General features: G+C 52.2%; 1 protein-coding gene across 1 annotated transcript; it reads right to left on the bottom strand.

Moving 5' to 3' along the window:
* Positions 1-2,560: 2,560 nt before the first annotated feature.
* Positions 2,561-46,031, bottom strand: Wnt3 (Wnt family member 3). Its single transcript, XM_021176596.1, has 5 exons — positions 45,839-46,031; positions 12,058-12,299; positions 8,894-9,159; positions 7,736-8,223; positions 2,561-4,474 (listed from the first exon to the last, which is right to left on the bottom strand). The coding sequence occupies exons 1-4, from the start codon at positions 45,916-45,918 to the stop codon at positions 7,744-7,746; spliced, it is 1,068 nt and encodes a 355-aa protein (XP_021032255.1). The 5' UTR covers positions 45,919-46,031; the 3' UTR covers positions 2,561-4,474; positions 7,736-7,743.
* Positions 46,032-50,945: the final 4,914 nt, after the last annotated feature.

Below are 50,945 nucleotides of genomic sequence, written 5' to 3'. Positions count from 1 at the left end.
TATAGCTCTGGCTGTCCTGGAACTCACTTTGTAGACCAGGCTGGCCTCCAACTCAGAAATCCGCCTGCCTCTGCCTCCCGAGTGCTGGGATTAAAGGCGTGCGCCACCACGCCCGGCTTCATGTGGTTTTTTATACGTATATATTTTGAATACTTTTTTTCTTTTTTCTTGGATATTTTCTTTATTTACATTTCAAATGTTAGCCCTTTTCCACTTTCCTCCCCCTCCCAGAAACCCCCTATCCCATCCTCCCTCTCCCTGCTTCTATGAGGGTGTTCCTCCACCACCCACCCACTCCCACCTCCCCGCCCTTGATTCCCCTACACTGGGGCATCTATCAAGCCTAAGATGTGTTTTTATGGCTGTCTTTTTATTGCCTAAAAATTAGTGAGCAGCCTTTACATTTCCCACCGTATGTTACAGAATCATGGAGGACATTCAGTTATCATTTAATAATCAAAGCCTGGTCAACAGGCCTGCTGAAGCAGAGTCAGCTATAAATATCCACCTGGCCAAAGAGAAGGCAAGGCCAGGACTTCAGTTTGCTTGCCTGGCAGCTGGGCTGCCTGCCGCCTTCAAATAAGTGAAGCCAGGCAAGGTTTGCTAAGAGTTCAAAAGCAGCATTTAAATTTTAAAAGTTATTGCAAGATGAAAGCCACTCATTTGCTGACAACTGCTGAGGCTGAGTCCCAGTGACAGACAGCCCAGGGGGTGTGAGTGTGTCATGATGCCAGAGCACGGATAACACCTGTGATCTGCAGGAATCCCAAGATCGGGAGCAAGGGTGCACACCTCTAATTCCAGAGGTAGTGAGGCAGGGGGATCAGCACGAGATTGAGGCCAGCCTGTTCTGCATGGGTCCAGGATAGCCAGCACTACAAAGTGAGGCTATGTCCAAACAAGAAATTGTAATGACTTGTATTTATGATTCTCCAGCACAGTCTCCATAATGAACATTTGTTGATTGATTAGTGATGAGATAGCTGTTTGCCTCCCAAGTTCTGTTAAGCCAGTCAAGGCTTAACACCATACATTTTGCTGAACTCACTTCCTGATGTAGACCCACACCACCCATGTTACGTGCTGTTATGCCCAGCACCACACAGGTCGACCAGCACTCCACCCAGAACAGCCTCGCCTAGTTTCCCTTGCTCTCTTTCTCCTTGGTTCCTTTTCCTATCTCTGTGCCCATCCATTTACCCACAGCCTGCCTTCAGAATAGTGTTGCTTTCAATAAAACATCACCATATCCCTTTATCTTCTCTCAAATTATTCTCAAAACTTTTTTTTTTTAAAGACCCACTAAGTCTGGTGTGTAGCACTGGCTGCCTAGAACAGAGGGATCTACCTGTCTCTGCCTCCCAGATGCTGAAATTAAAGGTGCACACACTGCTTAGGCACAACTTGAAACTTGTTCTTTCCAGTGTCTCCAGCTAGTGCTCAAGCATAACTATAAATTGTACTCTCTTTAATGGAATACAATGATCATGGGAGACAAATGGTCTTGGTAAGTATGATAGGGACCACCTAAATACTTGGCAACCTTATACAGTCAAAAAAATTTTTTTTAAATCCAGAGTGCTGCGAGAAAAACGAGTATTCAGCTCAAGGGAAATGCAGTCAAAGATGGCCAGCACTGAAGCCAGGAGCTCTGCTTCTACCCTCAAGGGGCTCACATAGGTGGAAAAAGATTTCTAGGGGCAAAAGATGCACCAAATGGAAGCTCAGGCGGTCATTGTCAACCGAGGGCCAGCAGGTGTTGGCAGTCCCCACCGTCAGAAGCAGACTGCTTCATGTTCTTATGGTCAGTGTGAATACGTTATCTCTAATAGTGGTAGACCAGAAGAAAGGAACACCGAAGGGGATATTTTAGAGGTAGGTCTGAGAACTGAAGGACCACAGATCATCCTAGAACTGAGTTACAGCACAGCATCAAGATGACAGGCAAAGGCTTCGGGTGAGTCACTGAAACTCCAGCCCAAGGAGAGAGTGCCCTTCCCAGAGCACTGCCCAGCAACCTATCTAAACCAACCTACAATTCCATTGTCACTTGGCCCAGAGCACAGGCAGAACACCATCTGGTCAACCTACCTACCAACATCTTCCACAGTTCAGCTGTTATCCGGTTCTGGCAGAGGAGCAGCCGTTTCTGGTCCAGCTTTGTTTACAGTTGAGCAATTCCTATTTCCCCAACAACTGGAGTTGGTTATGTAGTGAGAAAGGGAGTAAGACAATGGCAGGCCCTGTGACCCACTGGCCTGGGCTGAACCTAGTAGAAAGATCTGAGACATCAACATGCATTGTTGAAAATTTTCAAGTCTATGAATGAATTGCTGACCAGGTTTATTCTTCCCCAAGTTGGCAATTCCTTGTTTGATATTGACTTAATATCAAGTAATGCTTTAAGGATCATGTCACATCTGCTCTCCATCATACCTCATCTTGCTTAGAGAGCAGAGGAAATGACCGTAAATTTGGCCATTTAATTAGCACAACATTCAAATACCCTTGACCTAAGGACGAATCTGGAGACTCCACACATCGTACAATGTGTCCGTTTGAAGTTTACCTTCTCTTTAATGATTTAACAGAAAAAAACTGCATGATGAAATAGATTTTCTCCAAATATATATATATTTATATAATATATAATCTTAGTTAACTCAAAGGTATATACATTGTATAATAAATAATATTTATAAAAAGAGACTTTTTGAATATAAAATCAAAAAGATCAACAACTTCTACAACTTTTTACAAAACTTTGGATACAGCAGGTTGGTAGGGAACTCCCATTGGATGCTATTACCTGACTATGGCGAGGATAATTACAATGCGCTCATGTACTATTATTAAATAATTACTTGTCAGCTACTTGAATACGCCCCGGAAACATGACTTTATCACTTTTAATATAGAATACATAGATATGAAGAGACTTGTAAATTGTTGTATCCGTTCTGCTCAAGTGTCCTCACACAAGCGTTATCCAGTTGACTTGATTTCCAACTTCTGGAAGGAGAGATGGGAAGGGGCATTTGGGGTGCTAGGAAGGGATGGGAGGTGTCCCTAGAGCAGTGCTCATGGTCACATGGTAGAGAGTGCAGGCAAGGGTCTACTGGAGCCTGCTTGGCAAGCCAACTGCACAACAGGAAAGAAGTGGCTGACCCCTCATCAAGTCAGCATTAGCAGACCCTAAACAGAAGCGGGAAAGGACAAATTCTTTGTTCTGCCCCATCCCCCCATTTTATCTCCTCTTTCTGATTCTCCTTAAGACAGAGTTGATGAATTGATCCGTGCAGCCCCACCCACCTTACTAAACCCAGCCAGTACCATCATGCATCGGGAACAGAGCTGGGAGCTGCCTCCATTCACTGCTTGCCTCTTTTGAATATCTATCTAATCCAGATCCTTGGGAACTGAGATAGGCTATCCCTTTCACAAGTGGGAAGAAGGGCTTGTTAAGGATCTCTTGTCTTTCTGGTTACTTCAGCCAATGGGAGAAAAGGACGCAGGGTGGTCTGCCTTTTAACCCTCCCCACCTGCCAACCATGTTTAGATTGCACTCTAAGGTACCCGCTGCTCTCCTCGGTGTCTGCTGGTTAGCAAGGCTGAGAAAGGCAGAGCAGCCCATTCTTTCTGCGGATGGTGGATGAAGCCAGAAGAGACCTGCCTCCACATCTGACCTATTTACAAGGTCATCATGAAAAAAAAAAAAAAAAAAAGGTGGACACTGTAGAACAACAGAAAAGGGTGTGTGGAGATCTGACTGTCGCTCGAGGGCAGAGCAGGGCTAGAGAAAAACAGGAGCCCACCGGGAACTCTGTTCTGCAGATGGCTTCCCAGGCCACCCAGAACTCTGAGGTCTTCAAAACTCAAGATCCTGCTCCTACTGTTGGCCAAGGGCCTCCCCATCACTACATCCCGGGTATACCTATCTATGGCTTTTCTCAGAATGACAAGGTATGTCCAATTTAAATGGGAGTCGACGGACAAGAGGGGACTGCAGGGCTCTGTCCTGTTTCACAGTTCCCACCTCAGAGGCATCTTGGAATGTCACGAGTAGAGGCAGCTTGGACACAGAATCTCGCCATGGTCTTGTCCTTCCCACCAGGCCGAGAGCTCACACTAGCCCAGCCTGTTCTGTTGCGGTAGATTTTTTTTTTCATTTTTATTTTCTTTAACATGTGCAAAGGTAAGCCTCGAGTCTGTCCCCAGCAGACCCTGGTAAAACCATAAAGAAAGCCCCTCTGTAAAGCCGTACACCATCCAGAGCAGGGGGAGAGACGTTAGTTGAGAAAGAAGCCGCCCGTCCGTCCGAGGCCGGCTGGGTCCAGGTCGTGTATCACATGCAGCTGGCAACAGTCCATGCTCCTTGCTGGCCAGTGCCGAAGGCTGGCCCAGATCTAGATCCTGCTTCCCATGGGACTTCGATGAATGGTTCCAGCCGCACAATCTACCCCTTCCCAGTGCCCTTTGGGAAATAAACAGGAAGAATCAGAAACCTCATAACTGCTGTCAACATCACCCCCTGGGATGCAAAGATCACAGGCTGCCTACGCTGCCAGCCCTGCCTCCCTCCTCGCCCCAGAGCCTGCTGTTGAGGGAGGATATGCCATCCTCTGGAAGAACAGAGCCTGCATCCACACAACTCAAACCTCCTCCTAGCTGAGGAAGCCCACTGTAGGTAACCAAAGCAGCATTGCCCTACGTGGAGACGGAAAAGCCTGCCAGTCTGAGCCACCAGTCACAGCAGGGCTAGGGCCTGCCATCAGAAGCACAAGTGCCGTGAATTGTCCAAAAGAAACGGACTCTACCTAGTTGTGGTGAACTCCTTCCCAGGGTGCTTTCCTGTACAACCCTATCCCGTGGGATGTGAGGTACTGAGCCACGCCCCAGGCACCCCCCCCACCCCCCCCAGCCAACCCTCATCTCTGATGCTGCTGGCAGAGCTGAACCAGGCATGGCAAGACGACCTGGATATGCCTAAGGTTCCACAAAAGACTAGTGACAGACCCAGGACACAGGGCCAGTTAGAGGGGGTGACTAGATTCATAGCCTTTCTGACATAGGGATAAAAAGAATAAATCAGATATTTGTAAACTACCAGCACTCAGATACCAAGCTAGTGGCTCCGTGGGGACAGTGGACAAACCTCAAGCAATGGAGAAGGTGTCTTCCCCGCTTAGGGAGGATGGGATGCTACCACTGTGCTGAACTCTTCTCAGAGAAGGGCATGTGGCCTGCTGGGCTTTGCTCTGTGGCTCCTTTGTGCAAGAAAAAAGCCAGAGCCTTCTATGCCTGCTGTCTCCCTGCCCATTTGTCCCTTGGGTTCCATCAGTAGTAGCACCTTCAGGGGTGAAAGGACAGGAAGGGACTAGATCTCAACCACCTTCTGGCCTATGGCTCCAAACCAGGAGCCCAGAGCAGGCTCTTTATGGCTGTGTCTGGCTCCTGGGCAGCCCTGCAGGGCACAGACCTTATCACTTCACACAGGAGGAAACCTGGGCTCAGAGAGGCAAAGGACATCCCAGTGGGAGGGATCTTTCTTATCAGGAAGTGTGAAGTTGAGAGTCCCGTCCCCCGCGCCTCCCGCCCCATGGGAAGGGATTAAGGCTGTGAACTCTGTGGGCATAGCTTCTTAAAAACATGTCTGCATGCTACTAGAAAAACAGCAAGTGTCTACCGTAGGAATGTGAGGAAAGGGAGTTGCTTTCCCCCCTCCCCAGTACTGGAGATTGATTCAGGGGTGTAAGTGTTCTACTACCCAGCTATACCCAATTCTTCTTAGGAGATCATTTTTAGGCAAGGATTGGAGTGGGGCGATTTGGTGGACAACAAAGGCTAACCCTGTACCTCCTTCCCTGCCTGGAAGATCTCAGCTGTCCACATGGGCAAGGACAGAGTCATGGGCTCTGTATCTTGGCCCCACACTGCCCCATGTATCAAGCTTGGGTTGGCAATGCTGGGGCCTATGCAAGCCTACATAGAAAGCTTCTGGAAGCAGACCCCTGGGTCTATCTAGGCCACTAACTGAAGTCTAACCTTCAATGACATGGGTGGTCAAGACAAATGGCCCTTCTACCTGACGGATAAGAGGCCACACCAAGAGCTCCTCAAAACGGCCAGAGCTATGTATGTACTATATGATACTGGGGGGTGCAGGGCTACCTCTTGTCAGAGTGAATACCAGAGAAGGCCATCATGGTCTGCTTCCTTCCACCTCAACCTTCCTACTTGTTGACTTTTCTCCCATCCTTTTGAAAAGCAGAAAGAACGCCCATGAGACCTTCCTTTGCAGCAACCCCGCGCTAACACTGATGGCAACCCTGACACTTAGAGCAGCATTCACACCCACTAACTTGAGCTTTGTAAAAATCCATCAAGATCCCCATAATGCCATCACTGCATAGATGAGGAGTGAGGTTCAGCAGTGGGCATGTGAAGTGCTAAAGCTCGCCGCTGTCTTCCTTCCAGCCTTGACCTTGATAAAGAAAACCCACGCCTCCTGTATGGTTCTAGAGGGACCCTGGGAATGGAACCTAAGCCCCACAAGGAACTTCTTAGATGGGCTTGTGATGTCGGGTACCTCCCACCCTTACAGAGCGCAGACATGAGCCACCAGCTCTGGTGTGTCACCAGCTCCAAGGTCCCTGGGTGGAACACACTGTGCTGGCCATCCATAGATGGACAGAAAGCTGCTCTTCCAGGAACCCAATGTGGTTTCCCACGTTCCTCACAGCTGCTTGGGGAAGGTAACAGATGCTGAAGCCAGAGTTGTTGGTTGACAAATAAGAAAAGCCAGTTGAGAGTCAGATTTACTAGCAGAGCCTTCTCAGGGGAGGGGACAGAGACAAGGGTCACACTGGCCCATGCCAGAGCCTCTAGGATCACTCTGCTTCCAGGCTGACCTTTCTTGGGGTCCTCCCACGCATGCAGGCCACCTCTGGGAAGCTTGGAAGCATAGTCCACCAGGCTTTTATCCCACGGTTACTCACCCCAGCCGCTCTGAACTGGGAGCTCTCCTCTTTCCTGTCTCCCTCCATAAACTTAGTGAGAGTGCTCCCGCTCCACCCAAGCTTCAGATCTAGCTTCCCCCACCCACCTTCCCAAGCTCTGAAGGATTTGCGTTAGGTCAAAGCTTGCCCTCTCAGTTCATGGGTGATGTGAAATGACTCTGCCCCAGGGTTAGGAGAGACTTTCTAGATGACTGTCTCAGGGTCTCACTGTGTAACCCTGGCCTAGAAGTCTCTATGGAGACCAGCCAGACCTCACACTCAGAGATCCAGATGCCTCAGCCTCCTGAGTGCTGGGATTAAAGGCCAGTGCCACCATACCCTGTCCCTGTTTCTGACATTTGAACCTCTCCTTTAGACAATAGGGAAACTGAGGCCCTGAGATATGACACTTTTAGGGCATGGCTGGGACCAGACCTCAACACCTCTCACTACCGACAGCCAGCAGCCATGAACAAATCTGGTCTGGCTCATCACCGCTAATTTGTGTAAGAATTTTAATCAATTGCTTGTGGCTAACGTGCACACCCTCAGTCATTATCTGAGCCCCGTGTAAATCCGCCGAGTCGCTCCCCAAGACCATTCCCATGGAAGCGTGGGAAGCCTAGTTTCTGACTTCAGCTTTGGGAACTTGTTCGTCTTGGGAAGCTGAGAATCAGAAGGGCAGGCTTAGCAGGACAGGAGGAGAGGGCAGCCCCACGCCCCGCCCTGCGCCCTACCTGGCTTACTACTTGCAGGTGTGCACATCGTAGATGCGAATACACTCTTGGCAGCTGACATAGCAGCACCAGTGGAAGACGCAATGGCATTTCTCCTTCCGCTTCTCCGTCCTCGTGTTGTGGCCCCGGCCACAGCACAGCAGATCACAGCCATCGATGCCGTGGGAGGTGACATTGCAAGTCCGGTCCCTGGTACCAAAGGAGCCTGTCTCTGGGTTGGGCTCACAAAAGTTAGGAGAGTTCTCATAGTAGACCAGGTCCCTCTCGGTGGGCGGCTTGAAGAGCGCGTACTTAGCCCGCAGGGTCTCCACCCAGCCTCGGGATTCACGGTGTTTCTCCACCACCATCTCAGAGGCACTGTCGTACTTGTCCTTGAGGAAGTCGCCAATGGCCCGGAAGTCGGGCTGGGCCCACCAGCAGGTCTTCACCTCGCAGCTGCCGGACAACCCGTGGCATTTACACTTTAGGTGCATGTGGTCCAGGATGGTCTAGGGAAAGAGAAGCAGCAGCCAGTTCAGACTGACACACCTGGAGAACCTTCCCCCTCTGTACCCTCCTCTACTCTTACTTGGTGCCAGGAAGAATGGGTGGAAACCAGTGTCCCTAGTCACACCCCCAGCCCCAGCAGGCTTCACATTCACCTCATCCATAGAAGTGGTGCAAACTAGGGACTGTTATTCCCATTGAACAGATGGAAACACTGAGGCCGAGAGCTAAGTGTTCCACAAGCATAGGAAGGGCTATGCTATGGAAACCCTCTTTTGGATTCAAAGTCAGTCCCCAACCCACAACCACATGACAGACATACACAGACACAGCCTGCCAACCAGTGTAGTATAGCCTACGGGTATTGTTCCTATGGGGCAGCCATATTGCACTCCTTGGCAGATTTCTCAAAAGATCCAGGAACAGCGTCAAACATGATTTGAGTTTGGAAACCTACATGGTGGGAAGAACTGACCGCTACAGTTGCCTTCTGACTTACACACACACACTGATAATGAGTAAATATACTTTAAAAACCTACTCAAAGGACAGCTGGAGGAGAGGAAGGAGGGTGGTCAGGGGGTTACTATGGGGTGTGGATGGGAGCCTGGCCCGTGAAGGCAGGGGTTCAGGGAGTGCCTCCCGCCCCTGAGTTGTGGGTCGCTGTCTCACCGTTCGGCCTGCTTCATTGTTGTGCTTGTTCATAGCTGAGCGGGCATCTGGCCTGTTCTCCCGCGCATCCGCAAACTCCCGGGACACCAGCACCCCGAAGTCGGCGTCCTCGCTGCAGCCGCCCCACTTCCAGCCTTCTCCAGGTGGCCCCTTATGATGTGAGTCACAGCCGCAGATGGTGGAGGTTCCCTCAGCGCAGGAGCGTGTGACTGCGAAGGCGACACCAGCCGAGGCGATGGCATGCACGAAGGCAGATTCACGGGTGGCTGCAGAGGGATGGCGTGAGAAGATGTTCAGCCTTAGGGTACATACACAGCCTTGCCCCGAGGGCTGGGGAAGAGCTCAAAGGCTCACCAGTCATTGGGGGAAGAGCCAGGTGCCCTCTGTTGCTCTAAAGAGTCCAGACCCTAGTTAGTATTCTCTTTGTGAATGGGCAAGCTGAGTTCAGGGCTGCAGGACTACTAAGATGGAGGGGTCTATGGTGGGACCGGAATGCTCTCTGAAGAACTAGGTTGGCCACGCCCTGTCCTTGGGCTCTTGGCCTCCAACCTCGCACATTCACAAACACTCCTAACAGTTCTGAGTCCTCCATTCTGGAGACTGGAACCTGCAGCCTAAAACCTATTAATCCACTCGTTCCACTCGAACCTCAGTTCCCCGTAGGCAGATTTCTCATCTGTGCCTCACAGTACACTTTGTAAAATAGGTGCAGCATCTTCAGCCATGGCTGCCCATTTCTTGTCCTCCTTCTACGAAGCCACAAGGGTCGAGACAAGGCAGTTTCTCGGCCTCAGACCCAGGGTTCAGAGATAAGATTCTCAGCGGGCATCACCAGCTTTGTTACAATGAGAGCCACTCCCTGAGTGCTGCATACGCGCAGATCTGTCTTTTCTGTGCTTTATTCCCTACAATGTTCTAAACCCTATTTTACAGACAGGGCCCAGCGAGGCCAGCGGCCCGGGCCATCTCTTTTTATAGGTTCCCAGAGCGGGTCGTGCTATACTGCACAGGTGGTCAGAGCCGGATCTCCTTTCCTAGGTCGTGACCCGTCCTGAATATGCAGGGAACCAGATACTCAGAGCCACAGCAGCCTTTGCAGACAAGAAGCCCTCGTGCGCCACCTGCACAGCAGGGGCGCGTCCCACTTTTCCCGCAGCCCGGTGGGGAGCGCGGAACGAGAGCTGGCTCAGCAGTCCAGCCAAGCCGGGGGACTGCGCACGGCGGTGATCCAGGCCTCCCGGCCCTCTCGCCCCAGGGGAGGGCGCCCCTGGCTTCCGGCGACCCGGCCCCGCCACGCTCAGTTCCCAGCGCCCGGGCCGTGGGGGTGGCGGGGGCGGGGCGGGGATTAGCCTGGGAGCGGCGCTGCCAGCCCCGCTGTGCCGGTCCCCGTCCGGCGGGACCCGCTGCGCCGCTCAATCCGCCTTTGTTCGCGCGGTGTCACACCGCATTACCCGCATAATGCGGCCGCCGGGCCCGGGCCGCCGGGCCGGCCGCCACCGCGTAGCAACGGGCGGCTCCCGCGGCCGGGCCGCGCCCCCAGCCCCGGCGCCGGGCAGCGCGATCCCCGGGAGGCGGCGGCCAGAGGGCGTGTGAATGGCGCGGCGACCGCAGCGGGCGCGCGGCGGGGGGCGGCGCTCGAACCCTCGGGAGCCGCGAAGGACCGCGGCCTTGCGCCTTCCGGCCGCCCACCCCGCACCTGCTAGGACGTGCGCAAAAGTGGCCAGGACCCACCGCCTGCTCACAGGGTACCGGGGCGCGGGTACATCTTCCTGGAACCTCACCCCACTGCCTTCATCAAATCCCACTGTCTCAGCCCCATATTTCCTTGCACACTGGGACACAAACTGCCCTCTTGCTGTGGGACGGAGGCATGTGGCACAACCCACTGCTGCGAATCTAAACATCAGACCCACTGCGAGCGGGTATCATGCTGAAAGGTCTCGATGGACACTATCCTGGGTGGGAGGAGTGATCAGAATGCCAGTGTTGCTTTGGGGGAGGCGTCGGGACGCCTGGCAGTTTGATTAAACGCTACCTGGACTAAGGTGGGGCGCCGGAAGGCGGTGAGACCAACAGGCGGGCGAGATCAGTTTTGAAAAGCCAGCCGCCGCCGCCACTTGGCCCCAATTAGAGGCCAAACCTTTTATGTAAACAAGGAATAATTAGCTTTGGTAATAGAAGCGTAAACAGAATCATCATCCATTGATTTACTAATTGCCCTCCTGTCCCACGACAATAGCCTGCGTTTTCTGCCGTAGGTTGTACAGACACTTTGCACTTGAAACCCAGGTAAAGGGGGAGGGGGCTTTCTCCAAAGGAGGGGGGATAGCTCCCCTCTCCCAAACTCTGCGCCCACCCTCCAGCTAGCTCTTGGACTCCTCCCTTTTGGCTGTGAATGCAGCTTTTACGAATCCTTCTCAGAGCAGGCTCGCCAGCCCAGCTAAGGCCGTTAAATTCCTGGACAGGAGAGGTTCTAGAGCCAAAGTCCCCTTCTTAGGAGCAGTTACCCCATTCAACCCTCTCCTATGCCCCATGCTCAAAGTCAAAAGCCGACTTTCATCCACTAGGGTCACAGCTGGTCAGACTTCCAGGTCTCAAGATCACCGAGCGTGAGCCACAGGCCATCAGGGTTTATGAACATGTCTTGCTTTCAGGATATAGGAACCAACAGGAACTCTCAGGCGACCCTCGGGGGTCATGTAGTGCTACCAGCACCAGACAGCTTTGACAGAGCATGGAAACTTTTTCCATGGCACAACACCTAGGCCTGGCACCATCCCACCCCCACCCCAAAGCTGTATTTGCATAGCACTTAACACAGCATAAGGGAAATGTCACACATGTCTACATCAAAGACTGGGCCCCCACTGTGTCATCAGGGAAGGAAGGCTCCGGGCTCCTTGGTGCCTGCCCTCCAATTTCAGGACCCTGGGGCACCTCAGGGCTACCCACCCCCCTGTAGCACTAGAAAAGATGTAGCCTATGTGGACACAGCCTGACCTGTCCAGAGATGGACCCCACCCACTTTCCACCAGCTTTATTACCCTCCTAGGGAGAACTTGGACTCAGGGTTTCCCACAATGGGAGGAAGGGGGCAGGATCCCAGGACCCTTCCCACCACCCCCAGTCTTCCAGCCACCTCCCACCCAGTCTCAGGCAAGTACCTTTGTCCAAGACAGGCCCAAAGATGGCCAGGCTGTCATCTATGGTGGTACAGTTCCAGCGGCGGCCCCGGAACTGATGCTGGCACTCCTGGATGCCCAGCTTCACACCTTCTGCTACGCTGGGCATGATCTCGATGTAATTGCGGCAGAAGCGCAGTTGCTTGGGGACCAGGCCTGGGATGGAGCCGCAGAGCAGAGGCTGGGAGGCCAGAGATGTGTACTGCTGGCCCAGGGCCAGGGACCTGCAGGCAGACAATGGAGATGGCACTGTAGACACAGAACACGTGGCCCAGTATGGATGTCACTTCTTTCTAGAGGATGGGCTGGGGTGGGGGAGGAATGATCCGTGGCTCTGAGAAGCCTGGCACCTTGTGTGCTGCTTCTGACTTTCCTTGGGGACACGGTGTCCCACAAAGGGCACGGCACCGGTTCAAGCAGTGTCCCTCTGACATGGGCATGTGGAGCAGCAGAGCCTCTGGGGGAGGGGGCACTTTGTAGGTCTGTACTGTGCCACGAAAATAACTCTGGGTTGGAAATGAAGAATTGGAGCGGGAATCAAGTTCTGCCCAGTGCCTGGGCCCCGGTGCCCTGGTAGAGATGGCAGGGCTCCTGCAGAGCAATCTCCCAGGGACTCCAGGATTCGTGGGCCGTGTGGAGACTAACAGCCATTCATGGGAAGGAATCCAAACGTAAAGGACAAAGGAAGCAGAGGCCATTGTGATCACAGCTCCATCTTAAGGGGGGGGGGGGGGCATAAGTCTTGGCAGAGTGTTTTTTCTCTCTCTCTCTCTCTCTCCCCCCCCCCCCCCCCCCCACCACAAAGCCCTCTTAGTCTCTTCCCCAAGAGTACGGAGGACACCAAGAGCCTGTTTGTCTCTGATGGCATCAAGTGCTCTGTCTACAAGGGCCTCCGCCACCATCTTTATAGTTCCCTAGAAGTTTCTAGCGTGCCACCTCCCCTCTCACTAGAGACAGAGGCTCCGTTTGATGACTAGTTTAACTCAAGAGCAAAAGGAAACTCTCAGCAGGCATTCCCCCCCCAACCTTCTCACTTCAGTCAAGCCACCCCATTATTGCACCTCTTACATTTCAACCCTTGGGATTTTACAGCGCTGGTAAGTACACTCGGGGGGAAAGGGTTAACTACTGTAGAAAAATCAAGGTACTACCAGAAACTCTACCTTTTCCTTTCCTCTTCCAGGCTCATAATAAAGAGCAGAGTGTCCTGGAAGAAGGAGACCTAGGCACTAGCTAAGGTCAAGTCCTGGATGCAGGAATCTTGGAAAGAGGGTCAGGGGCAAACTCTGGGGTAGGTCAGAAGAGACACAAAAGCTTCGTTGGCATGGGTGACCCGAACTCGGCCATTGAGGGACTCTCTAGTTGCTCAGAACGTTGGATGTAACAGACTTGATCAGCTTTTGATCATCTCTGTCCCCTGATGAGGAATCTGGGTTTCCAGAACAAACTAGCTTGCCCTAGGCTTCTTGGGAACAGGTATATGGCTAATCAGAGTCTAATCAGAGTATGCTGTGAGCTGCCTCCCAACACCCTTCCCCCACACTCAACACCCAGAGCCTCGGTTGCTCTGCTCAAAGGCTCCAGCAGAGCATGGCACACAGCACCACCACTTGCAGCAGCCTCTGGCCTCATCTGTCAGGGGATGAAGTCCAGGTTTCCCCGCTGGGAAGAGAGAGTGGGAGTAGGCAGAACTGGGGGTTTGAATTGTTGGCCTTGAAGAGCCATGTCCTGAGCTGAGAGTCCCCAACCCCACCTCTTAAAGCCTCAAGCTTGCCAGGTAACTGATCTCCCATTGAGCTCTCCCCAACCAGAGCCCTGGGCCCTTTTGAAAAGGAAAAGCTAGGAAGGTGGGTAGTAATCCCTGAACATTTGGGAGCCAGAAGCAAGAGGGTCAGGAGGTGCAAGCTAGCCTGGGCTACAAGAGACTGTCTCCTGTTGGGACTGGCCAAGAGTGAGAGAAAAAGAATGAGGTGACCACTGAAGCATTAGTGTCCCACCATCACGGCTCACTACCAACTCTTCACTAACTTCCTTGAGTTGCCTGATAACAACCCAGCACACAGTGGGGGCTTTACTAGCTGCCCAGATTATAGAGTTTCTATCTGCTGTTAGAAACTAGGCTACCTGGCTCCCAGGCAAGCCTTCCCTCTGCTTCATGGGTAATGCCTGTCTGGGTCCCTAGGGAGCTGGGTGGCTTCAGGCCTGGCCTGCCTACCCCCTGGTAGGCTGACGTCTGAGTGAGAGACAATGGTGAGCCTAGGGCCTGAAGCCACACAGCACATAAAGGCATGGGGGAAGCCCCGCAAATACACCTTTCACAGATTGTATGCCTGACCTGAGGTGGGCAGTTTGAAATGTTTAAGTCTTTAACTGATTTAATCCTTGCAACCAGTCTATGAGGTAAAGAGAGTGTCATCATCAATATCATCCCATTTCACAGATGGGCAAACAGAGGCAAGGGAGCTAACTAAGCTGTCTGGACCTGTGGGTCGTAAAGTGCCAGAGTTGAGTCTCCCTCTTGGCATGTCTTCTGTCTCTCTGTCTCTTCTCTTCCTTCCCTACAGACCCCACTCATCCCTAAGCCCTACTGACACTAGAAAGGAAAACCCCGGCAAGGGCTTCAGTGTAGACACTTGTCACCCAGAGTTAGGTTCCCTCCTCCCTCCAAACCTGTCTCTTCACCCCAGCTCACATCGGGCTCTGCCTGTCTCAAGCTGCCAATCCAAGCGATTTCCTTAACTTCTCCACACCACACTTTCTTCCACTGTGAGACAGAGCTTGCGGGAAGAATAAACATGTACAGCTCAGTGCCAGGCACATCAGGATCCCTCAAGCAATGGCAGCCACCTCAGGTTCCATGCTCTCAGGACTTGGTCCCTGCCGTGTTGCCAACCTCATTTCCCTGAGCCTCAGTTCCCTGACTTGATACAGCACATCAGAATTTCTAAAGCCACTTCCCATCAAGCATGAGGAGGAGGTCCCAGGACACAGCAGAGTCTCTTTACCAGCAGTCCTGACAGGGCTGGCCAAGCAAATCCCTCTGTGACCGACAGGCTGAGCGGAGCAAAGCCATGTGTGACTTGGATGCATGTTCAAACTAACCAAGGGGTATGGGAGGGTTTCCAGGATGCTCTGGTCAGAGGTCTCAACAGGCTCTATCTGGATATCCTGTGGTAATTAGCCAGGGCCTCTGGGGACAGGGCTCAGATCTATGGACAGCCTTGAGGCTGTGGCCTTGGGATTGACTTCTGCAGGACAGCTGTCCCCCCCCCCCCTGACATGCCCTGCCGGCCCTGAGCCGTGCCCACACAGCATGGCTGACATTCCATCGCTGCAGACATATCAGTGTAACCCACTTCTTGTCCCCGTTACAGAAGAGCTTGTGCCCCTGGGAGAGTCAACAGGGGAGGCTCCTGGTCTCCATCTCCCCACTGTGAGAGGCTTTGATTAGATTTACCTTGAGGCCAGCTGAAACCGCTTCACACCCTTCACGCATGCTGAGCCCTCTCCTTGAGTGCCTCTCTGCAGCCCATACCCAAGTCAAACTTTCCCTGAATCACTTCTAAAGACTTCTGTGAGCTCCCAAGCTAGAAGTAACCTTTGATAATACGAGGGTTCCCGTACCATCTTCTCCCCTTCTCATCACGGAAGGCTGGCTCATTTGTTTGCAGCATAACACAAAAAAGGGGAATAGCTATTGATTTTTCACACACATACACCAGCACACTTGGCCTTCCAGTTAAGGAGATAGAGGACACCCCGAAGAGCCTGCCTGATGCCCCCACTCGGGCAGCCGGAGGTCTCACCCACACACAGGACAAGACTCCTCAGTTCCGCTGAGGGACTTCCTCCAGTGAGGATCTGAGATGGTGACCAGGCTCCCAAAGGAGGTCGGGGCATGGCTGGCACTGGCAGCTGGTGAGGGGGAGGACAGAGGGCTTGCCAGGCCTGCCGAGCTGGGCAGGGACTATTTATACCCAGCTTCTGTCCCCAACTTGCCCTGCTCTACCCAAGGTTCTGTTGTCTTCAGTCCCAGGGACAGCTCGTCTTCATCCCAACCACCCTACCATCCAGGCCCAGGCAGACGCAAGACGCAAGCAGCCAGGTGGATGAGCCGTAGATGCCAGGAAGGCTTAGGCTTATGATAGGGACCAATGCCACTGTCCAATTAAGCCAGACTGTAAATATCCCCATGGCCCTGTCAGCTTCCCACTGACACCCAGTTCTTTGTCACCTGTTCTGCAAAGGACTGTGGGTGGGTGTGCATGGTGACAAGATCAGACAGTTTTCCTGGCTGCAGAGGGAGCCTGGGACCTTCCCCATGCTAAGGCAAGGGCTCTACTGCTGAGCTACTACAGCCCAAGATATTGTTGCTCTGAGACATGGCCATAGTCTGTGGTTCATGCGGGCCTTGGCTTTGCAATTCTCCTGTCTCAGACACCTGAGTACCAGGACTGCAGATGTGTTCCCTACATCCAACCTCGGCACAACCATTCCAATGGGTTCCTTACAGATGTAATGAATTAGAAGGAAAATGGAGAAAAGATCTGCATCAGTTCCCAAAGAATGCATACGTGGCTTGTCAATACTTTTCATTCAAATGTAGAATTATATATACATATATAAGACTTTTCATGAAATACAGAATTTTTTTGTTTTGTTTTTGTTTTAGAAACAGAATTTCATGTATCCCAGGCTGGCTTTGAACTCCCTACGTAGCCAAGGATGATCTTGAATTTCTGAACCTCCTGGCTCTACCTGAGTGCCAGGATTGTTGGCACAGGCCACCACATCCAGTTTAGTACTAACTTCCCTAAGTGGAAAGGCAATATTTGGGTTCTTTTTGTCCATTTCTCACGATTTTATGGTATTTAAATCAGTACTGGGGATCAAACTCAGGCCTTTGTGCCTGCTGGGAAGGCAGTCTACCAGCATCTCTAGCCCCCGTCAGAGAACTCAGGGCAGCTTAGCTGCTGCAGGGACTTACAAAGAGAAGTGTCCTGGAGCCTTAGAGACCCACAGACTCTGCCATCCCTCTGCATGACTGAGTCCCTGCTGAGATCAGGCTGGCTCTGTCTGCTTACACCAGGCTCATCCTACCAGGGAGCCTTCCCTGTATCCAGGCCTAGCTTGTTTTGTTTGCTTTGAAGTTTAGAACTTCTCAACAGGATCTTAGAGCTTAGGGAGATGGTGAATGCTGGTGGGGGTGTCACCAAGTTCAGGCTGCCTTAATGGTTAACTATTTTTGTTTGGAAACGGACGGACGCAAGCACAAACTCCCTCCTTTCCCTCTATATACAACATTTAAAAAGAGAATTTGCTACATACCACAGGATCCAGCAGTCTCAGCGTCGGCTCAGACTCCACAGTAATGGCTGTTAGGATGAGGAGAATGTTCTAGAAATAATAGTGGTAGTCACCTGACATTGGAACTTACCTAATGCACTGATTTATACAATTAGTAATAGCTAAAATGACCAGGACCGAGGCTACCTGAATCCCTCAATTCTTTTCTATAAAAGTTTTCATTTATTTACCTTTATTTTATGTGTATTGGTGTTCTGCCTGCATCTATGTCTATGTGAAAGTGTCAGGTCTTGGAGTTACAGACAGCTGTGAGCCATGTGGGTGCTGGGATTTGAACCTGGGTCTTCTTTCAAAGCAGTCAGTGTCCCCAACCCCTGAGCCATCTCTTCAGCTCTGAATCACTTCATTTCAGAGAACTTTCAGAAAGGTACTGGGCTGAGCTAGGGTCACGGGGAAGCTCAGTTGACTGGAAAGGTCAGCAGCCATGGCCACGACCCCTGCCCCGATGCCAACAAGCTCTTTCTCTGTCCCTTCCTGTGAGTCCCAGGCTGTGATAAAGACACATTTTCAGAAAGCTTCTCTGGGACTTGGCAGAGTGGACAGAGTGTATTTCCAGGCCACAGCTCAGGGAGAGGGTCCCTGGCTCAGCTATTAGCCTTCGGATGAGTTTGGATGAGTCTTGCTCTTCTTGGGAGCATCGGATTCTTTGCCCTTCTCTTTCTTACAGTGATAAGTAGCCACCCACCTGACCTCAGAGGTAACCACGAGATTCTGATCCAAAAGCCTAGGCTCTCATGAAATAAAATGCCCAGCCATTGGGAGAGAGACGAAGGTAGAGGGTTTCCCAAAACCCCATAAGGGCACAGAGCCAGGTATTCTGTCTGCTGACTTCTAGGCAATACTAGACAGAAGCCCAATCCACTTTTGGTCCAACTCTACCTCCTGGGCAATATGGAAACTTCTAGAAGCTAGAAGAAAATCGTGAGAAATGGACAAAAGGAACCCAAAGTATCGCCTTTCCACTTAGGGAAGTTAGAGCTGCTGATTATTACAAGGGAGAGGACAAAGCTCGGGACTGGGAAGGAGCTGAGTCTGGTGGGCCAGGGTTCTCTCAGCTCCTAGAGTCTCTACGGGCCCTGCATGAGCCCTGGCACCATGGCAGGAAGCTTCCATAAAGAGCAAGGAGGGAGAAATCCCATGATGCATCTGCCGCCACCTTTCCTAAGAATCCATGCTGATCTGGAACACACAGGGCCCTCTGCACATAACTACACCTTTCCCAGCACCGTATGGCCAAGGAGGGGCTGTTTCCGAGTGACACCATGGCTGTCAGTTCACAAAGGGAACCTAGATGCTGCCCTTCACAGTCATGGGAAGTCCTCGGACCTCTCTCCATCCCTTATATCTATCTGCCTTTCTGGATCCAGTGGGAACAGAGATAACTTTAGCTCACATTACAGGGGCTGAAGGGAAAAGGGTGGAGCCCAGGGCAGGGCTGAGTTTCCAGTTTGCCTGAGTCTGGGCCTGCGAGGATAAGCAACTGGAGGGTTTGGTCTCGGCAGCTGGGCTCAAGTCCTTCCTTGGTAAACACAGTCACTCAGCGACTGCTCACTCAACATCGCTTACTGAGAGATGACTCCAAACCTGGCAGAGCTCCAGGTGCTAGGAACACAGAGATGAATGAAGCCCCACGGAGGAGCACCCAGGCCAGGAGACATCTGTCAACGGCAGGCCAACGAGCCCTCTTCAAGCACCTACCAGATCAGGGTACTGTGGATGCCACACGTGAGCAGGAGATGATCTTTGGCTACTTGTCACTTATGTCCTCAGTCATCGTTACCGTAGCATAGGGAAGAACACTGAGTCTCCCAGGGTGGGGCCAGTAAGTCCCCACTGCTGTGACCAGGAGCAGCTACACACCTGGTGATTAAAGCTGGGCTCACTTAAGCACCTGGAACAGAGAGCAGCCTCGAACTAGAAGGCTGGGGACAACAGCTGGTGTACCCAGGTTTACCATTTATCTCTCACCTGACGTCTTGGACTATTGGGGGGGGATGGCAAGGGGCCCCACCTGCCAGGTTTTATATCACTCTGGGCAAGCTGGCAGAGCTCAAAGCATCCAGAGCTGGACTTTGGTTTGTTGATCTATCTCCCACCTACAATGGGACAAGGGCAGCACTAGAGATCAAAAGCTAGGAAACAGATGGAAGGCTGGTGTGACAGTTGGCACTAAGGAGATTCGAGGACCTGGCAACACATCGCTACCACCAGAGGCCTCGGTGTCACTGGCCTCAGGTGAGCCAGAGAGGCTAACAGGCTACGGCAGTGGATGGGCCCACTGGCCATTGCAAGATGAAGGCTTCAGGGAACAGAGAGAAGGCTGTGGAGAAGGACAAAGAGACGGGGTGTAGAAGGTCTGAACGAGGGTGACCATGGAGATGGCATCTGTAAGAGGCTAGAAACAATGGGAAAAGGAATCCTTGGGGACAGTGACAGCTGAAGACCATGGCCAAGTGCAGAGCCCAAAGAGGAACCCAGAAGGCAGGCATTTCCTCTTGAGGATAGCTGCTCAGGAGGTACAGTGGAAAGGCACTCTAGACCTCAAGATTCCAAAAGGTCCCCGGGAAAGCTGAGCTAGCTAGAAATCTCAGGTTGGGACTGCTGATATCATATGCCAGGCAGGGAGGAGCAACGCCGGAACAGCCTGATGTGCCCAAACCTCACACGGCTAGGGCTGAAGCCTGTGTTCCTGGCTCCCGTTTCATCAGTCCTTACAGAGGCAAACAGCCTGCACGTGTGGTCAGTCATCACCATGTCTCTCCCTCTGCTCTGTTCCTTGTCTGTTTCCTCCCTAGGTGAGAGTTCTTTCCATCACAGCCAGGTCCTCCCGTGGAGACTCCTTTCTGACAAACAAAGAGGAGTTTACCCCCAGGGTGGCCTCCCACCCAGTGAGAGTGGCTACAGCCGCTCTCTGTGGCCTAGGGACCAGCCTCCGGGTGCGCTTCTCAGACTGAGCTCTGAGCCTCTGGGCTTTGGCTCGTCTTCGCCATGTCACCAAGGCTATCATTATTATGGCAGGAGCAGGGAAGCGGAGTCTTTTGGAGACATGAAGGGAGGGTGATACCAGGCTGGCAACCCACATCATGGGGCAAAGCTCTCAGGCGTGAAGAGGGAAAGCCAATGTCAAAGCCATTCCTTCTGGAAGGAAGCAGCCATGGAGCAGGGCAGGGTGGCCTTCTTCCTCTCTTCCTGAGGTTCCGGTGGAATTCAAGCAACAGAACTTACTGGCTCTGCTGGCCAAAAGACTGTCTACACTCTGGAAGTAACTCCAGAGACTCATCTTCACCCGATACTTCTAGAAGCTTCTTTCAAGCGGAACCTTTATAGGAAGCAGTGCACTTGCTGGGGACCCCAAAGAGACTAGATTCTGGGCATCTATGGGAGGAAGAAGATGATATGGAAAGAAACATGCAGTCAGGGGTCACTCTTAGGGGTGACCCTATCAGAGGGAAGTGGTAGCAATCCTACCTCCATCTAAGAAGCTGGGTAGACCCTTTCCACCAAAGGGAGCCCAGCCTGACTGGAATGTACCAGCATCTACTCTGTGCCGCAGAGGGCTTGCAAGGCTCTGATCTGATAAGATGTGTGACAAGTCCGCCTGAAAAATCTTGAAACCTGTGAAATGTTGAAACCTGTTTTTTTGAGGTGTACTGAGCATGAGCCACCACCCCCACCCCATTTCATAGGAAGGGGGAGTTGATCACAGTGGAGAACGGAGGCGGCGGGGACAGAAGGACTGTCCCTCCTGGCTAAATTAGGGGTTGGAGCCTGAAGCAGGCTGGTGGGTCCTAAAGAGGATGTAAGGGAATGAGTTAACTGTACGAAGAGAGGGAGAGATCCAGAGAATTGGAAGGGGAAAGAGTGGAAGGCAAAAAAGAAGGAGACAGGGGCTTCTGCAGCCTGGCCTAGTCTACCTTCTCTAGAAAGACTTACCAGAAGCAAATTCAGCCCAGAACATCCAGATAGCGGGTCCAGGTCAGGGGCCTCTCACCTCAGACCCCAAGAAGGTCTCTCTGAGAAGTGCCAGCTGTCTCAGAGACAGGGCTTCCAGAAGGTCAGGGCAAGAACTGAGTCATTTCCTCTAACCAAGCAGTTCCCAAGTGAGTCCCCATTTTCTTCCCTTCCCCACCCCCACTGAGCAGGTCGGGTCCTTGCCTTTGTGGCCCCAGAGGCCACAGTTAGGCAGGCTCGGTTTCACAGGGAAGATGATCAAGGATCAAAGGCCTGCTTGGGTTGCTTGCAGTTGCAAATGGCTGTGCCAGACTGCATTTAGTCTTTTCTAGTGGGGACATGTCCACCCTCCCTGAAGCGATGGTTAGTTAGAGCGGGGGTTTCTGAGTGAAGGTTGATCAATAATAAAGGCTTGCTGAACAGAGAAGTTTCTGCCTGAAAAATGTCCCTGGCTGGCCTATGCCTTGCTGGAGGAGAGACAGAAGGTAAGAGGCCCTGGAAAGCCACTCGAAGCCTCCTGTAAACGGTCCCATAGCCAACTGCCTGAGAGGCTACTCATGAAAGCATCAAGTCGTAAAATGTCAAAGCCAAAGGTTGGTGGGACAATTAACTTCTTTTTCTCCGGGGAAGCTGTGCACCCCACCTTAAGTGTTGTAACTCATCCAATGTCCTTCACTGGTTCAAGGTGAAAGGAGGATGGTCCAGGCCTTTGAACCTCGAGCCAGAGCTCCATCTCCTCGTACCTCACAGAACCTCCTCTGTGCCTCACCGAGCCTCCGTCGGCACACTGGGACTCCTTCTGTTACCAGCACAGCTCCTGCTCCGTATATATTGGATGGGGCCTCCCATTCTACATAGAAGAGGCAATCTGTAGTTGACCAAGTGTGAGGAGTCCCGTTTGGGGTAGGAATTCTAAAATCCAGGAGTGCCTAGGGGAGAGAGGCCGAGAGCTGGCCTGTGCTTTCGGCTTGAAATTCAAGCTCAGCCTGATTAGGCCACATCCTTTTCTCTCTGGGCTCCGCCATTTATTTCTTTGCCTACTGACCTGCCAATCAGAACTATAAACGTTCCTTAAACCCAGTGTGCTTCATTAGTTCCTTTGAGCGGTGTACCACTTCCTCCCTGCTGACCCTCTCAGGCAGAGTTACAGACTGCAGGGCAGTCTCCCACGTGCAGTGAAGTGAGGGCTTGGCAGGGCCTGGCTAATTGTTCTGGGAAAGCAGACAGCTGGTACCTAGGTCAGAACCGTTCCCAGTTCTCATAGAGCTTTCCCTTCAAGCCAAGTTCTGGTAAAAGACAAAACAGCTTCCCTGGCCATTCATCTCACTGTGAGCTCCTAGTCACCCCTCAAGATCTGAGGTTAAAAAAAAGTCCCCTCTGGTTGCTTTCAGTTGAAACTGTTCCTCCTGGCCATCTCTTCAGCTTGTCAGAAGAAGATAGATCTTGAGCATTCTCTACTGAGCTGTCTACAGAGCCCATCTCTCCACTAAAAGGTGAGGTTTTTCAGGGGACAACTTCCCTCCCTCACTGATGACTACTTAAGTGGAGAGTCTGCCTTTCTAATGGGCACAGGACCCACTTGGACTGGACCCAGAGTCTCCCACTGACCTCCCCAGTCTTTCCTCCCCACTCAGGCTACCACCATGACAAGCTGAGAGCAGAAGCCACCCTGCTGGCTCTCTGGACTTTTCTCACAACTGCTACACACCCTGGGGAAGTCTTTCTCTGAGTCTTCAAATGCAAAAAGCTGAGCTATTTATTGGCTGGAAGTTCACACCAGAAACCATCTTTCTAGAGGCTCATTGAGGGCCACCAGCCTGGTGGACATCTTCATTTCAGGGACAATTACACTGGGCCAGCTGTGTGCTAGATGTTGAGAGCATACAGATGTTCATGGGCTTGGTTATAATCTATAAGAACTACCAACTCCCAGATCCAGACATTCAGATCTGCTGAGCCAGAGCCATAAGAACTCACCTTTTCCCACACCTCCCTCCCCATGCCCTTTGGAGGGCCCAGGATGAGCACTGCCCAGCTGGCGGCTGAGGCCAGGAAGGCAGGTGAGACACTTAAACAGTCAGCTTACTAGGGGCAGATTTGCAAAACCCAGACACATGGACTCCAGTCCTAACCCGCTGGACCAGCCCATCTGGGAAAGAGACCGAGAAACCCTATTAAACACCTCCAAAGGAGCAGGAGAGCTGGATGACTGGAGATGGCGCAATGTGGGGTACCCAACCTCCTCCATAAAGCTCACCAGCCAAAGACAGTTCGCCTAAGTAACCCTCAGTTGTCAGGAAGACGAGAGACAGAAGCACAAGTCATATGACTCTAAAGAGGCAAGCAGATGAGCTGAGAATAGGTCACATGATCAAAGACTGCAGACCATAGCTCTCTGAAGAGCCAGTGTATTGGGCATAAGGAGAATTACTTTGAGATTAAAATGAAGACAAGGGAAAAGAAATGAGTGGAGCCTGCGTTGAAAACCCTTAGGGTAAAGGCAGCGAAGAGGACACCTAGGCAACCAATCATCGGGAATTCTTAGAAGTTTTGTTAACCAGCATGGCGGTTTGATGGGGTGGGGGTAACCTTACATATCGGAATCTCAGAGCTCATGCTGAATAGAATTTTCTTTGCAATTTTTTGACACGAACCTGCACGTGTAAAACATTTAAAAATGGTGGCACTAGAAGGTGTGTAAACTCTTGCTCCTTGTATTATTTTCCTCTACTTTTCGTTATGTAGCTCTGGCTGGCCTGGAACTTGCTATGTAGAATAAGCTGACCCAGGACTAGCTATAACCTTTCTGGCTCCCCATCCAAGTAGGATGGGGTTTATCAAAACCATGGCCTCAGGTATGCTGAGGTAAGCACTCCACCAACTGAGCGACATCTCCTGCCCCCCTTTCGACTTTCCTAGTTCACTTCCCCGGCTGCTTTGTGATAATGAACGAACGTTAGGCCCTTGTAGCATGCTCTGCCAGCCCTAAATCTCTAAGCAAGATCCAAAGCCCTCATTAATGATTGTCAAAATAAAAGTTTAAAGAACAATAGAAAACTCCCAACTCATTTGTGGGGACTTCTAGATGAAACCTGTGGGCAGGAACCTTGATGGCTCAGATGTTGGGAGCACCAACAGGTCGGGGAGGCCCTGGAATGGGCACTGGCACCAGTACCAGCACCAGCAGCAGGTGCGCGCTGCAGCGCGCGGCGGGTAGGGATGGGGGCGGGAGCAGCGCCACACCCGGCGCTCAGGGCTATGTTCCCGCTCCTTGCCTTTCAAGGTGGGTATTTCCACTGCATTCCCAGGAGGTCTTCCTTGCGCCTCGTCCCCCAAAGCGCCAAGGATCCGCAGGTGAAAGCAGCCCGGCCGGCACCTGGACTTCCCCCGCCCTCCTTCTGGAGGCTGCGCGCAAGTTCAAAGCGCTGCCTGCTCCTCCCTCCCGGGCCCATTCCCGGGAGCGAGCCTCAACACCTTCCTGCGCACCCCCTGCCCCGCACCCACACGGTCACATCCACCAGTCTTGGGCTCCTGCTTCCAGTTCCTCCACCGAGCCTAGCCTTTCTTCTCTGGGTTTGTGAGTGCCCACTCCACACTCCTAGCTGCTAGCAGGACTCCCGCTAGGTATTCCAGCTCTCAGAGAAGGGCAGCTCAGCCTCAATGCTGGCTACACACAGAATTCACAGTCTGATGTCTGCTCCGTAGGATGGAGAGGTCTGAGTGCTCAGTGGGTCTTCGCTTCATTTTAAGGAGCAAGCTAGGAGCCAAAGGAGACTAGGGCCACTCATGGGGCTCCAGCGCTGGGCCCTATCTGCTCCGCCCTACGCCGTACATCCTGGTACCCAGAATCAGCCTCCTTTCTTCCCAAGCCTGGTGTTTTCCTCATTCTAGCTCTCCAGGTTTCTCAAGCCTCCATCTTGACAGCCGCAGCAGCCAAACTGTTTTTGATCAGCAGTATGAGCGAAAAGTGTTTGGGCATGTCCCTCATCTACATAGGCCACGTATAAATCACAGGCGGCTCCAAGCTTGGAGTTTAAGAGCCTCACTGCTAACCGCTCGCTAACTAACATCCATTCGAAAAGGAAGGTCACCATGAAAAAACTTTCAAAAGAAACCTTGTCTTCTGCACTGTTGGGGGACCCCACCCCCTTGCCCACATTCCTCCGAGAGTTTTCCCTTCCCCTAATTTCTACACCCAGATTGCTGAGTCTTGGGGTTTACATGTCGGTGAGAACAGGAGCTCCCAGACATGCTGGGTGTCCACAGAAGTTCTGGGTTCAAGGTCTCCAGACGTGCCTCCGACAGGGACCCACATCTTTCTGAGTTCCTGTGCATAACCCAGCAGGGAAAGGGTACATTCTGCAGGCTGAGCGCTCCCTGTTCACCCATGTCCTCTTGCTGTGCCCAATCTTGTCACCCCAGAAGGCTGCAAGGCCCAGCTGATACCTCAGGCATTTCTGCTTCTATAGTCTGATGTCTTGTTGTATTTCTTCTGGAGAAGAACAAGCTTTGTATACAAAAGACTCTCTCTCTCTCTCTCTCTCTCTCTCTCTCTCTCTCTCTCTCTCTCTCACACACACACACACACGCACACACACACATTTAAATAAAGAAATTCTAATAGATTTTTTTTTCTTTCATTACTGGGGATTAAACCCAAGACTTCACACTGCTAGGCAAGTACTGAACTGCAAAGCTATACCTCCTCAGCCCTTTCCAATGATAGAGATAGAGATAGATAGTCCTACTAAGCTCTCCGACCCACTCTGAGCTTTCATTTTCTTACCCCCTTTGGTGAGACACTGTGTGCTATATAGTCGTGGCTGATCTAAAACTCACAATGTAGACCAGGCTGGCCTTGAATTCACAGAAATCCACCTGCCTCTTCAGTGATGGGATTAAAGACATATGGTTCATTTTAAACTTTCTAGCCTCTTGTCTCAGTCTTTTGAATAGATGGATATACAGGCATGTACCACAAAGCTTGGAGAAATTATAGACTTTTCTACAAAGGTGTGTGTCCGCGTGAGGGCAGATGTCAACACAGACCTGTGGCCAAGGCTCCCTCAGAACCCACACTGGCCCTGAGTGGCCACAGACAGGAGGAGCCCACAAAACAGAGGGAGATGAGGTAATGGGGGCCTCTTTGTGGAAAGAGCTATAAATGGAATAAAGGGCCCGCTTTACAGGTGCACACTCAGGGTGAATAAGATAATATAGGGTGCACTTATCTGGGGAGACAGTTGTTAATAAGGCCGTGAGGAAATGATTTCCTGTGCTCTGGTGTAAGGGAGTGAAGGGGGGGGGCATCTCCAGGGCACTCACAATGGTTATTATTTGTGAAGGGAAGGCCAGCATTTATTGAGCCCTGACTCTGTGCCCGGCATCATATAAAGCACATGAAATACATCCTTTAATTTGCCAAGGAACCCAATGACGTTATTATCCCCACTTGACAGGTGATGACACAGGTTCTAGAGGCCGGGTAATATGTTTGGGATCATACAGCTGGTGATGGAGGTACTGAGGCTGCTAAGAAAGCAAGAAGGGACTTCTTGGGGTAGGGGTCTTTACAGTGTGTCAGTGGAGAGCTGAGACACCCAGCCTGTCTTGTTGTTCAGGCTGAGTGCTGGACTCACACTGGAGCCTTCCTTCTTACTGGTATTTTCTCTCTTGAATGTTGATGTGGATCTCCTACCCTTGAGTATATGTCTCTGTATCAAAGCAGGGCCATGTCCCAGGCATCCTCAGGAGACAAAAGAGCTCTGTCCCGGAATCAGAAGGGTTGACACATGGGTTCAAATAACCACAGAGAATTCTAGGTGACTGGGCCTCTTCCAAGATAGCAAGCCCAGAGGTGAGGGTTCTCAGAACCAGTGTGGATGTAGGGTTCTCAGGGGAGCTGGCCACCTTTGAGACTGCAAAGCTGTTTTCCAGAACCTGCTCATTGAGATTTATTCTTTCAAAAGCTCCAAGGGGTTCAGACTAATGCACTGCACCAATGAGAAGGCAGACTCAGAAGGTATAGGGGTCTGAATGGCTTCATCTTGCCTCCTATGCTGCTGCCATTGTGTCTAACGGTCTCCATCCACTCTCCGGTAATAACTCATTCTGGCAGAATTCACTTATTCTGCACCCAAAGTGTGTCCCACACTAACTCAACGCTGTCGTGGCCCCTCACCTGGAGGACTGTACAATCTAATAACAGGGCTATGCACACAGGGACTACAGGACAAGGACACAGGCAACTTCCAAGCAGAGCTGAGAAAACCCACAGAAAGGGACCACATGGCAGGATGGGTTGCAAAACCCATAGGGAAGTGATATATTGTATTAAATTATATTACCTTAAGATAGGTTCTCACTGTGTAGCTCTGGCTGGCCTGGAGCTCACTATGCAGACCAGGCTGTGCTAATTTATGGAAATTACCCTGCCTTAGCTTCCAAGATGCTGGGATGACAGGTAGGTACCACCACACTTGGCATTGTTGTTGTTGTTGTTGTTGTTATTGCTTTAAAATCATTTATTCCTTCCAACCGAGTGTAACCCTTGATGTATTACACACACTGGGGGCAAAAGAGGTGTATCCAGGGTATTCCCAGTGGGTGGGACCTGGACCAGGAAGGAAGGAGGTAAAGGGGGATGATCTGTGTGCATTTCTCTGCTCTCGAAAGGAAAGAGCCTTGGACATAGGGATGTAAGTAGGACACCAACACACAGGGGCAAGGTGGACAGAGACAGGGGTGACAGTCAGCTACTGAGTTCAGATCCCTCAGGCAGCAATGTGGAGACTGTCTGTGAGTCTGAAAGAAGGAGGTTGGCAGGGATCTGAGTACTTTCAGGTCCAACTGATGGAGTGTCTCACGAGGTTGAGGCATCAGACCGATCAGAAGCCTTCCACACCTCTGGGAAATTCAGACCACCCTGTTACCACGCGTTCTAGCTTGTACCGCTGCAGAAAGGATAAAGCCTACCACCACCTCCATCTCCCCTTCCCCTCTCACACTACCCAAGCTCTCAGAAGACCAGTGGTCTGTGAATTGCTTTGAATGTCTTCCTTCCTTGGCCGCAAAGATCTCAGTCTCCCTCTACAAGATTCTCTGGCTCTGTCATTTCAATGACATCTTTGCCTCTTGGAACACCCAATTGGCAGTCTCACCTACGTGCCTCCACCCCTCTGAACCACCCTGTTCTGCTCTCCCTTGTGGAGGGGACTACAGCTCATTACCTGGAATGAAATAAATGCCCAGCTTTCTCTGCTCCTCAGTGAACATCCCCTGGCATCCGTGTGTCACATCAGACGTTCCCCTCAGCCTGTCTGCAGTACCCCACGATCTATCTCTTCTGTTGGGAGGCCAGAAGGAAGACAGTTCTAGAACTAAGGCTGACCAGTGCAAAGAGAAGAGAGCAGGTGCTCTCTTTTATTCCTAAAAATAGGGGGGTAATGAGGTCTGAGGAGCTTCCCCGACTTCAAAGCCAAGTGGTGTATGCCTGAGAATGTAAGTAGGCCTCTAGCAGCCTCAGGCCCTGCTATCTGACCTTCTGGAGCTCTAAGCCCAGGGGAAAGTGATTCAAATGCTCTGTGTGCAAGCATCTCCCAGCACACACCGTCCTGTGCAGGAGGCTGAGGACCACGGCAGTAAGCCACGCCCTGTGAGCCCTCCATTCTAGGACACTGCTACAGCACAGGACACTCTAGCCACGCTGTGTTAAAGAGATCTTTGTCTCAGGATACTGAGCTTCCTGGGTCAGTCATGAAAGTCCTGGCTACCCTTGAGCTTCCCAAGTTCCTACTTATAGGTTCGCTCCCTCCATTCCCCAGCCCCAAAACAACCAAGCACTGTTATGGGTTCTAGTTTGTAGGGATGAACAAAGGATCAAAATAAAACCCAGCAATGTCACACATGGTGGTGCACACCTGCCCATCCCAGTATCTGGGATGCTGCAGCAGGGGAGTCACCACAAGTTCAAGGCAAGTCTTATTTACTTGGCAAGCAGCCAGAGCTACATAGTGAGACCCTGTCTCAAAACAGACAAACAGTCTGGGGCTGTAGCTCAATTCATGCCTCATGCACACAAAGCCCTGAGTTCTGTCTCTTCCATCACATAAACTAAGTGTGCTCCCTTAATCCCAGAACTTGTAGAGAGAGGTAGGAAGATCAGAGTTTATCCTCCACTGTATAGTGAGTCCCAGGCTAGCCTACGCTCCATGAGACCTTGTCTCAATTTAAACAAACAGAACTCCAACAAACAAAGAGCCAGGGCAGTGGAACATGACTACACTTGGGAGGCAGAGGTGGGAGGTTGTCATAATTGTGGGGGCTAGCCTGGTCTACATAATGAGTTTCAGGCCAGCCAGAGCTACAAAGTGAGACCCTGTTCCCAGAGTCAGTAGAGTAATTGTGAGTGGAAAGAAGAGGAGTTGCCCAGTCCCCAAGCTGAGGCGTGGAGACTGGCAGGTCTATGAGGGCTCATCTGGTCTGACTCCAGAGCCTGCAGACTGTCATAGTACCCTCCAGTCCCTGACACAGGAGACCTCCTCAGACTGCACTCATCCACCAGCCAGAGCGTAAGCAGCCACTCTTGAGAACCTGCTGGGCAAATGGAACAGAGCCTCTGCCCTTGCAAGGTTTCAGGCCTCCCTATGAAACAGATGCCCCCAAACCAGTGACAGGAGGCTTAATGGGGGTGACTCATTCCACGTGGGTGTTGGAGGAAGGCTGGGCAGAAACACTGTAGGCAGGGTTGGACACGGGCCAAACAGCCTCAAGTTGTCCATAGCTTCTGATTCCTCAGGACAAGAGACCCAGCTGGACCACAGAGCAACAAGCCAACTGCTTCTCTAACTGCTGCCTTCATTCGCCGCTTATGTTTTTTCATTCACCGTCTCGAGACCCCCAAGCGATGGAGATACTAGACTAAACTTTCTCAATTCATGCAGAATGTTAAAAAATATATATTGCAAAAAATTACAGCCTCCCAATTGGGAAAATAAAGACCATAAAAACCAAATTGAAATTTGAAAGGGGCAGGAGGATTTCCTGGGCTAGCTATTTTGGAGAAAGACTAGACAAATGAAAGCAAGGGTTACCTCTGTGCTGTACCTGGTGGCATTGAGATTCCAATAAGCAAGGCTAACTTCTAAATTTACTTGTCCCTAGAAGCCTTTCCCAGCAGGGTCACATAAGACCAGTGTGATGAGACACACTTTGAGACATAGTGCTCCATCCAAATGATGCTCCGAAGAGCTGGAGGATGTGCAGTGTTGGGGGGAGGCAGAAGCCAAGCTGGTAAGAGACCTGGGACAAGGGGAGCTCTGAGTTTGAAACAGCTTTGGAAGATCATGGGCAGAGAGAGGAATACTGGGTAGGAGATGGGAGCATGTTTGGGAATGGCTAGGCTAAGAATATTCAACAGCCAGGACCTACTGCTCCACTCCAAGGCAAGTGTATGGAGGGAGAGCTCTCCTCCATGGGCACAGAGAGACTCCTGTGCACACAAAAAGAAGGAAGCAGACACAGTGACTACTCTACAGTGGGGAAAATAAAGGAAATACAGAAAGACTCAGGAACAATGAGGAACTTAGAAACAAAATATAGAAAGAACAAAGACAGATGTGGTGGCACACACCTTTAATCCCAGCTCTTGGGAGGCAGAGATCTCTGTGAGCTCGAGGCCAGCCTGGTCTACATAGTGAATTCCAGACCAGCTAAGTCTATATCATAAGACGCCCCCCCCCATCTTGAAAATAAGACAAAGAAGAGGAAACCACAGAAGACCACACACAAACTATCTCTATTTTTTTTTATTATTTTAAAAATAAGCAAAGTGAAAAATGTATTGTGGGCATTGTTATCTCAGGTTACATTTTATCTTTGGTTATTGTTGCTGGGTTTTTGTTTTTGTTTGTTTGTTTGTTTGTTTTTGAGACAGTGTTTCTCAGTGTAACCCTGGCTGTCCTGGAACCCCAATTCAGGTACACCTGCCTCTGCCTCTGCAGTGCTGGGATTAAAGGTGTGGGCCCATACATCCAGCGGCTTTTTATCTCAGTCATGGAATCCCTGTGCAGGGTCTGAGGAGGTGGCTCCATCAGTAAGCTTTGTAAGTTAAGACCTGAGTTCCATTTCCAGCAGCCGTGCAAACAAGTGTGGTGGTAACACTCCAGCACTGGGGAAGGGTCGACAGGAGAATCTTTAGGGACTTTCTGGACAGTCTAGCCTAATTAGTGAGCTCCAGACGGGGTGAGAGACACAGCCCCTCCCCCTCCTCCCTTCTCTCTTTATAAAAAGGCGAAAATCAGGATGTGGTCACATGTGGAAGGAGATGGAGATGGGGTGGGGAGGGAGAAGCCTAAGGACAGATGCTGATGTTCTGGTTCTTCCGGGTGTGGGGAAGCACAAGGTTTCATCTTGTTATGACATCCCATAGATGATGCGTTTGCTTTGTGTGCATAAAGTACTATATAATAAAAAGCATATTCATTCTCCAGTTCTCAGCAGAACAGCTGGTGTCTGTGTAGGATGCATATCAGTCATACACAGGCCACCCATTCTTGTCTGTGACACTTTAAGCAGCGCAGCAGGGTCCTCTGCCCTAAAAGACAGATGTGTACAGCGGCCCCAGCCTCCCAGGCAAGGCTTACTCACCACCCTTCTCAGGGCTGAAATGACCGATGCCTCAGCCATATTAAACCTGCACAGGCCAGCCCAGGAGCCCCAGTAAAACTCCCTGAAGCCACCACATCTGACTTGCCTACCTCTTCCCAGGAGCTGAGCAGGACACCAGGACACAGGGTCAGACCAGGGTCCTCACTGAATCACTTGCATCCTGCCCTGAACCACTCCCATTTTGGTTTTCAAATAAGGTGATAATTGGGGCACACCATCACAAGGTGTATAGCTTTCCCCAAGCGTGGCCCTTTCTCTAGGGCAGGATGACCTGCATTCTTTCCCGGTACTGAGTCCCTGGACAACCCTCGCTTGACTGGAATGACCTGCACACCACCCATGATCAGTCCCTGTCAGCCCAGCCCCTATGTAGCAGGACCTTACAACTTTCCCTGACAACATGGCACCCCCGCCTCCATTTTACATAGAAGAAATGGAGGCTCTGAAAGTCTGAGAGCCACCAGCCAACAAGTCTGAGACGCGCCATTTTCCACAGACAGCTCTTCTTCAAATGCAGCGCGAGAGCTATGTGTCCATGAAAGGCTAGAAGCTCAAGGCTGGGCCCTGCTGAGATCATGGGTGAGGGGGAGCTGCTATCCAGTTCACGGGAAGCAGCGAAAACCCGCACCGGAGCTTCTGAGGAAGGGTCCTGAGTCACCGGCTCACCAATCGCTAGAACGACAGTGCTCCCCCAGTTGTGCTCTGCACCCCAGAGTTACTATATGAGGCTCAGTTGGGTCACCAAGACACACAGCAGAATTCATGTCCTCAAGAGCTGGTCCCCTCTTTGGAAGGATAAGATAGATGCCAATGAGATGTGACAGAGAAGTCAAGAAAGATAACAAGTGTCAGTCAGTCTTCCTGAGGAAGAGGAGGGGGAGGACATTGGGAGGAGGAAGACACCTGGAGCAGGAAGACTGGGCCTCTGCCAAGCAGGGCACACTCAGCACTGCCCCTCAGCTTAAGACCTGTCCCCAGATGCTGCCTGGTGTCCTGTGCTGCCTGGCATGGTGGGTAGAGTTGAAGGAGTCCCACTGAGACCCCGGGAGGAGCTCAGGTGGAGCAGGTGCTGGTGAGACAGTGGTACCAACCTCACTTCACACAGTGGACAGGAGTCCTCAGAACCTCCCCAGAAGGAGGCAGGGGCGAGCACAAAAGCGCAGAGCGGTGATGCATGGCGAGAACAACAAAATAGACAGCGAGATTAATGATGGCAAATGGGAGCATTACTCACTGTGTAGACGCCAGACCTTGTCTGTCTCATATAATGTTACATCCTTTAATCCTTGCCATCCCCATTTTACAGAGGGAAAAGTTGAGGCTCAGAGAAAGTAAGGTCACCCAGCTACATAGATGGAAGCCCGGGACCGTCACCCTAGAGATGAGAGTAGCCAGGAGGAGAGCCAGGTCCGGGCTGAAAGGTGCAGGGTCAAGGTCAGCCTTGGGGTTAAAGAACAGTACAGTCAGGTGGGTGTGTTCCTTGATGCAGTTGCTGCCCTTCTGATCACATCATCTAAAGCCACAAGCACAGGGAAGGTCCTCTGAGACTGAGAGTGGCAAGATGAGGCCCTGAAGCAAAGAGGGTCCTGAAGGTGAGAGGAACATAGCTGGGACAGTCCCCGGTACAGCTGCTAAACAAGGGACTCCTCTCCTGCTAGGGTGAGCCCATGCTGCAAGGCTGGAGGGGGTTGGGGGCAGGGGACACCAAGATGGTCAAGCCTTCTCCGAGATTCTGTGCTAGAAGAACCTAGACAGACCCATTTCCCCATCCAACTCCTTCATCCTGGCCAGAGTGTGTGGGATGAGATTATTAAATGAAGGCTGAGTGTTTGTCAGGTACCAGAGACTTAAATGCCTCACCTCAGGTTAACAAATGTCAATATTCTTCATTCTACTGAGATCCTTGTCCTGGACTTTCACAGGATACATGTGCTTTCTTGTTTTAGTCTTGCCATGTGCTTCCAGAAAGTGTGTGTATGTGTGTGTGTTACTAATACAAAATTTAAATAGTAAGCAATATCAGTCTCTTCAAGGAGTTAATTCTAGAAAATGGTGACATGGGCAGAAATAGCCCTCAGCCTCTACAGGGCTCACCATGCTAACCCTCCAGGTACCCACAGCCCCTGCAAATGCCCTGCCCTGACCTCTTTTTGGGTCCTCAGTACTGTCATCTTCTCTAATAGAACAGACTTCAGGAAATAGAAACCCACAGAGCTCAGGAGGCTTACAGTCATCTGGGAAGGATTCCCCAGATGTGGTGATGCCTGGAGCATCACCAGGGTGGGTGTGGGCCCTGGGATTTCAGATTCCTGTCCCCAGAGAAAGGGGCACAATTGTCAGACAGTGCTGCAGAGCCCTCTGCCCCAAAGGCCTGGGCAGGACCTTGGGCTAATGGCAGTTTCAGGTTACCTCCAAAGGACTGCCCCGGACTCCAGGAACAACATATCCAATCACAAGGGCAGATTAAGACCCTTCAGTGATGCTCACATCCCAGAGACCAAATGAAAGTGTCTGGGCTTGGACTAAGTCCAGATAGACCTCGAGGGAGCTTCCTGGCTATCAGTGAGGGGCTGTAAACCCTGGAGGGCCTGGCTTCCTACAGTCAGCATCTAATTGGAGCTGCAGTCCACAGCCTGAGGAGCCTTAGGCACTGAAGTGGTTCTCTCAAGGGCTTAGTTTGTCACCTGTAGAATGGGGAGAACAAGAGCATGCTTCTAAGACTGACAGAGGTGATGTGTTCCCTCTGTGCACACCAGGCTGAGGCAGGAACCTCAGAAAGGACAGATAGATTCCTCGCTGATGATTAAAGTCTGCTCCCTGGCTGCCCACTTTCTGGAGACAGGGTGCAGCTTTAGTTTCAAAGGCATGCCAGAGTCATGGTCATCCTTGGAAAGTTCTGGAATCTCTCACCCAGCAGAAGCTTCTGAGATGGAGGTCCACCTACAGTAGATTTGGATGCTTTTTTGGCTGAAGTCAAGGGACTGGGATGGGTCTAGGGCCAACTAAGGGCAGGAGCATAGAGGTGAACTGAAGCCTTGCCAGGTGGTCAGCGGGCTGCGCTCCCCTACCTTGAAGCTCCTCTCTACTTCTATTTTTGTTTGTTGAGACAGGGTCTCTCATCACCCTGACTGTCCCGAAACTTCCCGCATAGGCCAGGCTGGTCTTGAAGGTATAGAAATCTACCTGTCTTAGCCTCCCAAGTGTTGGGGTCAAAGGCACCACAATGCATGAGTGAGTGTTCTCCTCTCCTTCTTGTGAGGCTCCTGCCACAGCAGTGATGTGGCTTAATCCAGTTCTACTTGGGGTCTTCCCCACAGCTTTGCCAATGGGAACGCCTGGCCTGAGAGAGGCCAGCCACCCTGTGTGGTCCTGAGTGTGGTCTCCTGTGTTCTCTCTCTCTCTCATCCACATGCCGCCCTGAACTTTTCCAGGGTGGTAGTTCTGCAATAGCTGCTGGCGAGAAGGGAAGGGGGCACTTGGGTACTTGTGTGTCACCTAGGAAGTGGTATCAAGAGCATCAATTAGTTATCTCCCAAGGGGAACACCACAGACAGGTATGGGGGGGTGGCAAACAAAGAGAAGGCACAGTCATCATAGACACAAAGTCCCCAACCTGGGGCGTAGCTCAGGTAGAGTGTGATTGCCTAGCATGCATGAAGCCCTGGGTTCAATTCCTAACACCAAATAAAACCAGGCACAGTGGTGCGGGCTAAGCCCAGCACTGGGGCAGTGAAAGAGGAGGAGAAGGTTAAGGTCATTCTTGGCTACAATGTTTGAGATTCCCAAGAGGTGGGATGACACCTTCAAGCTTAGACTAAAGCACGTCAGCCCTGCAAACAGCATCCCTTGAGATAACATTTCTGGGGAAGACACAGAATGCGCTTCCCCCAACTCAAAACTGTCAGCTCAGAGCCGCTTCTCAGAAACAGCCATTTTTTTTTCTCCCCCACCCACCCCTTTCCCTCTTTCTTTCTTTTGTGGCGACAGAATCTCATTGTATAGCCCAAGCTGGTTTCAAACTTGCAATCCTCCTGCCTCAGTCTCTGGAGTGCAGGGATCACAGGCATACTGCTGCCATGCTGACAAAATGAATTTTTCGTTCTCATTTTCCTCTGCCTTGCCTCTTTTCAGAAAGAATTCAGCACAGCTGGCAGCCAACGTCCTGTCTGATGGCCAAAACATATTTATGGAGCTTCAGTAGCCACTACACAGAGACCAAGCATGGTGAACTCTAGATGCTCCAGGCATGGGGTCTGCCCGCAAGGAGTTTAGAATACAAAATGTTTCTGGATGAATCGCAGAATGGAGATGAAAACCCTGGATCAGGCAAAGGAGAAGATGAATGTGTCACCCAAGGTCAGCACAGGTGCAAACATCGAGTATCAAGTCTAGCTCTGGGGTTCCTAAATGGCTGATGCATAAAGGAAATATGCTTTATAAGAAAGGAGAGAGCATTCTGGCTTCTCAGCAGGAAATAGTGCTGAATGTCTAGCTGTGAAAGTCAAGGAAAGACTCAACAGCCCAGAAACACCAACTCAGGGCTAGAATATGGGCATGAATTCTGAGGCTGGGGAGGGAAGATGGCTTATCTAATTGCTGAGATCATTCCTCAGAACCCAAGGGAAAAGGTTGGGTATGGTGGTGTGCCTGTAATCCCAGAGCTAGGGAGGCAGAAGCAGGGAAATCCTTGAGGCTCACTAGTCAAGCAACCTAGACTAATCAGGGAACCTAAGGTCTCAGTGAGAGGACTCTGTTTCCAAAGCTAAACAGAGTACCCAAGATATGACACCATAGGTTCTATTCTGGCTCCATGCTCAAATGCACACATGAATAAGCTACCCCCTTCCCACAAATGCATACATAGCTTCTCCCCAACACACACACACACACACACACACACACACACACACACACACACGGTGAAGATCAGATGCCAAGGAGAAAAGGGAACCCCAGAGGATGAGGGCACGGGTAGTAGGCAGTGACCTTATAGGTCATTGTCTATTTACCATTTAAGAGCATAGAGGCCCAATGATCGGCCAATGCTAGCCCTTCTTGGTCCAAGGGCAGCAAAAAACTTGCATGGCCACACTGCACCATCCTAAGTCGAGGACAACCTGACCAGTTGCAGGAAAGCTCCAGTGACAGATGCCAGATCCCAGTCGGAGTTCCTAGACTCATCAGAGTGGGATCCACACTCTCGAAGGAACAGCTCTCGAGGTAAAAGTGTAGTGAGCTCTCGTCTTCTCCCACCACGTGTGGTCTGTGCAAAGCAGCTGCTCACCGTTAGTTTTGGAAGAATATCTTCTAGGTCTCTAAAGACAGCCACACAGCATGCAAGGGCACTTGCTCCTGGGTCCTACCACTTTTATATGCATAGCATGAGCTGGGTGAGCGTAGAAGGAGCACTTACACATACATAGGATTCTTCAATCTGGGCTGCGAAGGAACAACAAAGCCCAAGGGAACGGACAGGGTGGAGACATCTCAGCATCCAGCACGGCTGCGACAGTCTGCTCAGGAGGGTCCCATTGCCTTAGAGACACCGAAGGCCCTTCACAGTTTAGGGTTGTCAGCTACATGTCACAAGCCAGCCAGGTCCTGTGCTTGGCAGAGCAGAAATAAGCCCTGGCCAACCTAGGGGTCAAGTCCTACTGCCTTCCCCAGCTCAGAGGAAGGAGGCATGCAGAGGTTCTTGTTCTATTTTGTGTTCGGTTTGAGGAAGGAGCGGGAGAGGGGTTCTGAAAGGCATGTTGTATAGGCAGGTAGAGGCCAAAATAAAACAAAGGGGGTCTGGATCAGAACCATGAGAGGTTTCAGAGGGACAGAATGACACCCTTGGAAAGCCACGTTATGAAGTGTGGAGGAACTAGAGAGAGGCGGTGTGCAGGTTCACATGGTCACAAGTTCCCATTTGCATGCATAGCAGGCTCTGGAAGATTGGTTTTCCTTGCTGATCCCGGCTGGCTCCGACAGATAAGTGGGACTCTGTGCTCAGGGGCAGGTTTGGCAGAAAGGCCCTCCCAACAAACCTGGTCACAGGGTCCTGTTGCTCCCACCCCCCTTGCCAACACAGGGACACAGGACATTCTCTTCATGTCTCTCTAGCTCAGTTAGGGAACAGGGCTATGCCGCTGTGGGTTTCCTTGGCATTCCCTGGGGGGTGTTTGGATTTCCTGATGGCCTCAGGCTTTGAGAGAATGCTTCCAGCTGCCTACCTTGCCGTCACCTCCACCCAGACCTCCTAACCCGGTCTCAGTGGGGATCAGGTCTGTGTGCTCTTCGTGGACCTCCAGAGCGGAAACTGGAGCACACCTGCCTTCACTGGGTCTTAAACCCAAGCAAGGGCTCTGCTCCCCAGAGATTCTACTCAGAGATTGGGGATCCACTACAGATACCCTTGTACCTCCTCTGGGTAGGGGGTGGGGATCTTGGTCTTCTTCTAACAATGGTAGTTGCTGAGCTGACTCTGGCAATGAGAGCCGTCTGCTCTCATTAGTACCATGGGCAGGGAAGGCATGTTATTGCCCATTTAGTGGATGAGAAAACTGAGGTCTGGGAAGGCTGGCAATTCAGCTTGCACCTCAAAGCTGCTCACATATAAAATTTATGGTCTCTACTCCGTCCTGGAATCAGTTCCCAGTCTCCCACTAGGCACAGAAAACGCAAACATCCACTGTCCTGAGCACAGAGCATCACTTTGCAATAGGAAAACCATGTCCAACAGTTCAGGTCCCCTGGATCCCGGACCTGGAAACCATCTCTCACTCTGACTCCTCTTGTCTCTCCAAGCACAGAACATTTCTGGGTCTCCATCCTTCTTTTAGATGTGTGAGTATACCTGACATTTCTGGAATTCACTCCACATGCATTAATGAGGCCATTTTGAGAAGGCCTGCCTCAGGGGGAACCGGAGAGCCGTCTGCTGTCCCCATCCTGACCCCTGCCAAGTCCTGCCAGCTGTACTAACCAAGCTCAAACAGGCAGCCAGGTGCTACAGACCTTGGCATCCTTACCCCTGCCTGTCCTATACCTTTTGGGACCCCTGACCCAGAAATTCAGTATCTGGGGCTGTGTTGGAGTCACTACACTGGTCAGGATGGGCAGACAGAAGTCCCTCTCAAAAGCTTGTCACCAGGCAGCCAGGCGAGCTGTAGGGCTCCCGGAGAAGTTAGTTTAAGGCAGGGCTAGTGGAGTTCCTTCCCTCCAGCACGAGGCTGATGCTATCAGAACCTCTGCAGTTCTGCAGCAGTCATCACACTTCCACGCAACAGGTCATCTAACGCAGAGTTTAGTCTCTGAGTTCCAGGCCTGGTCTCTTGCACCCATGGGTTACCAGGACCCAAGCCACAGGACAAGAAGCCAACTTGAAGGTCTTCACAGGCAACCACGCGAAGGGGAAGTGGAGAGTGGCTACACAGAGGCCCAGATGGTTTAGAGATTCTTCAGCAGAAGCAGGGTGGAGGTTCAGTGATCTTTCTCAGCATCCCACTCTTCCCGTGAGCTCCATCAGCCTGTCCCTGGGGTGGTCCCCTCGGGACTCTGTCCTTCCGATGATTCTGTCCCACTTCTTCCTCTTCTCGGTGGCTAACCATGCATTCAGTACAGGGGACGCACTCTCTAAGAAGAACCCTATTTGGCGCTAGGACATCACAGGTACCAGGCCCGGAGGGGACGAGGTAGAAGTCTCTCCCTTGCTGTCGCCCCACATACCTCCACCCCCCAAAGAATGTAATTAAGCAGCAGGCTTCTGCCAGGAGCCAAGCTTTCTGCTTTCCGTCTATAAATCACCCTCTGAGTCATCCCCCAGCTCCAGAAGCAACTTCACCCCGTGCTGGGGCTGCTCCAGCAGTCAGGGCCCCAAGCCTACCCCTCCCCACCAGGCCCGTGAGCTCTGTGTTCCAGCTGGAGATGACAGAGGTTTCCGAGCTTAGAAGACTGTGGGGTATCAGGAGGATTAGGGGAGACCCCAGACCACCTCTGTCCACCTTATCCTTCCTCCCCTAGGCAGAAAAAAAAAAGCTGAACTTCAGTGGGCTGGAGAGATGGCTCAGTGGTTAAGAGCACTGGTCCTTTCAGAGGTTCAGGGTTCAATTCCCAGCACCCACATGGCAGCTCACAACTGTCTGTAACTTTAATTCCAGGGGATCCAACTCTCTTGCATAGGCATACATGTAGGAAAACACTAACGTGCATACAATAAAAAATATTTTTAAAAAGCTGAACTTCTGATTTTGAAGGAAGTTAAAAGCCTGTGGGCACCAGTGCCAAGCACATGGAACAAGAAGAAATGAGAGCCATGGGGGCCAATCTCGGAGGGTTTATTTGAAGAGACAAGTCTGGATTCAGGGCCAGACCGAGGTTCAAACATTGAACTGTACTTCCTGCATACCGGCAGCATTCTGGGGCCTGAATTTGATCACTGATGTTCATGGGATAGCGGCCATAACTTTATTTTTCCTATGGGGAAACTGAGACTGGGAGAGGTCATTTTGCCAGCAGCCCAGAGATAGAGGAATAGAGAGTCCTTACGTGAGGTTTGGAAGTGAATTAAGAAGGCATGGCAGTGTTGGGTAGAAAGTGGGGCTTAGGGCAGGTACACCAAGTCACAGAAATCAAGGGGTGCGCTGACTCAGGCAGGTCCCAAGTATCTGCTGTGGAGTCCCCATCATATCCCCGAGGCTCTAAGAAGATGAATGGACACCTCCTAGTATAGTCAAGAGAGAGGTGGGGAGCTAAAGGACAGAGAATCACCCTCAGTCACACAGCCAATGGATGGTAAGCTCAGAACTCCACTTCCAGGCTGAAACATTTCTAGCTCCCCAGAGGGAATATATAGGAACAGAACATGTGGTGGCCCAGCCTTCAAGAAGGGTGCTGGCCAGGTGCCTTTGATCCCAGCACTCAGGAGGCAGAAGCAGGAAGGAGGATCTCTGAGTTCAAGGCCAGTCAGGTCTACAGAATAAGTTCTAGGATAGCCAAGGCTACATGAAGAAATCCTATCTCAACAAAACAAAACGAAACAAAACAAAACAAAACAAAACAAAAAAGGGGGTGCTGGGTAAATGTAGGGTATGGCCTTCTCTTCAGCGGTTTTGGTAGGAGGCCAATGAATACTGCTCTAACCTTCCAGCCCACTGCGTCCTCCTGCAAGCAGTGAGTTCTGCCCTGAGAGGGTGGGGAAAACTTCCTTGGACCAGTCTGTCCCTTGGGGACTCTTACCTGGGGCCCTCTGTTTGACTCTTTAATGGAGGTTGGAGCAGAGGCCCAGAAGTGAGTGAGCGTGGGCCCTGGAGAGCTCTAGCTGAGTTTACAGTGGGGTAGCAGCAGCAGGTACCAGCTTTGTGAAGGCCTAGGCTCCCAGGTCACCTCTTCTGACACCAGGATTCACTGCAGTTTAGACATCCAAAACCCCAGGACTTCAGAATCTGTGTTAAGAAGTGGGCCACACCCAGCTTTTACCTCTTGGTCCCAAAGCTGTTAATAAGACACTTGGAGATTTGGGGGGGGGGTGCAGGGGAGGACTTTCCTCTGACAGCTGTGTCCCCCCTCAACCACTATCCCAACCCCAACCCCACGCCTTCCTCCCTATAGAGTCCAGTCCGCTTTTCTCAAGGACACACACAGTTCCTGATACTAGCTGACGTTTCACCAGTTGTCTTGTTTGTTGTTTGTGTGGCAATGTGTGACGCCATTAGAAGGATACCAACAGATCTACCACCAAATTGCGCTCCCTTTGTAGCACAAGGCCCCGCCCACAATAGGGGTGGGCTGTGAACTCATTTTCAAGGGGCCCATCATTCGTTTTCCCCCCCAGACGAATTCCCCCACGGCAAGATCTTCTCTGGAAGAGCGACCACCCTGCTAAAGCTTGGCCATCCGATCTGGTATCTCCCATCTGTCTGTCTGTCTGTCTGTCTGACTGTCTGTGGGATCAACAGCCTCCAGCCAGCTCGGCTCACCAGCCGTAGCCCCAGCCAGCTGTAATTCCTGCCTGTTACAAGTGTTAACACCTGGCCTGGGGCCTTCCTCCCCCACAGTCTCCAGGTGCCTCCCTGGGCCCAGCCCACTGACCCCCACGGGGGTTTGACTGAACACGTTCTTTCGTTCCCAAGCCTCAGAGAGAAGGCTGTTGGGTGGGCGTTAAGCAGGGGAGGTAGCAGGATGTGACACATGGAGAAACTGAGGCAGGGCTTAAGATAGGTGCTTGGGTGGAGGATGGGCTCTGGAGTGGTGCAATGAGAACCCAGGCGCCCTAACAGGCTTGGAGCCCTCAGCAAAACATTTCCCCTCTAAACTGCAAGATTGGGTAGGCTGGTAACCCCCCCTGGGGTAAAAAGTGAGAAAAGTGACCCCCCCAAAAGGGGGTGGGGTGGGGAGGAATCACCGGTCCTCAGCCACACAGTGTGAAGTGAGCTGCCAAACACCACCCAGCCAACCAGGCCTCTTTTTTCAGGGCATTTCCTATGGAGCACAGATGGCACAGGGCAAGGCCATAGGACGACCTTATTCCTCAAGAAAGAGAAAGACAGATTTCTTTACCAGGAGCTAACCTGTACTAAGAAGGAGCGCTCTAGAAATCAGGCTGGTTGTCACTGGTCCTGCTCCAATGCAGCCACTGCCAGGCTGGGAGGCTCTGCAGTACAGGGCTTCCTTTTAGAGTAAGAGGCCCCTCAGAGCCCCTTCCTCATCACCTTCTCTCAGAGTTGGGGCCCTTGCAAGGAAGAGCAGGGTCGGGCTACTAGGAGTAGGGGTCCTTTCTGGAGGTGATGTGGACAGAAATCCCAGCTAAGCCATTTCCCCTGTAAATCCCTCTGGGTGACTGTGAGAGCCGGGTGGGCCAAAGAGGTGGCAGGCAGTCATGGACTCAAACGCTAAAAGGACTGGAATCTGCCGGCCTCGGGGCAGAGGAGGGGAATCGAGAATTTGAGGCCTACCCACTCTCTACTTCCAGCCCCATGAAAGTGATTCATGCCCCAGCTCCAAGACGAAAGGGAAATGACCTTAGAAGAGGGAAGGCCCGTAGCCCCAGTCCTCAAGCAGGCAAGGCATGATGGTGCCAAGGAAGGCCCTGCCCCCACCCCAGCTGGGATCCCAGACCGATTGTGTCTGCAGCCACCTTCTGCGACCTCCACTTCCTGCCTGTCTTTCCCCTCAGGGCCACTGATGTCCACCAAGCACCCCTTTCAGGTATTCTTCACACCCACAAGTCAGGTGTCAGCAAACATGACCACAGACGCATAACCACTGGCACAAAACTATGTCACTGACATTTGGGGACACGATCAGAAGTGGGGCCTGGACACAGCCCTCAGCCAGGTATCAACAAGGCTCACTCTCATACTTCCAACCAAGGCTGGTCATGCCACGAACACCGATCTCACGCACAAAGACATTTGTTGGGCCTCCCCCTTACGCTGTCAGGAAGGCATGCGCGGGAGAAGGGACACACACAGACACATGCACAGACAGCACACAAGTCCAAACACAAATACCGCCATGTCCAGTAGCATAGGCAAAAGCTAGGAGGTCCCCCTTTACACAAGCAACAAATACTTCTGGACTTCTGTGTCACATCACAGAACCAGCCACTTGCTGATACTTGTATGCAGATACAGCATACCCTGCTGTGGGCCGCAGATCCCCTAGGCACACACCAAAAGATTTCGCACAAAACACTTGCCTGGGTCTCAGGCACTAACAGCTTCTACCCACAGAGACATACAGGTACACAGACACTTAGGGACATTGACCTAGAGCACACACTGTATTACACACACAGAGGTAGTAGCCACAGGCACTGACCAACCGTCACCCATCTCAAAAATACTCATACATACTCTCTATGGCTCAGACAAAAGCAGCCATCTGGTCCCCCCTCAACCCCCAAACAGGCCATGTATGTTATGTTAGGGCCTGTCTCTGCCCTCCAGGTTTTCCTAATATTTCTTGTCGGATGGGGACCTTACCTAGATATTCCTGGACATTACTACACACCGAGGCTACTGCTACCACCATCTAACCTACTGGTACTGCCCCAGGAAGTGTTCTCTTCCAGTTCACAGAACTAGCAAGCCCACTCTCTCCTCTTTCCTCTATGCCATCCCTAGGGCTCCAGGTACCCTCTTCCTATGCACCCGCCGCAGGGTCCCTGAGAAGGCAGAGTTTGGCCTTGGCTGGGGGAAGGAGAGTCCGTCCGGAGACAACCTTTCACCAATTGGCAGAACCTCACTCGGGAATCCCTGGCTGACCCCAGCATGCACAGGCTCTATATACTCCACACAGGAGCCCCAGACCAGCCCAAGTACACAGGAAAGAAAGATGGTCTGTCCTTGGCGTATTTATCAACCTAAGGAGCAACGCCTGGACCCTCTAAACAGAACCTTGGGCAGGCCATGGCTTGGGTGCCTGGGTTCATGACTGCCCCTTCCCCTGGCCTTCAGACACCCCAAAGCATCTGGAAAAAGGCTTGGGGTGTGGCCCAGTATTTTATAAGCTCTGAGCCTCATACTGCAGGCTTGCAGGTAGCAGACAGGGAGGGGGCCATGTAGGCAGCACTTTACCCTGGTAGCACTTCTAACTTTCACCCCAGGGGCCAGTCTCCTTCTTATGGAGAGGTCCCAAATTCCTCCTCCTCCTCACCTCCCCCCCCGCCCCCCCAGGCCTCTAGCCACTATCCAGGAGGGGAGGGTTCTTTTATTAAAGTTTTCCGGAATGCAGGGGGCTGGAGACTGAGAGGGCTGGGGTGTAATTTAGAAAACTGGTTTTAGTGTCTTCCACCGGAGGACCTACAGAGGAGGAGCAGCAATGAGGCTTGGAAAACAGGGGAGTCCCTGGAGCTGGGGCTTCCAAAAGGCGGTTTATCTTCCAGTGAATCCCTTCACACACCCATCAGCTCCAAGTACTCCGCCTGCTCGCCCAGCCTTATTTACTAAAATGCCTTTTGTATCCGTATTTCTCAGGGACAGAATTCCCCTTTCCCTCGCCCTTTCTCCTAGCTTCCCCGTCTTCCAAAAGCAACGAATTTGACATGGAGAACTAGGTTTTCGCTCAAAAAAAACAGCAAGCCTACCCCTCCCAAACAAGTACATTTTCAAAGAGCCCCCTCCTCGATTTTCTCCGGGATGGACAAGCAAGGAACGAATACACCCGGATCAGCAATGGCATCTAGGATCAGCAAATTCTATAGTCACTTCAGAGGCACAAAATTAATCTAGAACGGAGTGGGGAGAATCTACTGAAATACCCCCTAAGTCCCCTACTTGGGATTCCCAAAGCCCTTAGGGTCTCAAATATGAAGGCAAACGCGAGTATTGTGTGTGTGGGAAATCTCTTGACCGAGACACCGAAGAGGTGCGGTGGCGAAAAAGGACAGGATAATTTTACCCACGGAGACCCTAAAATGGAGAAGAGGAGTGGCCGGGCCGCGGGGACAGCACAGAAATGCAAGTGTGAGCAAACGAAGGTTCTTCGGGACCCCCAAATTGGGGTGGGAGAGGGTGAAGACTAAGAACGAGAGACCTTCAGGGGTAGGGAGAGCCCTCCCGCCTCTGCGGCGGGTAGCAGGGAAAATGGTGATTATCCGAGAAGCCAGGAGTTGGATTCGGAAGGCGACACCAGCATAAGATCCAGGAGGGGTGGACGGCTGGGGGGCTAACGGGAAGCAAGGAGAAAAGAGCCCCAGGCCTGCTGCAGCCCAGACCCGGCCAGCGCCTCCCACCGTCCCCGGGCGCGGCCGAGAGATCGGGGCCGCAGGCAGACAAGAGGCAAGTCTTACCACCAAATTGGGTAGCCAGCGAGGACCCTGGTGCCACTGAGCAGGAGGCCGAGTAGCAGCCCGAGCAGGTGGGGCTCCATTAGAAGCAGCGCCGAGGAGGAAGTTTGCCGGCGATCATGAAGAGGGGGAGCGACGCCCCCAATAGTTGGAACAAAGTCCACTTGAGGTTGGAAATGACTTTCGGGCTTGTCAGAGGCGCACCTCCACCCGCAGCCGCCCCCCTCCGGAGCCCAGCGCCGAGCAGCCGGGTTTGAGGATGTCAGCGAGCAGCCAATCAGCGCCCGCGGCCTAAGGTAAGAGATGAGTCTGTAGTTCAGCCTGTCAATCACGGGCCCCTCCCGCCCGGCCCACAACTCCGGCTCTGGGAAGGGCATCTCCCGGCAAACTTGGGCAAAGCCTGCGCCCCGGGCGCACGGAGGCCTCGGGAGGACCCGGCACGCTGGATTCTCTGCTGGCCTGGGACACCCCCTTCCCAGTCCACGCGAGCCAGGTTTAGGGAGCTGGAGCTTTGACCCGGCGTTCACGTGGTGAAGGGGTCGGCTTGGGCATTGATGGGTGGCTCCCTTTTCTGTCGGGTAACAGTGATCCCTTGGCACTTGGGCCCGTAAGGAATCGAGACTAGAAAGCAAAGGGGTTGTTTCCAGATCGCGCGACTGGGATCAGGGGCTAGAAAAATGCAACCCCTCCCAGTCTCCAGCCTTTTCGGGCTCGCGAGCTGGCGGCCCCTGCCACCCGGCTGCAGGTCGCTTCCAGGGTGTCCGCGGGGCGCGCGGGAGAGTCCGCTGAGGCTCTGAAGGTCTGCCAGCCGGCGGCGCCGGGGGACAGAGCTAGTGTCATTTGAGTCTTTTGTCAAGAGTCAGATTGGTATCGCGACCTCCTGCAGCCTTTGCATTTCCTGCAACTGACACCAGCCGCCGTTTGCATTTCCTGCGGGAGGATTCGGTCACTTTCTCCTCCTGCAGGCGTACTGGCCGGACCTCAGCAGTACCTGCAGTTTCTTGGATCTTAGGGTGGAAGCATTTGGGACGAGTGAAACACGGTATAGCTCTGGCTAGTAGTGGTTGGGGGCGAGGGCTCTTCAGGAACATCTACCTCCCCTATGTCCAGGTCTCTGACCTATATTACCCTTCTACGGATGAGAAACTAAAACCTGGCGATTGGTGTTTAAGCGTTGTCCCGTGCAGACACCAGATTCACCCTACGACCTACTGAAGCTCTTATACAAGCGGAAGTGTTCAGGCCTCCAAGGGGCACTCTTCTTACCAGGTCTCCACAGTTTGGGAGTTAAGTCTGAGCCCCGATCATACCTAGATTGTTAGGATTCAGTCCCCTTACCTAGGTACCTCAGCCTCTCTCCCCGGACACGGAAGACATTCAGCCCTTGAAATGCTCCTTGCTTGGGACCTAGAAAGCAAGCCCAAGGAGAAGCCATGGTGGGACTTTAGATGGTGAAGAGAAGGAGCCCACCTAAACCTGCCTAGCCAGGAATGGCGGGCTTTCTTGCTGTTAGGGGTGGATGGGATCGAGGGAAGTCCTACGGGGAGCAGACATTCCTAGCCTTTGATCCGGCAGGCTGGTGCCCACAGCTCGGATCCACTGCCCCTGCTGGTCTGTTCTCGGCAAATGGCTTCTGCTGGTGTAAGGAGAGCAAGGAACTGGCCCCTGGGGGCACCAAGGGTCGAGAGAGCCGCCTGGGCTTGTCACAGCTTCTGCGAGTTCCTAGCCCGATCCTCGGCTCTCCGGAGGGGGGTAGAGGGAGAGATGAAAGAGGGGAGGAAGGGGAGATAGAGAGAGACAAGTGGATAGAGACACTGAGACAGGGGCGGGGGTGGGGTGAACTCCCAGACAGAGGAAGAGGTGGGGGGAGAAAGGGGAAGGGGAGAAGTGGGGAGGGCTAAGGAACAGCAGGCAATCCCCCACCTGCTGAAGACTAGTAGAGCTGGTAGATGGTACTGAGATAAGCACCCCTAGAAATGCCCCCGGGGGCCGGGCATTCCCAGAAGATTCCTCCCCAAGGGGCACGGCTGATTCTGAGGCCCCGTTTCTGATTCACCTGGGAGGGCAGTGGGAGGGGGGGCTGGCCACTATTGGGGAATGCAAAGCCTGGGGCCTAGGCTTCTGTCAAGGAGCTTGCTTCACAGGCTTTTGGGTTACTAGGTAGCCTTTAGCTGAGATCTTGATTGCTGCTCATCCCATGGGGGCTCCCCATAGGCCGCTGAACATCTATGCGGATTAAATCTCTAGTCCTGCATCAGAGCGTGGGGGGCGTGGGGGGGCAGTCCAAAATTAGTGTTTCTGAAAACAGGGACGTTGCTTTCTCTGGCCTCCAACACACTGCTATGGTGTGGAGGCAAGAGCTAATCTGGAGGGCTTCTGGGGGTCATTTAGATCTTTAAGATTCCACAGGTGCCAGCCCAAGAGAGCGGGGCAAAGGCTCTTGGTGGCTTTGGGTGAGATGTTGGCTGCCTGAGAGATGCGTGGGAAGCTGTCCTGGTGTGGCTAAAACTGGTCGTCCCTTGAAGGGCTGTGTGTATGCAGGTGCCTCTTACAGGCATCCCAGAGCCCGAGGCAGCCCCAGGTGCTGTTCTGAAGGTAGGAAACAAACAGGCAAAGGTGCAAGAAGAAAAGGAGGAGGGGACCAGAAGCGGGGAGTGGCCGCGCATGTTGCTGCCGCAGAGTAGAGGCCTGCGTGGGGATTTCCCCCCCACTTGAAAGTTCCCCAGAGGAGGGGATTCCGGAGTCCTTTCGTCTCTCTTGCCAGGTGTCCTTCCTTCAACACAGGCTTAATTTTCTTCCTCCTGCCTGCGGGTGGCAACGCAGGAATGGACCCTGCCCAGGCAATGAGGGAGCCCCTTTGCCACGAGTATCTCCTAGACACATCATCTCTCTTGATAGGCACCAACATCAGATCAGGGTAGGCTGCACATGGCGGGAAAGGGTTATTTTTACTCTGAAACCAGCTAGTGAGGGTGGATATGAGGCTCGCCCTGGACAGGAAGGGTGGTCTCCTGGTTGAGGGAGGGGAAGGCATCTGGGACCCAGGACCTGCAGCAAAAGATGTGGCACGTGGAAGCCTGCGTGCTGTGTGTGACTGACAGGGACTTCAGACCCGAGATGGGGACCCCCACCCCCACCTCAGTAGCTGCCCGGAGGTTCCTTTTGAAGTGCGCTCTCTCCAGGAGTTATCGGTCAGAGGCTGTGTGTATTCTGCGCTGCTCCACCGGACCCCTACTGAGGCACCTCGAAGACAAAGAATTTGGCCGCCAGACCCCCACCCGCCCTCATACGGCTGCCAGTCTGTCGTGAGGAGGGAGGGGGAAATCTCCCACCCAGGCACTGAGTTCCATGTATTTTTGCTGGGACTGTTCCCCCTGGGAACTGTGGGATGGGGGTGAGGGCTCAGAACCAATCTAGCCTAATGTAGGAATGGAGGGAGGAAAACCTCTGTGGGCAAAGCAAGGAAGGTCAAGGGACTGGAAGCAGAGATTCTCAGAACACCAGAGGGAACGGGAGACTCCAAGGCCTCTGACCAGGAGAAGGGAGCTTTTAAGGGTCTCTTAACAACCCTAGGAGCCTCTCGAACGATTTTGGGTGAGTTTCCTGGAGACAGCTAGGAGACCAGACAGCAGAAGGTGGCCTTGGAAGTAGGAGGATCATGGAGGGGTTGGCGGAGACAAAAATTAGACACGATGCCATTCATGCAGGTAGGCCTCATCATCCTAAGTGAAGACTCAGAAGTCGAAGCCTGTGGCCTGCAGAAAGGCCACAGAGTGGGGGGATCCAAGCACCCAAAGAGATGCAGGTGTCTGTCCCAGAGCTCAGAGCCTTCCCTGTGCTGCCTGGCTCCTACATTGCTACATTGCTGCTGACTGGAAAGCAGAAGTGAGCAAGCCTTCAGGTCCTATGCAGCCTGGATCTTTGGGGATCTCAGCTAAAGAGGCATCCTTGTGAGTGAATTCCCTTAATCTACTGTGCAATTTTGGAGCTTACCTGGGGATCAAGTGTGCTCCACTTAGAGGCTCAAGGCACCCTTGAGTCACCTGGGAGGACTTGCAGGCCCTAGAGACAGTCAGCAGACTGGCTTATGGGATACAGATTGGCATCTCTGGGAGTGGACCCTGTGATACCCCAAGGCCTTCCACCCAGAACAGGTATCCTTTCTAGGTCTAGGTCTGCCAGACCTGAAGATGTCAGGTGTCCCCTTTTTCCAGTGATCCTCCAACAGCAGTGCCAGGTCCCCAGGGTAATTTGGAAGGGGTCCTTTGGAAGAAGAAATGAAGGCCAGCACTGCCAGAGGAGGTAGCTGCTCCCTGAGTGTACCCTCAGTTGTGGTGTGAGAATAGGACTTAGCTATCTCACAGGGAGTCCTTATCATTAGATGTTAATGCCACACAAAGCTGACTTGGATGGTTAAAAAAAACACTGGCTTTCTTCTTTTTTCTGTGACAAGGGCACTCCTCTCCCCCTAACATGTCCTAGTATCAGAGGCCAGATTCCCCCCCCCCCCCCCACCCCACCCCCACCCCCCCACCCCCCCCCCCCCCCCCCCCCGTTGTAGGACTTCCACGTCAGCATCTCTTTGGAGAGTCTCTCCACCCCCATCAGTGGCCAACCCCTACCCTATGGCTCTGGCCAGCAGCTTTTTTTCCCCCCAAGAAGCCCCTAACACTGCCATGGAGTTAACACATGGCACACCTAAGCCTGTCTGCTGTGTGCTGCCCTTTATCAAACTGGACTCAGGAGAACTCTGGCACCAAGAACCGAATGGGCTGACAGACCTAGAGAGGGTGTTGAGATCCCAGATGAGAGGGCCCTGGGTTTATGTTCCGTGTGGTATTTTAAGGCACTTTAATGCTTCCTGGAGACCTGTCCACCCCAGGGTTGGGTTCAGTTTTCCTCAAGGTAACACCCACCTTTCCTGATGGCTTGAGATGAGAACATAGCAACCTGACCGGAAGTCACTGACATCTGGAGGCATCTGAGACTTGACAGCCCCTCCAGCCACAAAGATCTCTCTCTCTCTCTCTCTCTCTCTCTCTCTCTCTCTCTCTCTCTCTCTCTCTCTCTCTCTCTCTCATGTGTGTGTATGTGGTGTGCACGCATGTGC

The sequence above is a fragment of the Mus caroli genome, chromosome 11 (genome assembly GCF_900094665.2).
Source record: "Mus caroli chromosome 11, CAROLI_EIJ_v1.1, whole genome shotgun sequence".
Lineage (NCBI taxonomy): Eukaryota > Metazoa > Chordata > Mammalia > Rodentia > Muridae > Mus > Mus caroli.
Note: the sequence above shows the minus strand (reverse complement) of the source record. Positions and strands in the feature narration are given on the sequence as shown.

Bases quoted from the DNA above. Each gene is read 5' to 3' on its own strand.
- Wnt3 (XM_021176596.1), bottom strand. From the start codon at position 45,918: ATGGAGCCCCACCTGCTCGGGCTGCTACTCGGCCTCCTGCTCAGTGGC. The intron at 12,300-45,838 runs GTAAGACTTGCC...GTCTGCCTGCAG, and splicing joins GCTGGCTACCCAATTTGGTG to GTCCCTGGCCCTGGGCCAGC. The intron at 8,224-8,893 runs GTGAGACAGCGA...CTCTTTCCCTAG, and splicing joins ACAATGAAGCAGGCCGAACG to ACCATCCTGGACCACATGCA.